At 35.3% G+C, this 72089-nt stretch overlaps 7 protein-coding genes and 1 pseudogene across 9 annotated transcripts; 4 read left to right on the forward strand and 4 right to left on the reverse strand.

The window, feature by feature from the left end:
• Positions 1–8819: 8819 nt before the first annotated feature.
• LOC115987138 (dirigent protein 22-like) lies at positions 8820–9816 on the forward strand. The gene has a single exon (XM_031110611.1). It carries the CDS (start codon positions 8965–8967, stop codon positions 9526–9528), a length of 564 nt encoding a protein of 187 aa, XP_030966471.1. The 5' UTR covers positions 8820–8964; the 3' UTR covers positions 9529–9816.
• Positions 9817–14446: 4630 nt separating this feature from the next.
• Positions 14447–15333, forward strand: LOC115987613 (dirigent protein 22-like). Its single transcript, XM_031111198.1, has one exon. It carries the CDS (start codon positions 14603–14605, stop codon positions 15155–15157), a length of 555 nt encoding a protein of 184 aa, XP_030967058.1. The 5' UTR covers positions 14447–14602; the 3' UTR covers positions 15158–15333.
• Positions 15334–17499: 2166 nt separating this feature from the next.
• On the forward strand, positions 17500–18000 carry LOC115983996 (dirigent protein 22-like). The gene has a single exon (XM_031106873.1). The coding sequence runs from the start codon at positions 17500–17502 to the stop codon at positions 17998–18000; it is 501 nt and encodes a 166-aa protein (XP_030962733.1).
• Positions 18001–21539: 3539 nt separating this feature from the next.
• Positions 21540–22692, forward strand: LOC115983654 (dirigent protein 22-like). The gene has a single exon (XM_031106391.1). It carries the CDS (start codon positions 21578–21580, stop codon positions 22127–22129), a length of 552 nt encoding a protein of 183 aa, XP_030962251.1. The 5' UTR covers positions 21540–21577; the 3' UTR covers positions 22130–22692.
• On the reverse strand, positions 22437–24924 carry LOC115983653 (annotated as a pseudogene).
• Positions 24925–44395: 19471 nt separating this feature from the next.
• LOC115987776 (scarecrow-like protein 3) lies at positions 44396–46835 on the reverse strand. The gene is made up of 2 exons (XM_031111372.1): positions 46812–46835; positions 44396–45933 (listed from the first exon to the last, which is right to left on the reverse strand). The coding sequence occupies exon 2, from the start codon at positions 45891–45893 to the stop codon at positions 44559–44561; it is 1335 nt and encodes a 444-aa protein (XP_030967232.1). The 5' UTR covers positions 45894–45933; positions 46812–46835; the 3' UTR covers positions 44396–44558.
• A 4198-nt stretch (positions 46836–51033) lies between these two features.
• Positions 51034–54186, reverse strand: LOC115984013 (scarecrow-like protein 3). The gene is made up of 2 exons (XM_031106888.1): positions 53637–54186; positions 51034–52631 (listed from the first exon to the last, which is right to left on the reverse strand). Exon 2 carries the CDS (start codon positions 52603–52605, stop codon positions 51196–51198), a length of 1410 nt encoding a protein of 469 aa, XP_030962748.1. The 5' UTR covers positions 52606–52631; positions 53637–54186; the 3' UTR covers positions 51034–51195.
• Positions 54187–57396: 3210 nt separating this feature from the next.
• LOC115984299 (scarecrow-like protein 3) lies at positions 57397–60860 on the reverse strand. 3 transcript variants are annotated; one of them, XM_031107271.1, is made up of 3 exons: positions 60569–60860; positions 58201–59036; positions 57397–58101 (listed from the first exon to the last, which is right to left on the reverse strand). In XM_031107271.1, exons 2-3 carry the CDS (start codon positions 59017–59019, stop codon positions 57673–57675), a joined length of 1248 nt encoding a protein of 415 aa, XP_030963131.1. In that variant the 5' UTR covers positions 59020–59036; positions 60569–60860; the 3' UTR covers positions 57397–57672. The 3 variants fall into 3 exon arrangements, with proteins under 3 accessions (XP_030963131.1, XP_030963130.1, XP_030963132.1); XM_031107270.1 differs by adding an exon at positions 60392–60473 and having other exon boundaries at positions 57397–59036; positions 60569–60859; XM_031107272.1 differs by having other exon boundaries at positions 57397–59036; positions 60569–60858.
• Positions 60861–72089: the final 11229 nt, after the last annotated feature.

The raw sequence follows: 72089 nt of genomic DNA on the forward strand, positions 1-72089 counted from the left end.
GTTGAGATTCAAGTCTCTAAGAAGAAATTTCACACACATATACACTTAGATTAGACTAGAGTAGAATTTCTATCTTGTATTAAAAAAAAAAAAAAAAAGTGGTGAGAGAAATGCCAATTATTGGAGGTACTGGAAAGCTTTAGCATTTCAACTTTGGCTTTCCCCATAATTCATATTGAATACAAAATTATCAACTTCAATATATTATTATATTCTTAAATATTAATGAACATAAAAAAAAATTATATAGTTCATTATAAATAAATACAAAAGTATCCAATACAAAAACATTACGCATCAAAATTATGGTTGACAATCTTTGAAGGAATAAATATAGCAATTCAATGTATTATCATATAGCAATAAAGAAAATGAACAACAAAATCTTAACTCACAAAGAATATGCATAAAACTTACTAAAAATCATATTATAAAAAAATAAAAAAATACCCGTGTGTGTATATATATATATAAACAAAGAATAAATCTAAGCACCTATACAGTGCAGAAGAAAAAAAAAATGAAATCATAAGGCATATCCACACGTGCTTTCTTGAAGGCTAAAATATATAATTAAACAAAATAATAATATTGGTAAAAAAATGATGATGATTGATAAGAGAGAGAGAGAAGAAAATGCATCCTTGCATATTCACTTCAGCAAAGAGTCAAAGATATGATGCTGCACCTAGACAAAAAAAGGGATTAATAGTTGTGTTGAGATAAGAATTTTTGTGTTAAGAAGAAAGAAAATGGGCAATGAACTGGCATTGGCAGTAGCTGCAACACTAAAAGCTTCTTCCTTGAGTTAAGAGAGATGAGAAAAAAAATTGAAATTATGTTGGGAACTAGGTTGTCAGTGACGAGAGTTAATTATTATTCATTGGGTTATAATTTTTTTTGGACAATTGAGAAGACAAACTGTTACTTTGGACTAACAATAAATCTTTGGAATAATTGGGAGAGACTAGTAATAAAGTTTTGGACAATTAAGGAGGCTAACTAAAAATCCATTAGATTAACTAGAAATCTTAGAAACAATTGGGGGGCCAGTTCTAATTTTTTGGGGGCTATATATATATATATATATATATATATATATATATATATTTAGAGAGTTTCATCCAATGATAACTCTTTTTAGAGAGTTTTAATCAGTTTTTGGTATAGACGATAATTGAATTATCAAATAATTCTTATTCAATTATCAAAAATTTTATCAATTGAGTTAATTAGAACCCACAATTATATTCTATTACTAGTATAACTGTAAGAGAAAATAAAAATTTTAGGGGAGAAATGTAACTCCGCCCTTAGACTCAACTACAGGGCTTTGGTACAAGAGCACGTTAAATCAGACAAAAGGCTGACCAAAGCCTCAACTAGTGGTTGGGCCCTTTAATACTTGGTACTCAAAGGTCCAGCCAAAGTTTAACAATTTAGATTCAAAGGGCCCAATTGGGAAGATGCCTTTTAAAAAATGCAACTATTTTATTCTTATGAACCCACCTTACTGTTTCTTAAAAGACAAAGACCGGCTATGAAGCCCAAGCTCAAGATGCTTCAGAAAATCAGCAAAAAAATTAGTACCAGCCCAGCCCATAAATAAGTAAATCCTAATTCCCTCACCAACACAATCAGCATAAGTGCGGCAAAATAGCCAGCCCGGGGGTTCAAATGAACAACCCCGGCCGAAAAACAAAAATTATATATTTTTTTTAGAAGCAACAAAAATTATATAAGACAAGGTTTAGTCACAAAATTAATTATACCTTAAGATTACAATTTTACTTAATATCTTTTTATTGAAAGTAAATTTTGACAAATTCATAATTGGTTTACAAACTTCTTATATCATCCATACTTGCAAAATTTCTAGAAAATTAAATATTAATAGTTATGTCATCAATAAATTGTTTAAATTGCATGTTTTTGTAATTTAAAACTATGTATAAAATATAAACTTATAGATCATATAGTAAATAACATTTGATTGACATAAAATTTGACATGTCTATTAAGAACGTAAAGAACATATAATTCAACAGTTAGATTTTCAAAATATGTACTAATATTTATTTTATTGAGTAAAGTTGTAACCTTAGACTACAACCAGTTTTCTAGTTAATTTTTTTCCAATCATAAATATATATATATATATATATATATATTTGACTCCCCCTAAAATAAAATTTTGAACACTCTAATTCTAAATTTTGTTTAATCATAGCTAAAATAAGCTTGAATATGATTATTTTCTAGACCCACAATTGACATCACTTTTTTACATATCTTTAATAACTTCCTACCTAGATTTTTTTGTGAAAGTATTGTGTCAATAGCTCTACTCTTAAAATTGCTCATTTGTTATAAATAAATAAACTTTCTCTTTGAATTCTGGCTTAATTTGCCTTCGACTGTGGAATGAATTTTTTTTTTCTTCATCATCAACAAAAAATCCACCACTCTTAGTACAAAAAAAAGAAAAAAAATTACACCACCTATACAACCAACTGATCTATATCTATATTTGTTATTCTTTCCTCATATATACTCATTCTCTTTGTCTCTCTTTCACCATTCTATATTTTCTTTCTATCTAATCAAGTAGTTTGATTTTCAAGTCCAAAAAAATTTTTAATGCTCGCTCCAATTTCAAGAAAACGACCACATATATAGTTAAAAGATCATGCATTTCAAAAGCAAAAATTTATATCAATTATTACTATTTTTTTCTTAGTTTCATGTTTACTCTCAGTCCTACTCCTAAGTGTGTTACTATTCTTCTTTATTATATATTTTGGTTTAATTGATATAACACATAAATAAAATAAATTATTATTAATTTGACAAAAATGTATGATTAGTTATTTAATAATATTTATTTATGCATTCAATGACGGTTCTTTTTCCAATCTTTAAACTATTAATTATTAGGGATAATTACAGATTATCCACCTGTGGTTTAGTCCGAATTTAACTTACCCACCCGTGGTTTTATTTTTGACACTTTACCCACCCGTGGTTCATTCCGTCTATGCTCCGTAACTCACCTCTAATTTTTCCGTTACTCTAACACATTTCATCAAAAAATCAAACAAGAAATCAAATCAAAGACTCCTCTCCCAAACACTCTCTACACTTGCTCACCCACTTGGATTTCTTGATCACCTAAATGAGACAATTCTAATCACCTTGTAGTCGTTAGATTTGTGATCATAACGAAATCCAAAACCTTCATATGTGTAGTCCACGTGAGATGGACAATGAAAATGACGTGTGGGAAGGACCTTGAATTCTCTGATTGCTGGATTCCATAAGGCTATGCGGTAGAGATCATCATTGGGATGTTGATTAGAAATCAAAAAAGGACGATCCTAGAGGCAAATTACCCCGTTGATGCAGGCACCCAATATGTTCAGTTCCTGCATGTCATCATTGAAAAAAGGGATTTCCAGATTGAGATCAAGACTGCCATTATTATTAGAAACAGGGTGCGAAGACAAGACACTGTTTTTGGTGATACGATCTCGATGACTGACAAGAAGAGTTGGGTTTTTATGAGAAAAATAATGGTGGTGTTTGGCAATGAAACCTGGGTTTTGGAAAAGTGTAGACCATGACTTGTTTACACACGTGAATCGCTTTAGAGATTTCACGGGAAGCCTTGACAGGATGTCCTCCACCAAGCTTTCTGGTAGATTGGCGCTCGCCATGTTGAATTATGGATGATGATGATGATTGGACAGTGCAATCCAATCTAATTAGTGATTGAGCAAGCATAGAGAGTGTTTGGGAGAGAGTATTTGATCTGATTTCTTGTTTGATTTTTTTATGAAATGTGTTAGAGTAACAGAAAAATTAGAGATAGGTTACGGAGCATAGACGGTGGGTAGACATGGCAAAACGGGCGGGTTGGGTCGGGTCACGGGTCAAACGGGTCACGGGTAAAAAACGGGTCATTTTAAGCTGATTGAAATCGGGTTGCGGGTCGGGTCGGGTTGGGTCGGGTTGACCCGTATTTTCACATGAAATTTTTTATTTTATATTTTTTATAAAGAAAACAATATGTATTTGCCATTTGGATAGTTATGTAACATATTACTTGATGTAAAATACATTATTTTGAATTCACTACTTATATCAAGAATAAACTCAGCTAAACTTATTAATATTTATTCAATAATTTTAAAATTATACAAATCTTAACATTACTATTTAAAACAAAACAACACAAAGATAAGTAAAACAAATATACAAGTTTTATTTTTACACAATATCAACATTCCAAAAAAAAAAATTACAAATGACTTATTGGATAATTCATTTGATAAAGAATAAAAACATATAAGAAAGTTACAATTTTAAAAATTAATTTTATAATCTATTATCAATTGTGGTTGACACTCTATTTCAATTTGATATATACATTAAAGTTTGACTGCTTACTTATTTATATCTAGTCTCTTTTATGAAGATCATATCATTGTTAAGCAGCACACACTCTAGGAAATATCATAATTTATTTTGAAAAGCCATTTATTTTGAATATAAATTGTTAAAAAATAGATCTAAACATTCATAATTTATGCTAATTTGATACTTTGGCTTTACTATTTTCACACTTGTGAATGTGTCTCACACATATCTATAATTTTAAATCTGTTTTTAACTTTACTGTAACCAGATTATCTTAGCATGTACTTTGCTATTTGATATCTAAAAATCTTTACTCATTACAGAATGCTCAACCATTTTTTTTTCAATTAATTTGCATGATGTTATGTAAATGTATCAATTGTTTCCTTAAAACTCACAATAAACAATTAAACCAATATTGTCTTAATTTCACTATTTTTTTTTTTACCCAAAAAAAAAAAGTTTTAAAAAAATGGTTCGGGTTCGGGTCGGGTCGCGAGTCGGGTTGTGTTGACCCGCACAAAACACGGGTCGGGTCATGGGTCAACCCGTTTTTGCTTCGGGTAAAAAAAAATCGGGTTCGGGTTGGGTTTTTTCGGGTCGGGTCAGAAAATTCTGACCCGTTTTGCCATGTCTAGGTAAAGTGTCAAAAATAAAATCACGGGTGAGTAAGTTAAATTTGAGTTAAACCACAGGTGGATAATTTATAATTATCCCTAATTAGTATTTTAGGCTATTGTACAACATAATTGTATTGTATACTAAATTGAATTTAAAATACTATTTTAGATTAATGAAAGTTGTATATATAGGAAAAATAATAATCATTTTATTTTTTACTCCTCACAACAAATTTCTAGCTCCGATACTATTGACCCTCCCAGAAAAAAATTCCGAAGTCGTCATTGAACCAAACACAAACACAAACACTCAAACACCAAACCCTGAGAGAGGCTGAAGTTGGACTGAATCTGAAACCCTCACCACTCACTGAACCACCTTGGAAAAACGGGTAGGAAAAAGATGAAGAGGTCTGGTCAGCACCATCGTGTGCGTTTCACAAATTGCTGCCATCCCTACAAAAGAAACTTGAAAATAGTCGTTTCGATGTCCTCACACAATAACCATGTGCACAGTAATTTTATGAGGAGAAATCCATCTTTTTGTAAGTTTTATGGTTTAATCTATCTACCCTGAGTGAAAAGGAGGCTCACAAGCCTGAGCTTTCCTTTTGCTCAGGGTTAAATAGATCGAACCTCAAGTCTGAGCTGCATTGCCCATGAACATTGGAGATTTGAGATGTTGGACCTGTGGCACCGTCACCAATATTGATTACCACGATGAAACTTGTGTTACTTGTACTGACTAATTTATTTTGTAGTGTTTATCCCTCTATTATCAATATAGGTTAGGGTTAATTATACTCTACTTTACGTGTTAATATAGGGGTTAATTTTTAGTCTAATTAAGTCTTCAAGAAGGAACTTCACACACATATACACTTAGATTAGGTTAGAGTAGAATTCTATCTTTATAAAAAAAAAAACTTCATTTGCCAGTTTATTAAATGATGAGCTTTAATTCATTAAAAAAATAAAATAAAACTGAAAATGTGAGCAGTCATCATCTAGTTGGTACAGTACCACGGCAATTTTTGAAAAAGTAGAACACAGGTGCCACAGGATACATTTATTAATTAATTATTAAATATATATTTAATTATATATTTTATTTATATTTAAATTCTATATATATTGTTAGTAATTAATAAAAAATGTTATTACTCATTGCTATTCTTAAGCCAATTGATATAAATTAATGAATGTAATATCATTTAATGAAGGTAATATAGTGTTTTAAAAGAAATATCATAATAATAAAGTGATTAGATTGGTTATTTTAAAATTCAAGTTAGGGTATTTTTTTGTAAATAAACAAACATTGTTGGGGCTAGGAAGCTTCCATGAAGCTCCCTTTTCACTTAAACCACACTCCACCATCTGCCACATGCAATGACATCTCCACTCCTATTTCACTTAAAATCCAGGCCGCACCATGCGTCCTAGTCACGTCCTACACAGGTGCAACTACCATTTAGCAAAATAGGAGTGAGATGAACACAATAATTTTCTTATTGGAATTTTCTCTCTTATTTGAAGTTTTTTTTTTTTTTTTTTCTTTTTTAAATACCTAGAAAAATCTTTTTCTAAAAAATGATAAGTTATTTCCCTTTTGCAAACTTTGCTTGTTCAAAAGATTTTTTTTTTTTTTTCCAAAAAAAATAATGCATAGTTTTAAAACTTCTTCTTTTCAAAAATAAGATTTTTCTTTAACAAAAAATCAACACCTTTTCCAAACTTTCCTTTCAAAAATAAAATAGAACTAACATTTCAAAATTTGTGTATTCATTGTAATTTAAAACTTTTTCTTGGAATAGCATTGTTGAGAGAATTTGTGCCTATGGTTCAATCTCCATTGAACTCATAGGCACCCATCAAATTTACATAGCCCCTTTCTTTGCTTTTTCACTAACATATTTTTATTGTCATCTTTTTTGCATGGTAAAAATGAGAAAATTGTGGATGAGAACAAGATGTTATCCTTCCAACTCCCTTTCTTTATTTGTTGTGCTTTACTTGTATGTAGTAGTTAGTATTCAATTTCTATCTATGTAGTAAATATTTTACTCACATGCTATTGTATATTATTCTTCTATTTGCATGCTCCTTCACATGCTATTTATGTATATATCTCACATGCTTTGATTGTAAATATTCTTTGAATTAAATATTCACATGTTATGTTATACATAAATAAATACTCACGTGTATGTGTGTGTGTGTGTGTGTGTGTGTGTTTTTTGTTTGTACAAACTTTTTTCGAAAATCGAAATGCCAAGTATCTATTTTCTTTACTTAAAAGATAAAGTTTGGATTAAATTAAAATGGGGTACTATCCTTTGGATAGGCGTTGTGGGATGCCTAACACCTTCTCCATAGGTAACCAAACTTCCAAGTCTAAGATTTTTGGTTCGAGACTTTTTGTTTACCTTAATTAATAAATCCTTACAATATGTTTAGTTAACTAGGTAACTTAAAATGAATTAGACGTATAGGTGACCAATCAAGCTTAATACAATATCAATGGTTGGTGGCAAATCCTAAAATAAAAGTAAGAAAAAGGGTTTCACACGTACACACCTCACCCTAGAAACACAATCACACAAAGAGTCACGTTGCCGAAGACCCAATGTCCGATAAACCAAAAGAAATAGGGAAAAAGCCCTAAACTAGCTTTTCTTTTCCCTTTTTTGGGGCATTCACACTAATCATTGAAAAGTATTTAGGTTTGATTAGGTGTTGTTAGCCACCCTAAATGCCGAAAAAGTTTTTTTTTTTTTATTATAAATTATTAGGAAAATATTTTACATCGAAGCAATTAAGGCCTTAGGGTGTGCTTGGTAGAGTGGATTTTAGGAAGGATAGAAAAAAAGGAGAGAAAATGAAGAAGGAAAACTTTTAGGAGGCTGTTTGGTTGGAAGAGAGAGAAGAAAATGATGGTGGGGTTTAGGTGTTTTCTCTCTGGGCCCACCAAAAAGGTTTTTTCTACAAAATGGGGAGAAATTAAACTTGGTAGGGGAAATTTGATGGCTGAAATTAAACTTCAAAACGTTGCTTTTTTATTTTAGCCTTTTGCTTTCCTCGGCTTTTGCCTTTTCTGTTCTTTTATCTCATTTTTTAATACTTTCTTGGGATGTTGCCTCTTTTCTTTCTTTTTTTTTTAGTTGCTTGTCATTTTTTTGTTTTGATTGAGCATCATTTTTTAACAAGGATATATTAGTATATTTATACAAGCTCACTTGTCCCATTCCTTCACTTTTTCACTCCCTAAATAAACAAAAAAGAGATAAATTAAAATCTTTTCTATTTTTCTACCATTTTCTATCCTTCCACTTTTTTACCTGGAAAATTATTAGGTACTCTCGGAGTACCATAAATGTGTACTAATGGGACTCACCATTCTTGTGAGAGGAGGGAGTATGTATTTATGGTACTTTGGGAGTACACAATAATTTTCCTTTTCACCCCTCCAATCAAATAGACCCTTAGATTGAATGAAATTTCTTTTTGTTAGTACGGCATTAGGGTTGAGATTTAATTCTTACTTCTTTCGTTGTTTTCCTAGGGTTAGGATGAGGCCAAAGAATTAAAAGGGGGAAGGGGAAGAAAAATGTTGGTTTTCTAAAAATGGTACAGACTCATTTTGCGTGTTAATGGATTTCTTGTGATGAGTGGAAGCATAATCATTCTTTCTTCAAAATTACAACAACTTTCCCCGAAATCTTGAAAGCCATAAAAAAGCCAACAAAAGGAATGGTTTCTTCAAGATGCATCAACCTGCAGGCTATTCCTTTTTAAAAGTTCATGTAACTTTAATAATGTTAAGAAAATCAACTTTGTCCTTAGCCTTGTCTATAAAATGATTCATGTGTAATGTGTTCCTACTAAAAAAAGACATAGAACAGTGCTAGTGACAATTCCCAAAATGGCTTGTTTTCTCTCTTTCACTGTCTTCACCCTTTACTTCACCCACTTCTCTATCTTTTTCAATACAATCAATGGAGTTTTTATTGAGGAAGTCGTACAGGACATAGCAATAAAGCGAGATGACAAGACGACCCACCTCCACTTCTACTTCCATGACATTGTAGGTGGCAAAAACCCAAGTGTTGTGAGAATTGCAGGGCCACCAGACAGTTTTATTGGGAACTTTGGCAACACAATGATGGCTGATGATCCACTAACTGAAGGGCCAAAACCCACATCAAAACTTGTTGGAAAAGCTCAAGGCCTCTATGCCATGGCTGCTCAAAATGATTTGGCATTGCTTATGGTTATGAACTTTGTATTTTTGGAAGGTAAGTATAATGGTAGTAGCATTAGCATTCTTGGGAGAAATGCAGTGCTTCATGATCAGAGAGAAATGCCTATTGTTGGAGGTAATGGGCTTTTCAGGTTTGCTCGTGGCTATGCATTGGCACATACAATTTCAGCTGATCCTAGCACAGGAGATGCCATTGTTGAGTACAATGTTTATGTACGGGCTTAGCACGACATAGCCACATTCGATCAATAGCAGTGGTAGTTTTTGTTGTTTTTCTTTTGGCAAGTTACATGTACCAATGGATCTTAAATTCGCATTCTCATTCTTCTAATACTTATAAGAGAAGGAGGTGCCAAATAAGCTAGAGGTCATTGGCATATATGTTGATATTTCCTTGTGCTTTCTTGGTTATGTTTTTATTTATATGCTTGTTTTCACGAATACAGTAGTCTATTGTATTAGGCGCAATGGTTGCCTCAGATATATTGTTGCAATGAAACTGAGTGAAATTCTATATATATATATATATATATATATATATATATATATGCCTTGTCTACCACATTTAAATTCCCAACCAAATGTCTTTTCTAACTACTGAGTAACCTCTTTTTCGTTTTATTTTATTTTCTTAACTACTGAGTAACCTCTTCAATGACCAAATGCTTGAACAGTCTTCTCTTTACAGATCTAGTCGAACAATAAACTGGTATAAACACAAATTATGTTGACTCAATATGCGTATATATCTTACATTTTCAGTCCCCAAAAAAAAAAAAAAAAAGAACAGCATTCTTCTAGTCAATAACAAGCATGTGATGCCAAATGATATTTCCCCTTAATTCTTACTCAAAACTTTAGCTTTCCTACTTTTCTCACAAAAAAAAAAAAAAAAAAAAAATCTCATGCTCACCATAATCTCATGTGATTAGGGAGCGAGAATGAGTGAGAGTTTATTCATACTCATTATCATCAAATATATACGTGTCAAGTACTAATTTTAATTCTAAGGTTGACATGATATTTGCACCTATTTACCATCTTTCTTCTCTCTTAGCAAAATTTTGAAATTTACTTATTGGATTTATATTTTACGAAATGGTTGCATACAATACCTTTCTCATACAGTGAATCCCAAGTAAGACGAATATCGTATGCAATCGATACACAAAATACTCTCCTGGTATTGACATTTGACTCCCCTTTGAAAATGGGCCTGGACAAGTATATATCTAGGCTTTAGTACAAGAGCATGTTAAATCAGACAAAAGACCAAAGCCTCAACTAGTGCTTGGGCCACTTAATACTTTGAACTCAAAAGGTCCAACCCAAGTCTAACTATTCAGATTCGTAGGGCCCAATTGGGATTAAGCTTATAAAAATTTGCAGCTATTTTATGAACTGACCTTACTTGTTTCTCAAAGCCCGGCTATGAAGCCCAAGCCCAAGCTATTCATAAAAGCAGCAAAAACGCAGTACCCTTGGATGAGTAATGAGTTCGTAGATAACTTTATACTTTCTATAAAGCTTAAGCACCCTCAGGAAAAGCCCGCCAAACTCTACTATATACACGCATGAAAACTTTGAACTAGAATTATCAGTTAGCTTATCTTATTGTCATGCAACATATTTGAGTTGAAAAAAGTCACAGAGAAAATCTAGGGACACAATGTTTGTGTTACAATTTTTACCACAAATTATAAGTGTTGGAGAAAAAGTTATGAGTTTATATGAAAGTGATAGGAAGTCAATCACAGTCTATCACATCAAAGTTGTGGCACAAAAGTTATAATTCTAGAAGAGCTCATAATGCAATTTTTTGGAGTAATAGACCATATACATAATTTTTTTTTTTTTTTTGGCTAAAATGTACTTTTAATCACCTTTAAATTGGACTCTTGATTTTTAAAACTTGCAATTTTAAATCTCAACAAGTAAAACGATGTCAATTTATTTCTTTTCTTGTGGTCAGACACATTTTTACCATTAATCTTACTAAAAATTACATTTTTTTTTCCTTATCTAAAATGATGTTGTCTTTATTAGGGTCAAGATTCTAACAGATGTTAACAAAATGGGCACAATAATATGGTTGTATACTTACACATTTTTATAAGTAAATCGATTTAGAAGAGATCAAAAAAGTTAAATTATATGGTGTAAAACAAAAAGAAAGTCTAGAGACATAGAAATTGTACACCTAAAATTTCAATCTTTTTGTCTTTAGAGGGTGCTAAAGTTATATGATTCAATAGTTACAAGAGTAATGTTACAAATATAACAAATTTTACGCATGTTAAATTGGTAAATAATTATTGATTCTCATATTGTTTAATATTGACATTACTTTTATTACTCACAATTAACAATATGCCACATCATACAATTGTAAAATTTATTCTGAATTTTAGTATGTCTACATACTTATTATATTAGTCCCAATGTTCTGGGCTCGGGCCTGTGGCCTTTGTCTATGCTTGCACAATTTTTCAGGCTGAGCTATACATGGGTTAAATTTAGTCCAAATTTGGCCAATTAAATCAGTTGTGTCTATTTGTTAAGCAATTTGCGGCATCTTCTCTTCTTTTCCTAGAACAACCTGTCCCATATATGTTCCCAAAAAAAAAAAAAATTCCATGTGCATAGTTGTACTTGTATGCAATTAACAGTTGCTTTTGTGTGTGTATCAGATTCATTTTTGTAAGACAAGGCTCGTTCAAGAATACTATGCAGTTGTAGCAACTTACACTAAGTTACATACAAGAAAAATTAATGAAAGATGCCAAAAATAAAGTCATATAGCCTTATTTATGAAGCAAGCATGCTCATCTTCAATCGCAAGCTCATCTTCAATCATTTGTTTCCTCTGAGGCAAAAAGAAAAGTGGTATGGACACCACAATGGAGAATCTCAGTGTTGAACCAGTATTCTCCAATTAAAGCAAATACACCGGGGGACCAATTTGGACTCTCATAATCAAGGTTGTCAAAATCGAGATCCTATGTAGGATCGTTGAAGGTGGGTGAGATCGTAGATCGTAGGATCGGATCGTAAATTATAAGATTCTACATATTTTCAGATTTAAAGTAAAAAACACATTGATAATGACTTTGTATGTTGAATAATTACATAAATTATAAATTCATCCATAAAAAAACTTAGATTTGCATCATATAATGTAATTTGCATGTCATACATCGCTAAGTCTATACTAACGAAACAAATATATTTAAGTTTTGACTTAATGTATCTAAAAAGTTCAATAAATATTTAATTAGCAACCAAATACCAAAATATTTATCAAAACATAAGGAAAATATTTTTAAGTTCTAAGTTCCAAATTTGAAATCCAAAATAAGTTAGCAAATGGAAACTAGCTAACTACAATATGAAATCCAAAAGTAAGATGAATATTAAGATAAAGTGAATATTTAATTATTCCCATTCTAAGGTTCTTATAATCACCGTCCTAAATTCCTAATCATCATCATTCATTTTATCATCTATGTAGACATTATACATTTGTATACTAGAATTGTAAAAGATATCAAGATACAATTTCACACTCAACTATTCAAGTTATACCACTCAGCAACAATTAAAGAGTATACTCAAAAAAATCAATCAATCTATATACAAATATAAGCATAACTGATAAAATTATATAAAATATATATATATATATTTTAGTAATATTAGAACACAAATTAGTATATTAATCAAACAAATTTAACAATATTATAGCTTAAAATGCAGCAAAGCCAAGTCAAATTCTTCATTTAGAAATGATGAAACATTCTTTCATTTTGATTACAAGTGAACTAGAAACTAGAAAACATTTGCTTCGGTTGACATAATTTTATAAAATAAAAAATAAAAAGTCATACCATCACAACATGAAAAAATAAAAATCCTTAAAGCTTCATCAAAACAAAAAATTTATCCAAAAAAAAAAAACAAAAAAAATTATATTTTTGGTAGGATCGGTAGAATCTCATACGATCCTACGATCCTACATGATCCTACCATGTTTATGATCCTAGTGCAATTCTAATCGTTTTGGTGACGTGGGATCGTAAAATCGTGCGATCCTACGATTCAGATCACGATTTTGACAACCATGCTTATAACACTCCAAATTTGGGAACAATCACATCAGATCATCAGAATATTCTACTGCCTATGGAGATCATTTAACTCAGCTTGATCATTACTTCCAAGAATGGGCCACACTAGTGTACAAAAGGGGGATTTCCTGTTTTTTCCGGTGCATTTGAGACTTGAAAGAAAGCTATACCAATTGCTTTTCTTCTTTACACCATACCCTACAAATTCAACTATTCAATACCAAAATTAGTCCTAAGTTGTGAGTTTGGCTTTTGGATAATAGCATTTTAGTATGTTAACTTATTTATTTATGTACAATTCATTAAACTCTCACTTTTTTTTTGGGGTAAAACTGTACTTTTGCCAACTTTCAATAAATAAACAAATTGCTTTCACTGTAAAGCTTTTTTTTTTTTTTTTTTTTTTGCGGTTCTGCATTTTGGTACCAACCATTTAAATGAAATACCACACACATGCAATTCAACCTTTTTCTCATTTAAATGATTAAATATGCACCTATCATCTATGGTTGAAGCTTAATGCGATGATTTTCCAGTTCAATTTTTGTGATTAACATGTGCGAAGGACCAAGATCTCACTTCATGATAAGGTTGAAAAGTGCAATAAAAAATAAAAATCACCATGAAGTTAATTAAACCTGGTTAACAATGTAATTAACACTGAGATAACAATTAAAATATTATGAAATAAAAGACTAGCCAAATTTATCAAAACATTGGAAGGTATGAAAAAAAGCCATGTTTTAGGTTAGGTCATCTCTTAACTGGAAGATGAACTCACTAACATGATTTGGAATATTAGTATATCAAGATTAGCAAAAAGTAGAATATATGATTATCTAAGGCAATCCATGGTCATGCTTTTGTCATGAGCTTTTCGATCCACACATTTAGCATAGTTTTACCAGCTTGAGCAGGAGAACTTTATTTCTTGGAACAAAAGCATGACCATCATTGTTAATGGTGAGAGCCATCTTCATCAACAAGACTTGCAGCCTCCGAGAATCATAAAAGCATTCACTTTCCTTTTCCTTCATTACTTTTGGTGAATGCAATTGCGCATCATATGCCACAAACCATTTTAAAATTTATCTAATAGCCACTTTTTACTACCCTATAAATACTCTCCTCCACCACTAAACAACGCAGTAAGAGATTAAAACTGTTTCAATATGGCTTCTGTTCTCACTTTAATCTCCTTCTATCTCATGCTCTTCTCAACTTCCTGCTTCACCACCATCAATGGAGTATTCTCAGAACAATCGCCCATGGACATATCGACAAAACGCATGGAGAAACTGACCCACCTCCACTTCTATTTCCATGACACCCTTGATGGCACAAACCCGACTGCCATTAGAATCGCTGGGCCATCAAAAAGTTCATTTGGCACTACTATGATGGCAGATGACCCATTGACAGAAGGGCCAGAGGCAAGTTCAAAGCTCGTGGGAAGAGCACAGAGCATCTATGCATTGGCTTCTCAACATGACATTGGTTTGCTTGTGGTGATGAATTTCGCTTTCTTGAAAGGTATGTATAATGGGAGTGCGCTTAGCATTCTCGGGCACAATCCGATTCTTGATAGGGTCAGGGAAATGCCAATCGTTGGAGGAAGTGGAGTTTTCCGATATGCTCGGGGCTACGCTTTGGCGAAGACAGTTCAGTTCAACCAAAAGACCGGAAATGCTGTGGTTGAATACAATGTGTCTGTCTTGCATTTCTGAGGGGGTTCCATGTTCTTCAGTAATCAACATTGTTTGAGAGTTGTTTTTGTATTCCAAGTCAGTCATGCATGCATGTCTGTAGACTGTAGCATTGTTTCTACTATAGGAAAGTACTGTCATTTCCCTAGTAACAATAGAATAAGGCCTATTCTCAATTAATAAATATTGTTTCTCTATTCTAAAACGAGTGACTGGTTAGGTCCACAGAAAATTGAGAGTATATTACTCATCAAGACTGCCTTATGTAACTACATTGAGGTATATCACATGTTAGAGAGACGAGTATTCATGATCCATCAACTTCTATAAAACAGAGTCTCAAGACTATCAGCCAAATTAATGTACCGAAAATTCCGTTTATGCTCCTAGTTCCGCTTTCTACCAGTTCTAAAAAATTTACAATTGTAGTTGAAGTAGTTACCTCGCCAGTTTCAATGGTGATTTGATAGAGCAGTACATCAAACGCAACAAAAACAATCACGCATTCATACACATGCAAGAGACGATGAATTGTTTACGAAGTGAAAATCTAACAAGGTAAAACACTCGAAGAAAAACCTAGTCCAACTAGTTAAATCCACTGTAAAAAAGTTGTGATACACGTTGACTTATAAGACCTCTAATACAAGTACACAAACATGGTATCTGAGATCCCTTCTGCTGTAACTGCAGATGTAGCCTTCATCTTCACAGTAATCTAACGTTAAAAAGTTGATTGTTGAACACAACCGATCTCACAATTACTTCAAGGTCACTTGAAGATTTTTGCCATCTATATGGTTTAAAAACAGCACTCCAACGACAAAAGTGGAGATCTTGTGTTTAGGTGGCGAATTTTCCACTCTAAAAGTAATTCAATAGGAGAGAATTGGAAGACAAGAATGGGATCAATGGTTTTAATTATGGTAGCTGTCTTCCTTCACTTTCATTAGGGTTAACAGAAGGTCGAAATATATGTATGGTTTGGGCTAGAGGTTGGATTTCGGCCGCGTTCGACAACTATAATTTCACTTGAGGTTTTGGAAAATATCAAGAACTCTCTCCTACGCTCATAAACAAATTTCTATCCTTTGATGTTTTGATTTATATAACAAATAGCTCCATATGAACATTTATTGTCCATCACAAATGAGTCTAAGTACATATTTTTCAAATTAAATTCTCATAAAAAATAACTTCAAAATGATAAAACTTACTAATTAGATTGGTTATATAACCAAAAAATTAAAAATTTAAATAATAGAAATATTAATTTCAGTTGTTAGCCACTAGTCATTTTTAAATGAGCGGGGTTTTTATATTCCTTCAAACCTTAGGCCTTAGGGAAGTTGGTGTAATTTGCGACTTAAAAACGACTATCTTATTAGCCTAGGCACTCCAGGGTCATATTTTTGTCACCAGCTGGATAAGAAGAGCTTAATTTACTTGGGCAAATTTAAACACCTAGCTCACTCTGAAATACTCATTTCACATGTCATGTCACATGTTTTCAGATAGATATTCACAATTAAGTATCCCATTTCCCTTCATTGTTATTGTTGTGAGGCTGAGAGCCATCTTTGATAAAATTTGAAGAATCCCAGAATCATGAAAGCAATAGCTTTCCTTTTCTTTCATCACTTTTGGTGAATGCAACTGCCTATGCCACAAATCATTTGAAAGTTTATGTCATAGCTGTTATAAAATAAAAGGAAGTAGTCGAAAAAATAGAAAAATCTATAAGTGATTGTATATAGAACTTAATATTTAAGTGGTCATCCATTCCTTTTAATACAAAACTGTGTCTATTCTTTGAAATAACTTCATGTATATATATATATATAGCAATATCAAGTCAGTTAGTCTGAAGGAAATAGACGAAGTACTTTACCTATTTTGATTGGGAGATGTTGCTGTAATTGAAAGCCTAAGAAAATTGCTGCTGAAGGCCGCAACATAACAAAAGGCTGAAAATTGGATATAATGTCCAAGTTATTCAGCCGAAATAGGCCGCACTGTCGAAGTTACTCAATTTCCAACAATAGCCAATTTTAAGTTTTTACCACCCATAAATAACTTCCTTTACAACTAAACAACACACGGTAGGAAATTAATTATGGAAAATGCGAATAGATGCTCTTAGAGTGATAGTTAATAATCCATTTAAAAAAAGTTTTTATTGAAAAAGAGAGAAAAAAAAAAAAAGTAATTAATGTTTTAACAGCTTTTTCAATTTCTCATAAAAATTATGTCAAAGTTTTCTTAAAATAGATTGTTAACTATTACCCTAAGAGCATCCGTTAGCATAACCCATTAACTATTTCAATATGGCTTCAGTTCTCACTTTATTCCCCTTCTATCTCATGCTCTTTTCAACTTCCTGCTTCACCACCATCAATGGAGTGTTCTCAGAACAATCCCCCATGGCCATATCGACAAAACGCATGGAGAAACTGACCTGCCTCCACTTATATTTCCATGACACCCTTGATGGCACAAACCCGACTGCCATTAGAATCGCTGGACCATCAAAATGGTCATTTGGCACTACTATGATGATAGATGACCCATTGACAAAGCTTGTGGGAAGAGCTCAAGGAATATATGCATTTGCTTCTCAACGTGACTCTGGCTTGCTGGTTATGGTGTTGAATTTCGCTTTCTTGGAAGGTACGTATAATGGGAGTGCACTTAGCATTCTTGGGCGTAATCCAACTTTTGATAAGGTCAGGGAAATGCCAATCGTCGGAGGCACTGGAGTTTTCCGTTATGCTTGGGGCTACGATTTGGCAAAGACATTTTCGTTTAATCAAAAAACCGGAGATGCTGTGGTTGAGTACAATGTGTCTGTCTTACACTTCTGAGGGTTGCCAGTTCTTCAGTAATCAGTATTATTTGAGTTTTCATCTTGTTTTTATATTCCAAGTCAGTCATGTCTACTCTGTAGTTGTCTTTCTACTATAGGAAAGTACTGTCATTCCCCTAGTAACAATAGATAAGGCTAATCTCAATCAAAGATATACTAGTATCTCTATTCTAAAACGAGTGACTGGTTAGGTCCTCCAAAAATTGAAAGTATATTAGAGCTTGTTTGGATGTAGTGAATTTTGAGTGATATCACTCAGTTCTCTATTTTTATCATCCAAATCGTGTGGGTCCCACGGAAGAGCACTTGTTTGGATGAGTTTTGGATCACCATTTTCATGACTCAGTGACTCAAAAAAATGGGTGTGAGTGATGGAAAGTGAAAACTCAATTTTGCTGTTTTCAAAACTCAAAACCAATCACTCAGTGGCAAGTCCGTAAATTAGCTGAGATTGTGGGGCCCATGACTTGTGTGTTGTCAAGTCAGACCCCACTCATCACCAACGGCATTTTCTCCTTCTTCTTTCTTTCTTCTTCTTCTTCTTTCCTTTTGTTCTTTCTTTCTTTCTTTCTTCTTCACCCACTCCAAAGTTTTTTTTTTTTTCTTCAGACCCACTCCAACAATTTTTTTTTGGTTCTTCTTTCTTTCTTTCTTCTTCAGACCCACTCCACCATTTTCATACATGCATAAATTTATACCCATAAACAAAAACCCACACCTCATTTTCGTGATTTTGGTTTTTGATCTAAGGATTCTTAGGTTTGGGTTTGGGTTTTCTGTGTTTGTGGGTTTTTGTTTGTGGGTTTTTTGGTGGAGGTTGTGGTTGTGTTGAGGGCTATTGAAGAATAGAAGCTTCGAACTTTGCTGAAGATGGGTCTGCGATCTAGATGAGGAGATGGGTCTCTTTGTTTTCTGTAGATAAGTATTGTGAAATTGAAAAAGAAAAGTGAAATTGAAAGAGGTGCCTTAAATGGGTATTGTGAAATTGAAAAAGGAAAGAAGATTAAAACGATTGAGTAGTCTCCATAGCTGTGAGGAAAGACTTTGGTTTTGGCAAGTGGGGATTTTGATTTTGGGTATTTGAGGTGGTGAGCCCTGGTTACAGAAGCAGAGGCTAGGGAATTGAGAGTCATGATTGGATTTGAACTTGGGTATTTTGTGAAGATGGGTGTTAGATGCGTTAAATGGGTTTTTTGATGGGATAAAATGAACCACTGTGTAGTATAAAAGAAGGGGACGCGGGTAGCTGTTAGTGAACTATTGTGCAGTGTCAGTGGGTGGGGTCCACAGTTTTGGCAAAAAGTTGGGTTAAAAAGGTGAGATATGTGATTGAGTATTGAAACCAAACAAGTTTTATTTTGACTGAGTGAAAAAATAGAGTTTGAGTGATGAGTAATGGGTGATGAAAACTGAGTGACCATTTTTTTTAACCAAACAAGCCCTTACTCACCAAGACCTAATGTAACTACAGTGGGGTATATTTCATTATCCATAAACTTCCATAAAACATTGTCTCAAGTCAGTCTGTTCGGTCCACTGGGGTCCATTAGCTTCATTTTGGTCTACTTTGGTCCATTCAGTCAAATTCGATCCATTCGTTCCACTTCAGTCTACTTTGGTCCATCATCTCTATTTCGTTCCACTTTAGTCCATTTCAGTCCACTTTGTTTTATTTAGTCCACTTCAGTCCATTCGTTTTAACTCACTCCACTTTGGTCCATTCATTCCACTACGGTCTATTTGTTATATTTCGGTCCACTTAGGTATATTTCTGTCCACTGCGATCCACTTTGTTCCATTAGCTCAATTTCAACCCATTTTAGTCTGGTTTGGTCTACTTTGGTCCATTCAGTCTAGTTTAGTCTGTTCTTTCCAATTTAGTTCATTTTGGTCCACTTTTGTCCATTTAGTTAATTTCGGCAATGCATTGTGAGGACGTTTGTGTAAAGAGAGGACTTACTTCATTGATAATTATGTCACATTCTCAGTGTAGTGTTTGTAGGTTATTAAAGTCTTGTATTTTCTTTTTCAAATATAAATGATGAATTTACTTGTATCTACTTACTCTTTAAGCCATTCAAGATTTATAGAGAATATTTGTAAGGTGTACAAGAAAAAAATTCTAACCACACAATACATTATTTACAAAATATCTTACCTTATATAATAATTAAAAGTAAAATGCATTATGCTTCCCTAAAAAAAAAACTGACAAAATTTAAAAACCTTTCAAATAACAAATATAATAACTTAATTTAAAAAATGAAATATATTGTATAAGCAATAGTTTGTTAGAAAATAATCACAATCATTTTAAGAAGGGTTTGGGACTAACGCTTATAAGTGTCTTCTAATATTTTCTTTTTACATTTAACAAAAAACAAATATCAAATTTTTTTGCGCATCGCACAAGTCTGCCAATAGTTATTACAAAATCAAAACCCAAAATAATTACAAATAAATTTGTCATAGAATTAGCCAAAATCTAAAAATCCCGAGATATACAAAAGCTCAGTCTACATATTTAAAGGAAACAACTAATAAATAAACAACAGACTGAAATTCTTAAACCTTTCCATATACAAAAAGCTCAGTCTACATATTTAAAGGAAACAACTAATAAATAAACAAAAGAATGAAATTCTTAAACCTTTCCATATGCACTTGTTGGAGATGAAAAACTTAAGATTCTTCTGTACAAAAAGGGAAAATAAAATTAACAAATAGAAAGTACAAGGGAAAGAAATCACTGACCCCATGGAAAAATAATCTTAGTTTTACCTCTTAGACTAATTCCAAGCTTAAATGGAAAATATGGGATTATTTTGCCAACAAATAACCAAACAAATGGTGAATTAAAATTACAATAACTTCACTTGAGGTTTTGGAAAATGTCAAGAACTCCTTCCTATTCTTATAAACAAATTTCTATCCCTTAAAGTTTTGATTTATATAACAAATAACTCCATATGACCATTTAATGTCCATCACAAATGAGTCAAAATAAATAACTTTCAAATTAAATTCTCATACAAAATAATAAAACATACTAATTAAGTTGGTTATATAACCAACAAAATTAAAATTAAAAATAATACAAATATTAATATCAGGTGTTAGTCACTTGTCATTTTTAAAACTATGAGGGGGGGTTTTTATATATTAATTTCAGATGTTAGTCACTCCATGGTCATGCTTTTGTCACCACTCAACTTGACCAGGAGGGTATATTATTTGGGAACAAATTTAAACACATGGCTGAGTCTGAGCTACTCATTTCACATATCATGTCACATGTTTCTAGAAGATAAGAGTTCCACAATTAAGCAACCCATGTCCCTTCATTGTTATTGTTGAGAGAAGGCTGAGAGTCATCTTCGATAAAACTTGAAGACTCAGAATCATGAAAGCAATACCTTTCCTTTTCTGTCTTTACTTTTGGTGAATGCAATATTGCTATTTCATATGCCACAAATCATTTAAAAAGCTTATGTCATTGTCACTTTTTATTTTGGCACCCCATAAATGATCTTCTTTACCAATGAACAACATAGTGGAAAATTAACTATTACAATATGGCTTCTGTTCTCACTTTCTTCTCCTTGTATCTCATGCTTTTCTCAACTTCCTTCACCGTCATTAATGCGGTATTCTCTGAACAATCCCCCATGGCCATATTAACAAAACACATGGAGAAACTGACCCGCCTCCACTTCTATTTCCATGACACCCTTGATGGAACAGACCCAACTGCTATTAGAATCGCTGGACCAGCAAACAGGTCATTTAGCACTACTTTTATGACAGATGATCCATTGACTGAAGGGCCAGAGGCTAGTTCAAAGCTTGTGGGAAGAGCTCAGGGAATATATGCATTTGCTTCTCAACATGACTCTGCCTTGCTTATGGTGATGAATTTCGCTTTCTTGGAAGGTAAGTATAATGGGAGTGCCCTTAGCATTCTTGGGCGTAATCCTTTTCTCAATAAGGTCAGGGAAATGCCAATCGTTGGAGGCAATGGAGTTTTCCGATATGCTCGGGGCTATGCCTTGGCAAAGACAGTTTCGTTTACTCCAAAAACTGGAGATGCTGTGGTTGAATACAATGTGTCTGTCTTGCACTTCTGAGAGTTCCAAGTTCTTCAGTATTACGTGTTCCAAATCAGTCATGTTTGTAGCAGTGTTTCTACTATTGGATAGTAGTGTAATTTTTCTAATAATAGAATAAGGCTATTGGGGTATATCACATGCTAGAGGGACAGATTATTCATTATCCATAAACTTATTTGTCTCAACCAAATGGAAAAAAGCTCAATCTATAAAACCATTCCGTATACACTCGCAGAAATGAAAAACATATAGACCCCTTTTGTACAAAGAAAAAGAAAAATTACAAACAGAAAGGAAAAGGAAAAGAAATCATTGGCCCCATGGAAAATAATCTCAGTTCTACCTCCAAGCTGAAAGCGAAAATAGGGGATTATCTCGCCAGCAGATAGCCAAACATCCATTCTCTTCTTTGACATTATACTGATGATCATAGCTCTGCAATAATTCTTTTGCCTTTATCATACCAAGAAAGCTAAAATGTACCCTCCCAAAACCAGCCAACTCAAGCCTTAAAATCCATTTCTCAAGCTTCTCATGCCTCTCCTTTCTCTCCACTCCTTCACATGCTATGATGTTTTTAATTTCCTCTCCAAAAAGCATCTTCTCAATCTTCTGTCAATCTATCGGTACTCCTGATACTGTGGAATCCAAACAATCAAAGAGAGCAGCATAGAATTTGAATGAATTTATGACTCTCTCCATTAAAGTAAAACCATTATGGTTTGCTTCCTGCTCAGTTATCACCATTTTCGGTGAGAGGCCCCGAAGAGAACTTAGAAAGCTTTCCATCTTTGAGGAAACACTTAAGAGATAGTGGGGATGATGTGGGAGTGTAATCAGGTGCGTCCATGTACAAACTGACCAGATCCTTCTTAAGGAACTCTCGTAAAGGCCGCTGGTTTATATGTAAAACTTTTGGCCGGTTCTTTGATGCCACAGGCGAGTTCCTCACCATTCCCTCGTCAGTTGCCCAGAGAGAATGTAGCTGAAGTACAGAGCTGATTGCAAGAACTTCTCCAGTCTTAATGTGCAAACTTTCAAGATCAAGATTCTCTAGTTTGCTCACTATAGGATTAAATTGAAATGGGATGTTCAAATTGTTTGCTTTTTCCGTTAATTGATGATCCATTTGCTCTAATACCTCTTTGTTTTCATGAATAGCTGTAATTTTCAAATGCGGTGGGCCCTCTGGTTGTGAACTTAATTTCTGAAGAAAATCAAACAACTAGGCAGGCCCAAATGAATAGAGATCAATAATATGAACTGCCTTCTCCCCCTCCATAGCTTCTATAATTGCCTGATCTGTGATCACATATGCAACCTTTAAGAAGGGGTAAAGCTTAAAGAACAATCTTTGAACATGAATTTCCTCATAAACTGATGATATTTTTGTCTTATTGAAGGCTTTATGCAGACCAGGTAAGTTTTTAAGCATTTATTAGCAAATGCCTCAATGAAGTATGCAGTAATTCGCTGAATTGCATCACCATCAGCAGAGGCAAAATGGGAAATATGCTCAAGACAGATATTAGCACTCTGCATACTATTGGCAGCTATATGGATGGCACATTCATCAAGAAGTTTTATCAACTGCAGAGCCACCTCCCCAGACAGTGGCTTCCTGAACTGTGATCCTAACCCAGGAGATAGTTGCGTCCAGGGACTGGATTCAAGGGATGCAGAAGGTCTGCTGTCTTTGGCTCCTGCCATAACAACTGAGAGTAAACTCTATGCAGTGGGAATGGATATCTGAAAATTATTTTAAAAACAGCTAGAATGGGATCAGATGTGTAGGAGAAATAATAATTGCCACAAATAATAACAGTAATCTATGATTATTGAGAAATTGAGAAAGCTGAGAGAAGGAAGAAAGATATTGAATCTTTCTCTTTAAGTTGCTTGATTTTTTTCAAATAATTATAAACTTAATCCAACAAAGGTTAAAAACAAAAAAACAAAAAAAGCAAAGCTAAATTTTAAAAATATACTTTCAGGAAAAAGATTTAGTTCTCCAAGTCGAAGGAAGAAGTTAAAGAACACACATTTTTTTAAATTTGCTTTTAACAAATTATCACGTGGGTGAATAACCTCCATCTATGTTTTCTCTTTCCACTTCATTAGTATCAATAGAAACATGTCGCAATTTTTTTCTCTATTTGTTTTAAACGCTACTTTCTGAAAACAACCAAAAAGGTCAAAAATAAAATTTCCCATAAATTCCAGAACAGAATTAAACAGAGCCAATTTAGGTTTCTAATCGCCTAATATCTGAAAGCAGTTTCAATTTTTCTGGTAATTCAACACCTCGTTTTTATTCTGCTTTAACATTTTCCCTGCAACTAAACAAAGCCTGAATGAAAACCATGCCAGAATTCAATAAAATGTCACCTATTATACAAAAAACAAATAGCATGCTTAAGTGGATGTGTATTGATAATTACTAACTGTACCAAAAGTTTAAGTAGTGAATAGGAGGTGAAGTGGGGACATAATTGAAACTCAGAAAAATTGTTCTCACACCATAATAAATAATTATGAAACAGAAACATAGGAAATTACGAGAGAATGCTCAATTAGCTCCTCCTTGAGAACTGATTCAAGTACACCACCAACTTCAAATTCCCAGCTGGGTTTTGAAATTGATCAAAAACCCAGAAAAACCCCCCTCAGAAAATTCCCACGCTTGTTGAGCCAATCTGCCTAAACAATCAAAGTAGTCTCAGAGCAAAAACAGGGTTTGGTGTCTGCCACTTAATTGAAGAGTGAGTCAAATGGAATTAAGTTCTTTGACTTGAAGGACTAGAATCCATGGCTGCGTTGGGGGTAATATAGGACATTTATTTTTGTCGTCATTGAGGTTTGTGTTTCTAGATTTCATCCCTCTCACTCTCTAAAGTAGATTCTTGTCTTGTCAGTATGTGAAGTGGATTGGAATAAGAGATGGCCAAACTTGGTGTTACGGTCACTAACCCAAATATGCTAATAAGAAAATTAGACAAAACTCCTTGCTTGTTGTTTTAGGGGCTGACGATGATACCAAGGAAGGTCTTGTGTCAATTTCACAACTTTACTAAAAATGCCAATACGAGTGTTTGAATATTTTCTGCCTACTAATAATTATACGGAACCATTGCTCTTGCTTGCAAAATTAGCAAATTGTGAAATCAAGCGTGAAAATGAGTGAGTCTATAATATTTGTTGTTTCTAAGGGTGCACTGGTGCTTAAGAAACCAATTTTGGGCCACTTTCTCACACATTAGGTAAGAGAGAGTCTCTTCAATGTTGTAATCGAGTCTTATTTAAAATTAATGTATAATCCATGTATATGCACGATACAATTAAAAAAAATTACAATTACATATATATATGAATTCAAATTATAATTTCTCTTTCTTTTATTTTTTTATTTTAATTTCTTTTGGATATACACATGAATTTATTATTATTTATTGGGTTTTTGATGATTTATTTATATTAGACTCTTCGTCTTTTGCACCTTATTATCTCACTTAGAACAAAAATTTAAAAAAAAAAAAACTTAAATAAGATATATAGTGCAAAATTAAACAACAATTAAAATTCAATTTAAAACCTAATTGAATTTTCTCTTCGATCTGCCTATTAATATATATATATATATATATAAATAAATATTTATAGATGTTATGTGAGTAAGATGTAAAAATTCGGAATGGGTCCAGCTTTCATTGATTTTTCTACATTATCATCATTATCTCAAATGTTACGTGGATAAGATGTAAAAAATTAGCTGATATTTTTTGATGTACATTGTAGCCTTTTAGGGTTGTTTACTTAAAATATGGAGAGAAGTATGAAAATTTAAGTATTATATTCGGTGACAATAGACTTTATAATATTATGAATTGATGTATTAATTTTTAAACACAAAATCAAAATCAAAATATAATAATTTACAAATTTATTATTATAATATTGTTGTAATATTATTAGTTTAATAGCTTAGATATATATATATATATATATATATGTGTGTGTGTGTGTGTGTGTGTCTTGTAATCTTTTTCTTTTAGAGAATCCAAACTGAATAGTTTTATTTCAACAACAACAACAACCAAAAAAAAAAAAAAAAAAGAGGAGAAATCATGTACTTCATAAGCAACAAAATTGTCATTGCGTTTTACATGAGAGAAACTAGTCATCCTCAAGAAGCATGAATTGTCTTGGACGATCTAACTAATGGTCACCTCCATGTCACCTTCAAAAGCAACATCTCTAAGCCCAATTTCTAAAACAAACTAGACTGCCTTACGCCTTGCCAAAGCTACTACCTCTTTAATTTCTACTTATAATGAGTACAATCAGTAGTAGCTCCAGGATTTTTTTTAGGGGGGTCAATAGCATCTTGAGCTAGGATTTTGTTGTGGGGGAGTAAAAAATAAAATGATTACTATTTTTTTTTTTTTTTTGTATATACAATTGTCGTATTACATACAATAATCTAACATAGTATTCTAAATAGTGTACAATACAATTATATTCTACAATAGTCTAAATAAATTATTAATAGTTTAAAGATCGGTAAGAAAATAACGATAGAATGCATAAATAAATATAAATAAATAACTAATATTTGTCAAATTAATAATAATTTATTATAATCATATGTAATATCAATTAAATAGAAATATATGATAAAGAAAAATAGTAACACACCTAAGAGTAGATCTGGGAGTATACATAAAACTAAGGAAAAAAAAATAGTAACTTATATAAGATTTTACTTTTGAAGTGTATGGATTTTTAACCACACATGTGTTTATTCTCTTGGAATTAGAGCAAGCACTAAAATACTTTTTGGACTTGAAAAACTATAGAATGCTTATCAAACTATTTGATTAGATAGAAAGAAAATATAAAAGGGAGAAAGAGAGAATGAGAAAAGAATTATACATGTAAATACAGATTAGTTGGTTGTACAAGTAGTGTAATTTTTTGTTGATGAAGAAGAAAAGTGCAGGAAAAAACAATTTCATTCTACCATCAACAATAAAATAAGCCAGAGTTTGGAGAGAAATTTTATTTATTTTTTAACAAAGGAGCAATTTTAAGAGTAATGCTACTAACAAAATATTTGCAAAATAAAATCCAGATGGCAAGTTGTTAAAGGTACGTAAAAAATTGATGTCAGTTATGGATTTAGATAAAAAGCCAATTTTATTGTAAAAATATTGTGAAAATAGCACTAATATAATCATGTTTCAAGTTTATTTCAATTGGGTTTAAAAAAATTTAGGGTCAGTGTCTTCAAAATTTTATTTTAGGGGTCAAAACAAAAATAAAAAATAACAAATTTTATATATAATTTTTTTTTTTTTGGGGGCCAAGCCAGGGGGTTCATTTGAACCCCTGGGCTAGCTGTAGAGCCGCCACTGAGTACAATCCCAGCCACTTATATCTGTTGGAATAATGCACCATTGAAAATTCACTTTAAAACATATTCTAGGGAGGTGGAGACCAACGAACAAGGAGTTGAGGTTTGGATGGAGTTGGGTTGTTGTCTTGGGAAAATTTATTAAATATATAAAAGTTGAAGGGTAGCATTTAGTGTTGTTACGCTCTTATAGAGTCACATCAACATAGTAGTTGGTCAGTTTGAGTCCACTCATTTCACTTTGGTCAATTTGGTCCACTTTATTGCATTTCAGTCCACTTCAGTCCATTTAGTCCACTTTGGTCCATCTCTCTCTCTCTCTCTCTCTCTCTCTCTCTCTCTCTCTCTCTCTCTCTCTCTCTCTCAGCTTAGGTTTGATTTTTGTCAAGTTAATTCTCAATTTGGCAGTAACAATTTCAGTTTATATCAAAACACAATCTACATGGCTATATATTTGAATGTGTCTATTAATTATTTTAGTGATATCAATTATAATTATGTGATAATTTTTATTATCATGATAATATCCTTAAGAAAAAATGAGAAATTTGAATCTTTAAAAATTTTAGTTGTACCAAAAGAAATTAGAAAAATATAATACACAATAACAATAGTTAGAAGAATATGGACTACTTCACAAAAGAATAATATGAATAAAAAACACCAAAAATAATAAAATTATATATTTGTAAAAATAGAAAATCGAAATTACTTTTAGAAATTGTTTAGTTTTTAGGGAGAACAAATTATCTAGAATAAAATATAAAGAATAAATTATGTATCATACCAAATCTCAAAATAATTATATATTTTGGACTGCAACTAATTTGAATAGTTTCGGTTTTAAACTTTTTGGTCTTAATTTAATTTTGTATTTTCACTTATTTTGGAATTTTAAAACTTATATATGATAAATTGTAATAGTAGACTCAATTGTATAAATTTTAATCATTTGTAGAATAATAACTTACATTATTGATTAAAATCCTAATTTTTTTTATTAGGTTGACAAAGTGATCACAACGCGACAACCTAACCTAATTCTTAGAGCTATCGTGGGTTGAGTTAGGCTGTTTAGAAGATTTCTTAACCTAAGGAGATCGGATTGAGTAAAAAAAAAAGAAAAAAACTCCAAATACAATCAAACCCAACATTTCTCATAATTGTGCCCTCACTTATTCCTTTTTTTTTTTTTCTTTTCTTTTTTGGATCCTTAAAATTTATCTATTTATCTACTTGAGCTTGAACCTTCTGTAAGTACTAAGTCACATGTTATGTATTTGAACTGAATATGTTTTTTGGTTGAATATATGTATGCTAGGTGTAAACGGGCGAAAATTAATTTGTAGAAAATGGGTTTCCGAGGTCAACCTTAGTGTGCCTATATGGTTTAGCTTTTAAGTTAATAGAAAAATATCAAGTAATTCATAAGAGAGAAGTATATTTTGATATTAACTCTTCCTCGGGTTGGTCTGAGAAGCGCTAGTACATACAATGTTCAAGTATCGATTACAGGATAGTGTTACACAAAGTATGTTTCTTTTTCAAGTTTTCATCCCCCATTTCTGGAGGTGTTTCCTTTCTTTATATAGCTATCTGAATTGTACCCTAACCCCCCACATGTACAGTCACTAATCTTCATTTGGATGCTTGTCCCATCAGGATTTTGCTGAAGGTGGTAGAATGTGATACAAGCTATGAGGGTATTGTTCAGGAGTCATTCTTTCATTAATGCGGCCAGTTGAGTTGGTATAATATATTGAATGCAGAGGTGATGGGTACTTGGATATTTCCCCTCTTCTTTGTTTACATGTCTCTACCACCTTCCTCGGTATTTTGTCTTTTGTTCCAAGTGGCCTGCTCAATGCCTCCCGAGGAATGCTCGCTCTTTGGACTCCTCGGGTAGTCAGACTCTTCAACCCCTATTCTCGGGCTCTCTATGTATTGGGTCAGAAATAATGAGGGAATGGACCCTTTCACCTCCTCGGGTTAGGCCCACAGTGTTCTATTCTGTACTCAGATCTTACCCCTCCCACACTAGATATGTGAACTGAATATATAACTCTCTTCATGATGCTAATTATCTATGTTAGCAATAGTCACCCACAGGAGACAACACAAAGAAAAGAAAAAGTTAAAATCATCTAAGTGTCTTCAATCTTTAAGTAATTGGACTTGTTTATTGATAGGTCCAATTGAAGGAACTTATTTTTATTGCTTTGTAAGTTAAGAAATAAGTTGTGTAAAAGCAAGATGTACTTTAAAAAGACAAATTTTTAAATATTATTCTAACAAAATAAATCAAATAAGCTGAAAAAAAAAATACTCGTATATAAAAATACATTTAGACTAATTACACAATTTTATTTGATAAAACAGGAGACAAATGAGATTTCACAAAATTAGTATCAAAATAGGACAAGCAAAAGAGTTTTCTTTTGCCAGATTTCTCTATTGCAACTTTCTTCATTCTTAAAGAAAATAATATATAATTTTTCTTGGACCTTGCACTGGGTGGACTTTGAGAACTGCGAAATCTTATCATGGTGGGGAATTTGCTTTTAAAAAAACAAGATTTGATTACAATCATTTGCTAGCCTGAATTTTGGACCTTTTTGCTTGCGTGTGCTTTGTGATGTCTTCAAGAATTCTTCTTGTTGTAAACGTTGAAAGGAGAAGATTATGTTTGGCACTTCTAAAAGGATGAAAGAGATAAGTTGGGGGTTCTTCATAATTCTCACAGTGATTATTGATCTTTCTCACACTTAGAGTATGTTTGGTAACTATTTTTTTTCCCTTATTTTCTGTTTCCAAAAACAATTTTCTATTTTTAAGACTAAAAAACTTGTTTGGCAACCTAAAATGAATAGAAAACAAAAAATGTTCTCAAAACTCAATTTATGAAGAAAACTGAAAACATGCAAAAGACTGTTTTTAGTTTCTAATTTTCAAAAATCAATGAAAACACGCATTTAATTTTATGAATTTGTCTCATTTAATAAGTTAGTATTAGAGTTCAACTATGTTAATGAAAACAAAAACTATTACCAAATATAACCTTAGTAATCACAGAATACATCATTGATGACCGTTAAAAAGGAAGGGGGAATTATGAGTTTGGGTGTAACTATGTTATATTAATCACTCACCCTTCTAATTATTATTCAATGTGGGACTTTTCACTTAAATATATCCAACATATTTGAAACTTTACTACACCAAAAAATAATCTATTGATGTGACTTGATAGTAAAGAGCAATTACAACCCAAACACAAGACACTTTTTCACACTATGATATGAATGTTTTTCAATCTCTTATCACTCTTGTTTAATATAATAACTAGTCGTAAATCCATGCGATGCATGAAAAAATGTGATATAATTATATTACAATAGAATATAATATATTTTGTAAGTTGTGTATTTGAAATTATTAATTGTTTTTACAAGTTTATATAAAGGAACATATAATGGAGTTGTCATTTAGTAGAAATATATAGTGATATAGGTATTAAAGCCTAAATTTAATAAGAAGATTAAAATTTCATAATTATAGTATTTTTTTTACATTTTTAGTATTATCATAATCGGTTAACTTATTTGAACATCTCCAAGAACATAAAAAACAAAAAAACAAAAACAAAAATATACATTTCCAAGTCCATGGAACACATATTAAATGTTACATTTAAGTTTAAATACTATATAAGTTTAGAATGGTAGTAGCTTTTTTGTTTTCTATATAAATATAAGTATACGTATAATGCCTATATTTGAAAATTGAATTTTAAAAATAATATTTTCAAAATTTATCATTTGTTTTTTTGTTGCTATTTTAGGGCCAAGCTCATATCTCTAACTTCCAATGCCTATCTTGTTTGCATTTATAGCTCAAAACTAAAAAGCCATGTTTGATAAAAATCATTTGCTCTTCCACTAGAAAATTTGATTTGATTTGATTTTTTGAATTTTTGAGCCCAAAATTGATAAGGAAACTTACAAAAAGAATCAATTTTAGGCCCAACCGCCCAAGTAGTCCATCCTAAAGCCAACCAAAGCCAATCACACCGCACTGCCAAATCGACCATTGACAACAATGATTTTTCGACCACCTATTGCTTTCCAACAAAGTGCACATACTATCCCACAAACTGTATAGACTTTCCAATAAATTTGTAAAAATTTTCCAATCAAATATACAAACTGCGGTTGCACGATTTTCCTGGCCCAAATTCTATTGATCAGGCCTTGGCCCAAAGCGCAACCCACAATGTATTGTTTGTAGAGGATGGGTCAAAGAACTTGGCCTCAGTGAGTCTATTCGGTCTGATGCATGGGCAATATGGTTACAGAAAATAAAGACACAGAAATGGATTTCTCACGTAGGATTCTATTTCTTCCCTTTCTAACCAGTTTTCTTTCTCCTCTTTCTTTGAGGGACTCCATTACATTATATAGCTCCCCTCCTCTCATCTCAACCTTACACTTGTTGATCGTCTAGCATTTACTTGAGTACCTGTCCCATCAGACGCCCTCATCTCTCCCTTTGTGAGTTGCAGAGGCCAAGGCGGTACTGTTCAGGGGTCTTTTCCCCATTAATGTGGCCAAGAGGGTGGTTGGGGCGCAATTAATGTGGTGGCAGCTCCCCATAAGATATTTTGGATTTTATTCATTTTATATGTTGGGAGGATGAACTGAAATGGCTGGGGAGAGATCCCCGTCTGGGTTTCGTGATGTCCGAGGAGGAGTTACTCCTCGGAAAGGTTTCCTTGGCGTTTTACTGGGAGTGGGTAATGCTTCATGTGTGGTCTCTCTTTGGACAGGAAGCTCCTCGGACGGGCCTGAATTTGGAATAGCCCATTATTTCTGGGCCGGGCCCCACAATAGCCCCTCAAAACTCCGGTTTCTATCTCTTTCCGAGGAGAAAAACGAGGTTTTGACGTTTGGGAGAGGATGGAAATAAGGAGAGCGTGTGGCGCGCGTGCGGACCGTTACTTCTGACGCGCTGCAATTTACGAGGCGCGGCCATTAACTTCTGGAGGCGTTATGTTCCCTCATCCAACGGTGTGGCGTAGATCGAACGGCTATCATTTTTTCTCGTATTTTTAGGCAGGAGCGATCTTTTCTCTCTCCTCCTGGCTATATAAGACGTCATAGGGGTTCAGTTTCTTCTTTTATCTGCATTTCACAAACCTTAGAGGCTTCCAGAGAACTCCATCGAACCCCAGAGATACACGAACACTTGCGTCCGTTACGCCACCGTAGCCGTTTTTGTGAAGCGCTTCGTCCACGAGAGATTCCCAGGTGTCTCATTGAACGTTTTGTGAAGGTACCAGTACATTTCGTTCATCTTGCTGTTTCAATTTCCTCCTCGGACTCTACTTTTTTTTCTGAGTCTTTACTTTTGTTCCCTGGTTCAGTCCAGATGGGTAGATTTGAGAAATTAGTAAACACCCCAGCCGCTATGGAGGCCTTTAGGGCTAAATATCACATTCCCCCAGGAGTTGGGCTGCGGTACTGTCCTCTTGAAGGAGTATTGACAGATAGAGGTGAGGGAGAAGTCGTTATCCCCATGATTGCTTTCATAGAGGGAGGGATGACACTTCCCATGCGTAGGATCACAAGAGAATACTTGTTCAACCATAGGTTGACGCCGTATCAATGTGCCCCGAATATGTTCAAGATACTAGGCTGTGTAGATGTCTTAGACGAGCGGATGAATCTAGGCCTTACTTGGCATAATGTGGCCTATCTGTATGAATGTCACCGCCTCGGGGATGAGGGGTATTATCTTAAATCCCGGAACGAGGATGTTAGGTTGATCTCTTGTCTCCCAATATCCAATAAGACCGTGAAGAATGACTTCCTGATTGCTTCTAGGGAGTGGTTCGACGGTATTCATTGTCCAACTCGGGCAGGAAACCCAGGTGCGGCGTTTTTAGGATCGATCCTTTTTTGGGAAAGGATTTAGTATTGAGGGTTTATTTTTCTTGCTTTCTTTGTAATTGGAAAACTTTGTGAACTAACCCCGCTTTCCTTGATTGCTTGCAGATAAAGTTTACGTCGCTCCTCTGCTAAACTTTGTGAACGTGCCAGCGTTGAACTACCTTCTTAGATCGGAAATTTACGTTTCCGAGGACGGACAGTTGCGTGCGGCTCATCTGGTTCTGGGCTATCAACCTCTGAGCAGCTCTTTCCAGGCTATCGGTCACGCTATAAGGGCGGGCAGTCCGAGGTTGGCTAGGATTGACGTGTCCAGGGACGGGTTCCTAGCTGAACACGATCTGCCACCAGTTGTGTTGCCCGGTGTTAGGAATCCCTACTTAGCAGAGCAGCTACCTCCGCCAAACGAGCCTGGTGCTGCCGTTCAGGCTGAAGAGGAGGCCGAATCATCTCGTCTTTCCCTCGAAGAAGAGATAGACGAGTTTTATTTTGAGGAGGAAGTTCAGCAGACCCCCTTGGTGGAACCTTCCTATCCCGAAGGAGAGCGGGACCGACATTCTGCAGTGGGTGTTCCTTCCGTCGTTATCTGTTCGGACGATACTTCGGACGAAGAGATAGAGCCCATGGCAGGAAAAGGAAAAACTCTTAAGGAGTTGATGGCCTCCCGAGGGAAAGGCCAGTCTTCGAAAGGACAGTCCTCGAAGGCACCAACTCCACCACAGGGCAAGACCCTTCCTCCTGTAGCCCCTACGGACACCTCAGACCTTGGCCTTAAGGTTAATCCGGACTTAAAGAAGAAAAGGCCGGCCGACACTCTTGAGGAGGGCGAGGTGGTTGCCCAGCCGACCAAGCAGCAAAAAACCACTCGCGCGCCAAGGAGCAGAAGGGGCAACTCCTCGGAGAGTCGAGACGAGGAGAATCTTGCGGAGGTACGTGCTACCCCGCGTGTATGAGGCCCTAGATTAGAGCTGGATGGGGTGGCCATTCCCTACAATGCTTCGATCCGAGAGTACAATCGAGGCCGGGCGGACTACGTGGCCGAGGCCTTAGAGCAGCCCCTACTCCTTCCTCGGGATATGGAGGCTTATAAGCGGTTCTCTCAGCCCGAGATCTTCCTATCCCTTAAAAGGGATCTCGCGATGGTAAGTAATCCTTTTACTGTTTCATTAATTTATTTGACCTTAGATTACAGCAATCTTGTTTCATTTGTAGATTACCCAGCAGGTATTCGTGGCTGAGGAATTTTGCCATGGTAACAGTAGTCGGGCTGAGGTCGAGAACCAGGCGCGAGCGGAGGTGGAGAAAACCTTGGGGTCCCTCCAGCACGATTACGCTGAACTCATGGACAAGTTCAAGGAGTCGGAGAACCGGCGCAAATCTGCAGAGGCTGGTTTGAAGAGTGTTGAGGCCCAGGCGGAGACCAGCGCAAGGAGCGGTTCTCGACCCAGATTAACCTCGCCACCGAGAAACAGGCAGTGTAGGATCTCAAGCCCGCTCTACAAAGGGTCGAGGATGAGCTGCGACGGGTCAAAGAGGAGGCCCAACTGATCCGAGAGGCCACAGAGGCTGAGAAGAGTGCCGCTCGCCAGCTCGGGGCCGAAGAGACGGAGGCCAGGTTATCCGAGGAGATCCCCGAGGTATGCCGGGAGTATTGCGATATCTCATGGTCTCGTGCCCTCGACGCTGCAGGAGTTCCTGCTGACTCGGCGCTGAGACTGCCCGAGAGCATTTTCTATCCTAAGGAGATCCGAGCGCATCCTGATGGTGTCCAAGCTGCCTCTGAGCAGGATCTGGTGGTGCCTGACGCCGCACCTGTGCCTGATATGGCGAAAGATCATGCTACGGACTCTTCCATAGAGGTCCCTCCCCCTCAGCCCGAGTCAAAAGAAGATCCTCCTGCCCAGGCTTAGCTTTTTCTCTCTTTTTTTTTTTTTTTTTAAAGGAGAGTCGTCCTATATATATATATATATATTTTTTTTTTAATCCTTTTGTAAGGACCTCTCTTTCTAATGTACTCGGAATACTAATGTAAAACGTTCGTTTTGCTTACTACGGATGTATGCCAGTAACGCTCTTTTTTCTTTTTTCCCTTTAAACATTCGCAACGATGTAGATACAAGTAAACGGTCAAAATGAAAGGGGTTCTTGGGTTGCGCATTTGAGGGTTGCGATGGTGCCCGACTGCACGAACGCTTTAAAATGTTTTCCTTTAAGTAATAGTTCCCCAATCTATTATAGGTAATAATTTCCCCTTAGTCTGTGGTCCGAGGAGCCATGTAGGACTAGGTTCTGTTTAAAACTATGAATAGCTGCCTTAAGTATTAATTTCCCCTTAGTCTGTGGTCCGAGGAGCCATGTAGGACTAGGTTCTGTTTAAAACTATGAATAGTTGCCTTAAGTATTAATTTCCCCTTAGTCTGTGGTCCGAGGAGCCATGCAGGACTAGATTCTGTTTAAAACTTATAAAAATTGTCATGAGTAATAATTTCCCCCAAGTCTGTGGTCCGAGGAGCCATGCAGGACTTGGGTTCTGTTTAAAACTATGAATAGTTGCCTTAAGTATTAATTTCCCCTTAGTCTGTGGTCCGTGGAGCCATGCAGGACTAGGTTCTGTTTAAAACTTATATTGTCATGATAATAATTTCCCCCAAGTCTGTGGTCCGAGGAGCCATGCAGGACTTGGGTTCTGTTTAAAACTATGAATAGTTGCCTTAAGTATTAATTTCCCCTTAGTCTGTGGTCCGTGGAGCCATGCAGGACTAGGTTCTGTTTAAAACTTATATTAGTAATAATTTCCCCCAAGTCTGTGGTCCGAGGAGCCATGCAGGACTTGGGTTCTGTTTAAAACTATGAATAGTTGCCTTAAGTATTAATTTCCCCTTAGTCTGTGGTCCGTGGAGCCATGCAGGACTAGGTTCTGTTTAAAACTTATAAAAATTGTCATGAGTAATAATTTCCCCCAAGTCTGTGGTCCGAAGAGCCATGCAGGACTTGGGTTCTGTTTAAAACTATGAATAGTTGCCTTAAGTATTAATTTCCCCTTAGTTTGTGGTCCGTGGAGCCATGCAGGACTAGGTTCTGTTTAAAACTTATAAAAATTGTCATGAGTAATAATTTCCCCCAAGTCTGTGGTCCGAGGAGCCATGCCGGACTTGGGTTTCTGTTTAAAACTATGAATAGTTGCCTTAAGTATTAATTTCCCCTTAGTCTGTGGTCCGTGGAGCCATGCAGGACTTGGTTCTGTTTAAAACTTATAAAAATTGTCATGAGTAATAATTTCCCCCAAGTCTGTGGTCCGAGGAGCCATGCAGGACTTGGGTTCTGTTTAAAACTATGAATAGTTGTCAGTAGCCCAGCAAGCAGCGGATAATCATGAAAGAAAACGTATGCTAAGCCATTCTCATTAATAATAATATCTTCTGAGGTTATTTACATTCCATGGTCGAGGTACAGCTTTTTCATCTAAATCTTCTAGGTAGTAGGCGCCTATTCCGGCCACGGATGTGACACGGTATGGTCCCTCCCAATTGGGCCCCAACTTGCCCCAAGAGGGGTTCTTCGCGCTGCCAAGAATCTTCCTCATCACGAGATCACCTGGTCCCAGAGGCCGTGGTTTGACGTTAGCATCATACCCTTGCCTCAGCTTCTGGTGATAATAGGCCATGTGAATCATCGCTTTCTCTCTTCTTTCTTCGGCTAGGTCCAGACTCCGTTCCAATAACTCGTAGTTATCGTTTGGGGTAAGCGATCTAGACCTTAGTGTGGGAAAGTTGTTCTCAATCAGGAGCACGGCCTCAGCCCCTTAAGTCATCGAGAAGGGGGTCTCACCGGTCGATCGTCGCGGCGTCGTCCGATAAGTCCATAAGACGTGGGGGAGTTCTTCCACCCATCTCCCCTTTGCCTCGTCCAGTCTCTTCTTCAGTCCGTTCACTATGACCTTGTTCACGGCTTCGACCTGCCCATTTCCCTGAGGGTAGGCAGGGGTGGAATATCGGTTGATGATTCCAAACTCGCGACAATACTCCCTAAAGTTTTTACTGTCGAACTGCAGACCATTGTCGGAAATGAGTGTGCGTGGAGTCCCGAAGCGGGTGATGATATTCTTCCAGATGAATTTTTGGGCGTCCACATCCCTAATGTTGGCCAATGGTTTAGCCTCCACCCATTTAGTGAAGTAAACCGTTCCGACTATTATATATCGCTTGTTCCCCGCGGCCTTGGGGAAGGGTCCAACTAGATCAAGGCCCCATTGTGCGAACGGCCATGGACTCGAGAGGGGGTTGAGGACTCCTCCGGGTTGGTGGATATTCGGGGCGAATCTTTGGCACTGATCGCACTTCTTAGCGTATTCCTGGGCCTCTCTCTGCATGTTTGGCCACCAATGCCCTTGGGTAAGTGCCCTGTGCGCCAGCGATCTTCCTCCGGTATGACTTCCACAAATCCCCTCGTGTAACTCCTCAAGTAGAGATTCGGATTCTTCTGGGTGCACGCAGAGTAGGTACGGTTCAGAGTAGGAGCGCCGATATAGTTTGTGGTCCTTCGACAGCCAAAACCGAGGAGCATTCCTTCGTATCTTCTCGGCTTCCAATTTTTCTTCTGGCAAGACGTCGTTTTGAAGGAAGTTCTTTATGGGATCCATCCAGCTGTGACTCTTTCTGATCTGATGGACTCCGGCAGGGCCTCTGCTGATGGGACCTACCTGGGCTAGATCTTCAACCAGGATTACTCGCGGCAGATTATGTGCCGAGGACGTGGCGAGAGTGGCCAGCGAGTCCGCATGGGTGTTGACACTCCTGGAAATGTGTGTCAGATTGAAGGACTCAAAATTCGTCTGCAGCCGCTTGACTTGTCCCAGATACTCTTGCATCCTAGTATCTCGGGCTTCCAGCTCACCCATCACCTGTCCAACTACCAGTCTGGAGTCCGAGAACGCTTCTATTATTCTTCCGCCCAACCTTTGAACCATCGTCATCCCTTGAAGTAAGGCTTCGTATTCGGCTTCATTGTTCGTAGCCGAGAATCCGAGCCTTAACGATTTTTCAATGGCAGAACCGTCCAGGGATATTAAAACTATCCCAACTCCTGACCCTCTCTGGTTGGCTGCGCCATCTACGTAGACCTTCCAATGCATGTTACTCCCTGTCGAAATCGCACCAACCGACTTTCCGTCCATGTCCCTCTGCTCGGTTACTGTTTCTATGGAGGGCTCAGCAAACTCCGCTACCAAGTCTGCGAGGACCTGTCCTTTGATGGAGGATCTGGGCATATATTTTATATTAAAGGCTCCCAAGAGCGCACTCCACATGGCGATCCTTCCTGTATAGTCAGCGCTTCGAAGTACTGCTCGGAGGGGAAGCTGAGTCAGAACGATGACCGTGTACGCCTGAAAGTAATGAGGAAGTTTTCGGGTTGCATGCACTATTGCCAGAATTGCCTTTTCTAAAGGTAGGTATCGCACCTCGGCCTCATGTAGTGATTTGCTCACATAGTACACCGGTCGCTGCACCCCATTATCATCCCGTATCAGTACCAGGCTTACAGCGTGGGGAGCTATGGCGATGTAGGCAAACAGCACCTCATCTGCCTCAGGGCTGGACATGATGGGTGGTCGGGACAGGTAGTCTTTAAATTGCTGGAAAGCCTGAACGCAATCCTCCGACCATGCGAACTCTTTCCACTTGTTTATCAGGAGGTAGAAAGGCCAACATCGATCCGCCCATCTCGATATGAACCGGTTCAACGCCGCAATCATACCAGTGAGCTTCTGTACTTCCTTCGGATTCCGAGGAGCCTGTAGGCTGTTAATGGCTTTGATTTGATCGGGACTTACTTCTATTCCCCTGTGGGTGACCATATACCCTAGGAATTTCCCAGACCCGACCCCGAATGAACATTTGGAGGCATTCAGCCGCAACCGGTGCTCCCTTAATATAGTGAAGATTGTTCCGAGGTCCTTCACGTGCTCGGACACCCTTCTACTCTTGACAACCATATCGTCTATATAAACCTCGATGATCTTGCCCAGTTGCGGTTCAAACATCCGAGTCATCATCCTTTAGTAGGTTGAGCCTGCGTTCTTTAGCCCAAACGGCATCACCTTATAATGATAATTTCCGATGGGCATCATGAAAGCCGTTTTCTCTTGGTCCTCTAGCGCAAGGGGTATCTGATGATAGCCTTGGAAGGCGTCCAGGAAGCTCATTCGAGGGTGCCCCACGGTTGCATCCACCAACCGATCGATTCGGGGTAGGGGGAATGGGTCTTTTGGGCACGCCTTATTCAGGTCCGTGAAGTCTACGCAGACCCTCCATTTCCCTGTCTTCTTCTTTACCACCACAGTGTTTGCCAACCACTCTAGGTAAAAGACCTCTTTGATAGCCCCCGCTCTTTTTAGCTTTGCCACTTCGTCTTTTACGGCACTAGCGTGTTCCTTTGAAGGGCGTCGAGGTGGCTGCTTCTTCGGAGTGGAAGAGGGGTTGACGTTCAGCTGGTGACAAATAAGGCTAGGATCGACGCCCGGGGCGTCGTAGGCGTCCCATGCGAACACGTCGACATTTTCTCTAAGAAATCTGACCAGTTCCTCCTTTTCTTGAGAGGGCAATTCAGAGCCGACCAGGAAGAACTTCTCCGGGTCGTCGTTGACAGCGATTTTATCCAAACTTTCACACCTTATCTCCTCGGCCTGTCCGTCGTCTTGATCTGCCGAGGCGGCTGATTGCTATAAACTTTCAGGGGCCGAGGACTCGGCATGGGGCCGATGTAAGACAGCGGCCACCATACACTGCCTGGATACGGCCTGATCTCCTCGGATCTCTTCTACTTGTCCTTTGGATGGGTATTTCACCTTCTGATGAAGTGTGGAGGTTACGGCTTCTAGGGCGTGGATCCATGGCCTGGCGACTATCGCGGTATAGGGTTAGTAAGCGTCGACGACGATAAAATTCACCTCCACCACCTCCGCCCCTGTCTGTACGGGTAGTCGGATTTGTCCTTTTGGCGTAACCATTCTTCCCTCGAAGCTGAGAAAGGGGGAGTCATAAACTGCCAAATCTTCTGGCTTCAGGTTCAGCTCCTTGTATAGATCAGGGTACATTATCTCCACTGCACTTCCCGAATCCACCAATACCCTTTTCACGTCAAAGCCCCCAATCCTCAGAGTGACCACCAAGGCATCATCGTGAGGTTGAATAGTTCCTCTCTTATCCTCATCCGAGAACCCCAGTATCAAAGAGCTTCCCTTTTTTGACCTTTTGTGTTCCCTTTGCCTGCTCCCGAAGGGGAGCCGATCAACAGCTAACACCCTGGGGATGGGTGGTCCCGTTCTTCCTGGTGCGGCGAGGATGACATGTATCGTCCCGGTGGGTGGTCTTAAGGCCACGTCCTTTCGAGGCTCTTGTGTTGCTTGGCTGGTGTGGCCACTCGATGGGTGCAGCAGGTGACGTAACTTTCCTTCTCGGACCAACTGATCCAGATGATTCCACAGATTCCTGCAGTCCTCAGTAGTGTGCCCATGGTCTTGATGATAGTGGCAGTACAGGTTCTGGTTACGTTTGGAAGGGTCTCCAGCCATCTTTCCCGGCCACCTGAAATAGGGCTCATCTCTTACTTTCTCTAGTACCTGTTGTACTGGCTCTCTGAATATGGCATTCACTGTTTGCGGGTTACTCTGCCCAGCCTGTCGCGAAAAATCTCTCCTCGGCTGACCAGGGTTGTGCCTTTCCGACCTGAAATCATTTGCTTTGGGGTGGATAACCTTCTCCTTCCCCCTCCCTTGCAGCTGATCTTCCTCCACTCTTTTGTACTTTTCTATCCTATCCCTCAACTGATCAACGTTGGCAACCGGTTTACCAGTGAGGAATTTTCTTAAGCCATGGTCGGTGGGGAGGCCGCTTTTGAATGTGCTGATAGCGACAGCATCGTGGTTATCATCCAGGTCATTATACACTTCCCAGTATCTATCGGAATATGCTTTCAGAGTCTCTCCCTCGTGCATGGACAAGGACAATAGCGAACCGAGGGGCCTGGGGACTCTGGTATTGGTGATAAAGCGAGAGCAGAAATCCCGAGTGAGCTGCTTGTAAGAGCTCACAGAATTTGTCTTCAGGCCGTTGAACCACCTCATTGCCATTGATCCCAAGCTGGACGGGAAGATTTTACACATAAGGGCCTCATTTTGCGAGTAGATCGCCATCTTTTGGTTAAATTGACTCACATACTCTACCGGGTCTGATCGACCGCTATAGATGGCGAAAGCTGGTTGGTTGAACCGTCGAGGCAGCTCAGCCCCCTCAATTCTATACGTGAAGGGGGACCTCGAAACCTGATCCAACGCCTTCTTCATGGCATCGTTTCCCGAACCCTTGCTAGATGTGCTCTCATACTTCCGCACAGGGCGTGGTTCCTTTTCGTAGGTAAAGGTTTCACTTAGGGGGGTCCTTGACCTCTGTCTGTAACTTGCATCCCCCGCATTAGAAGACTCGCCTGAGTCAGAGGGAGATCGTCTTCGCCGCACGCGCCGTAACTCCCTTTTTAGGTCATCTATCTCTCGCTGCATGGCCTGGTGACTATTTCGCCTCTGAGACACGTGACTTCCTATCTGAGTGTGACTCTGGCTGGTCCGGGTGGTATGCATACTTCCCTCATGATTTCCCCTGGGGTCTAGGTTGACGGGGTTATTTTGCCTCTAGGACTCGACGGGTTGCGTCCGTTGGGAATTAGCCTGGTGAGGATCCTCCTGGTGCAGAGCCAGTTCTGCCATGCTCGACCGTTGCGCTAGCTGATGCTTTAGTTCTCCCCACAGACGGCGCCAATTGTGGTTGCACGATTTTCCTGGCCCAAATTCTATTGATCAGGCCTTGGCCCAAAGCGCAACCCACAATGTATTGTTTGTAGAGGATGGGTCAAAGAACTTGGCCTCAGTGAGTCTATTCGGTCTGATGCATGGGCAATATGGTTACAGAAAATAAAGACACAGAAATGGATTTCTCACGTAGGATTCTATTTCTTCCCTTTCTAACCAGTTTTCTTTCTCCTCTTTCTTTGAGGGACTCCATTACATTATATAGCTCCCCTCCTCTCATCTCAACCTTACACTTGTTGATCGTCTAGCATTTACTTGAGTACCTGTCCCATCAGACGCCCTCATCTCTCCCTTTGTGAGTTGCAGAGGCCAAGGCGGTACTGTTCAGGGGTCTTTTCCCCATTAATGCGGCCAAGAGGGTGGTTGGGGCGCAATTAATGTGGTGACAGCTCCCCATAAGATATTTTGGATTTTATTCATTTTATATGTTGGGAGGATGAACTGAAATGGCTGGGGAGAGATCCCCGTCTGGGCTTCGTGATGTCCGAGGAGGAGTTACTCTTCGGAAAGGTTTCCTTGGCGTTTTACTGGGAGTGGGTAATGCTTCATATGTGGTCTCTCTTTAGACAGGACGCTCCTCGGACGGGCCTGAATTTGGAATAGCCCATTATTTCTGGGCCGGGCCCCACACAAACTTTCCCACAAACTGTATAAACTTTCATACAAAATAAATAGACTTTCTCACAAAATGTACAAATTTATCACAAAATATATAGACTCCCACAAAGTGTCCAGATTTTCCCATAAATATACATACTTTCTTATCAATTATACAGGACTTTTCCATAAAATAAACTAAATTTCCCACAATATATACAGATATGACTATAAAATGTACCGACTTTCTTACAAGGAGTACAAACTTTCTTACAAAATATATGGATATTCCTATAAAATATATAATCAAAAAACCCGTAAAATTTACAGATTTTCCCATAAAATATAAACAATTTCTCACAAAATGTATAGAGTTTCACATGGAACATACCAAATTTTCCAAAAAGTGTACAGACTTTCCCAAAAATATACAGATTTTTCCATTACAAATACACTTTCCCACAAAATTTACGGAATGTTTTCAAAAATATACTGACTTTCCCAAAACATACACAGACTTTCATAAAAAGTTTACAGGCTTTGCCAAAAAAATATAGACTTTATAATTAGATTACAAAATAGCCCTTTAAATATATAGAATTTATCACAAAGCATACAAACTTACCAACAAAATATACATACTTTTCCCCAAAAAATACAGAATTTCCCAAAAATTATACAAACTTTCACATAGATCATAAGACCTTCGAACAGTGTATAGACATTCTTACAAGATATACAGATTTTTTTAATAAAATGGACAGATTTTTAATAAAATATATAGACATTAACATTAAATATACAGACTTTTGCATAAAATATGCAATTTTTCCTAAAACATTTCTAGACTTTCCTATTGAACTTACAAACTTTCCTAAAGAGTGTATAGAATTTGCAAAAAATTATATATACTGTCTAATTAGATATAAAAACTTTCTACTAAAATATACATAATTTCTCAAAAAGTATACAGACTTCCCAAAAAAAATATACGAACTTTTTTCCTAAAATATACAGACTTTCCCACAAATTATACAAACTTTCCTATAGAATGTACAGACTTTCCAACACAGTGTACAGACTTTCCTACAAGATATACAGATTTTTTCATAAAATTTATATACATTGCCACAAAATATACAGATTTTCCCATAAACTGTACAAACATTCCCACAAAGTACGCATACTTTCTCATAAAATATCTTTAGGCGTAACTTTAACTTGGGGTCTAAATCATATTCATTGAATGTCATGAGTTCGTCTTGCGCTTCCTAGAGCTCTCTATCCTTAAATTTATTCAAAATTAGGTTCCAGCAAATAAATAGAGAATCATCTTGGGGTTACCCCTAACATCGTTCAATTTTTAAACCTTTCCATAGAACATATGCATTCACAAAAGACAAAAACATAAGATCTTTTAATATGAAGAAGAAATTGAAAAATGACAAATAGAAAGATAAAGAGAAAGGCTAAGAGCCTTGTAGAGCAAGGCTTGGTGTGTCCATGACATTGAGGGCTCAAATCACCCCTCCACCATTGTTACTATTGAGGGAAAAAAAAACACAAACGACAACAACAACAACAACAACAATAGAAAGAAATCATTAGCCACTGCTAGTAATTTCAGTTTCATCATCTGAAACTCCAGGCTGAAACTGAAAATAGGGGAATCTCATGCCAGTAGATAACCAAACATCCATTCTTTTCTGTGAAGCTATACGCATCACTATAGTACTGCAACATTGTACTAGCATCAACTCTACCATTATAGCTAAATGGCACCCTGCTGAAACCAGCTAACTCAAGCCATAAAATCCATTTCTCAAGCTTCTCATGCCTCTCCTTTCTCTCTGCTCCATCACATGCTACGATGTTTTTAATTTCCTCTCCAAAAAGCATCTTCTCAACCTTTTGTTGCTCTATTGGTGCTATTGATTTGGTGGAATCCAAACAATCAAAGAGAGCAGCATAGAATTTCATTGCATTGTGTACTCTCTCTATTAATGTAAAACCATTATGATTTGCTTCCTGCTCAGTTATCACCATCAGCTTTGGTGAGAAACGCCGAAGAGAACTTAGAAAGCTCTCCATTTTTGGGGAAGCACTTAGAGATAGTTCGGATGATGTCGAGGAGGAAGCACTGGCAATATACAAATGATTCAGATCCGTCTCAAGAAACTGTTGAAGAGACTGCTGATTCCTTCTTACCACTTCCTCATCAATAGCCAAGAGAGAATGTAGCTGAAGTACAGAGATGACTGCAAGAGCTTCTCCAGTCTTGATGCCCAAACTTTCAATATCAAGATTCTCCAATGTGCTAACTATAGGATTGAATTGAAATGGGATTCTCAACCTGTCAGCTACTTCTTTCAACTGAAAATCCATTTTTACTAATACTTCATTCTGTTCATGAATGCCCGTAATTTTCAAATGGGGTGCCCCTTCTTGCCGCGCACTTAATGCCTGAAGAAGTCTAATCCATTGTTCTGGCTCAACTGGATAGAGATCAATAATATGAACTACTTTTTCCCCCTCCATAGCTTCCATAATGGCCTGATTTGTGATCAAATATGCAAACTTCAAGAAGGGGCAATGCTCATAGAACAATTTTTGAACAAGAATTTCCTCAGAGACTGATGATATTTTCGTCGAATTCAGTGCTTTGTGCAGACCAGTAAAGCCTTTAAGCATCCTATCAGCAAATGCCTCAATGAAATATGAAGCAATTCGCTGAATTGCAGTGCCTTTAGGAGAGGCAAGATAGGAAATATGTTCAAGCCTGGTATTAACACTTTGAAGACATCTGGCAGTTACATGGCTAGCACATTCTCCAAGAAGTTCTATCAATTGCAAACCTCCTTCCTCAGATTGTGGCGATCTGAGCCAGGGGTATGGTGATCCTAATCCAGGAGAGGATTCATGGGATGAAGTTAAAGAAGATCTGCCTTCTTGTTTTGCTCTTGCCATCAATAACTGAGAGCAAACTCAATGCACTGGGAATGGAGATCTGAATAACAGCTAGAATGGGATTAGATGTGAAGGAGAATAAATTTTCATTGCTGCAATAATAACACTACACCACTTGATGATAGAGAAAGTTGAGGGAAGGAAGAAAGAACTATATCTTGAATCCTTCCCTCCCTTTTTGTTGTTAGGTTTGTTAAAAAACTACAATCTTAAGCCAACCAAGGTAAAAATTGTTTGGTTTTTCAATATATTTTCAAGTAACAGTTTTGGTTCTCAAAGTCAAAAGAAGCAGTTGAAGAACACTTCAAATATATCACTCTTGAAACATAATTTTTTCCTCTTCAATAATTTCCTTTGGAAGTAAATGTGGGGCTATTTGGGTTGCTAATTACTCACAAAATCAAAAAATAGTTTCAAGACAATGGAACTTTTCCTTCCCATATCTCAACAGTATAAGCCAACCGACAGTAAATTAGAATCATAAACTCAAAGAAACTTTTAAGAAACAGAAAAACCAATTTGTGTCCCTAAATTTTAAGCTGCAGATGTTTCAAAAATTAAGTAAAAAGCTCAACAAAAGTAATCCAAAACCATTTTTCAAGTTACCAAAAAAATAAAAGTAAAAGGCCAATCAAAATTAGTTTTCCCAGCAAAATATAATGCTTTCTTGATTCCATAAAACTAAAAAAAATAAAACATAAAAACTTTGAAAACTTCGGTTCTATTCTGCTCCAATATTTTCCCAGCAACCAAACACAGGTTGAATGAAAACCATGTCAAATATTTTTTTTTAAGAAAAAAAAAAACACACACATACACTTATTATTCAATCCAAAAGCAAGCTTAAGGGAATGTATTATTTTCAATAACTAATCAAAAAGGATTAAATATATATGGAATGGAAACATGGGAAATTACCAGGGAATGTTCAATTGGTTGCTCCTTAAGAACCGATCAAGTACACCACTAACTTTAAATTCCCAGCTGGGTTTTCAAATTGATCAAAAACCCAGAAAAACCTCTAAAGAAAATTTCCACTCTTAGTGAGCTAGTTTGCTAAACCATCAAAGTGGATTCAGAGCTATGCAAATTTTGCGGACAGGGATTGTGTAGCAAAGTGAGTCCAATAAAATAAAGCTATTGACCTATTGTCTTGATGGCCTTTTCCTTGGATCGTTGTTGGCAATGTTAGATGTTTTACGGTTTTGTCTTCATATATTTTTTTGTCCCTAGGAGGAATCAGAGGAACATGGAGTTTCAGAAATACAAAAACCTGTCTTTCTAAATTGCAAGAGAAGCCGTAAATAAAAGTGTCTCCATTATCACTATTTTGTTTTATTTCTTTGGCTATGTCCAGAAGCACTATTTGGATGCTTGGCATTTTCTTCTTGCATATTTGCAAAGAGACAATGGAATTGTGAAAAAGGCCAATGGCAGAAGCACTATTTTTTTCCTCCCACTTTTTCTCTTTTATACATAAATGCATAGATGTGACATCTGGATGTGGCATTACTAGTAACTATCGTCACATGTCTTGCATCAACCCGCTCAATTCACCTAAACCGTCCAAATCGCTTGGCGAAAAACCTACTCTTACATATATGACAGCGCTTTCTAAGCGAGTTGGGAGGATAAGAAATCGAAAAACCTCGACCTAATCTGCCTATATGTCTTTTAGTCTTTAGTTTATTTCAATTTTTTTTTTTTTTTTTTTAACTCCATGATGTATACATGTTAATATGAAAAATGAAGATACTTTACCAACAAATTTATAAGCATAAATACGAAGAAAAAAAAAACTCAAAATCAATCTTAGCACCAATTCAATGGCTCCAAGTCTTCAAGGAAAACTTTGGTTACAATAATTGGTTTTCACTAGTGAATTCGAGCAATTTGTTAGTAATGCTAACGGTTTTATGATGTGGAATCTAGTTCACAACTTGGGTTTACTGCTAGGTACCTTTTTTTTCCCAATGTTTTGTCCTCTCTCTTTGTGGTTTGCGGAGGTGGCATGGATTTTGTCCAGTCTAGGATTTAGATATTATCATCGGAAGAGGAAGGCATGGATTTTTTGTTGTTCATAAGTAAAATATTTATATTAAAAAAAAAATATATATATATATATAGATAGTTTCAACCTATGGTGTCACCAAGATATCAATTGATTTTTTGGTACAGACGAGAATCAAACTCCATATCTTTTATTCGACGATAAGAAACTTTACGAATTGAGCTAAACAGAACCCACAAGCATTAGCCCTTTTCAGTGTATGCTAAGACAAGCATATTGGATTATTGGTACCTTTTCATTGAGAGAGAAAGCTTAATGTCTAAAGAGAAGCATTCATTGCTTTATGCTTAGATAAGCTTGTTATAACTTATAGACATCAGCATATTGGCCTTCTGCTAGGAAAGGTAGCTTTCTGTCTTATATATACATTGGTCCTAAACATGTCTTGTGTGCACTCTCAAAAAAATATGTTTTAGTGTGGATGATATCAAGGAAAAACCATTGGTCTTTATAACCAAGAGTGGATTTTCTCCAAATTAATAATTGTTAGGACTTAGAGGGAGTACGGAGCTTCTCTAAAATTTATGTAAGCTTTATCATATTGCATTTGGACTCTGGGTTAAGAACAAAATCATATAAAATTATCAAAATCTTTCAGACGGATTTCTTTATCTTAGCTAAATTTGGTGATGTATAAGAGATGAACATTTTACAAGAAGATAAGGATTTGTAAAGGAATCATCATCGGCTTGGAATTGTCGAAAATAATACAATTTTAGCTTAGGTGTTGATACAAAATTCATGATTTTGTTCCTAGTGTAATGTATTGGTTGAAACTTGAAAGTTTAGGAATAAAAAATTCTTTTTTGACTGGTTATCAAAAAAAAAAGAATAAAAAATTCTTTAAAAAAATTAAAAAAGGAAAAAATATTTCCAACCTAAAAAAATTTGATTTTTTTAATATATAAAATAATACTGATCTTCAACTAAAACAGGTAATATTGAACCTAGGGAGTGAGTTGATCATGAATTTACCCATTTTTATTGTCTGTTAGATGGTAAAGAATTATATTATTGTTAGCTAATTACCATATATTAGATTATTATTTTTTTTTTCCTTGAGTAAAAAAGATAACTGAATGGTCAATTGTGAAAATCTTCCTAGATGTCAACATAATAATAGCTCCTAGCCACTGTTTGGGTGAAAAATTGTAAAATACACAAATTTATAAATTATGGAATTATAAATCTCATAAAATTTACAAATTTCATTATTTGGCTCTAATCCCATCATTTACAAATTAATGGCATTGGAAACCACATCCTCTTGGGATGACTAGTTAATTGCCATGTATTAGAGGATTGGATTGTTTTTTTTTTTTTCCCCCTAACAAACAGATAATGATTTTTCAATCCCTTGGTAGCAACTATCAATAGAGAATTCTCCACACACACACAAAGAAAAAGTGAATTATCATCCACCTAAATGAAGGGATTTATATTTAAGATGCTACTTAATTTACTATCACTACTTTAAAAACTAGATCGGTATGTTCAACCAGAAATTGGACCCTAAACCAATCTGAGAAAAACCAAAATTGAACCCAAATTTGTTTTTTCACATTCTTAAGTGCATCAAAATGTACCGAAGTGGATCGAATTGGATTGAAATATATCATATGGACTAAACTAGACTGAAGTGGACAGAATGAACCGAAATGCTATACTAATATGGCTTAATAGGAGCATAGTAACAATAGATGCTAAGATTTAGCTATTAGATATTGTATAAAATATAGATGCATAAACATGCAAATGCCTTAAAATTAAATTACATATTAAAGACAAAATATATATGTGGGGGTTTTTTCTCCGCATACTCGGCTCATTGTCCTTTTTGGGGAGCCAAGCCCACAAGGATTTGTCTCGAGTGTGGTCTTTGGGATTTTCACCTCTTTGAGGCTTGACACCCTTAGTCGCACATCGATTAGAGAAGCGCCCCACGCATGCCTTGCTCCAAGGGCTTATAAGGCATGCGTGGGGCGCTTCTCTAACCGATGTGGAACTAAGGGTATCAAGCCTCAAAGATGTGAAAATCCCAAAGACCACACTCGGGGACGAGGACAAATCCTTGCAGGCTTGGCTCCCCAAAGAGGACAATGAGCCGAGTGTGCGGGGAAAAAACCCCCACAATATATATGGTCATATTGACTTGAATCAATCAATTTTATCATTGATAATTCATGTGAAACAATCTAATTCAAGATTTGATTATATAATTTTTTTTTCCCATTATCCTTTAGTAGAATCATTATGTGTACACGAACATTAAATCCTTGACAAGAAATCAAGCATTAGGTTGACTTTTACTAACTCACTAAGGACCAATTGAATTAAAATGAAAAATCCTACATATTGTAGTCCAAGTTAGACCAATTTTTGACAAATTCAAATTGAGTTTTTTAATGATCCAGAAAAATGCCCTAATTCTCATGTTGAAAGGAACAAACCAAAAAAAAGGATTTTACCCTTAGATTCTAATGGTGACCACTTATGATTTAAATTCTAACCTTATGTCAAAATCATAATTTCTCATGTAATAATCATTTGGTTCTTTTGCTATTTAAGCCAAAATGTATATTTTTTTCATGATTCAACATGAGGTGTATACACTAAGACCTAGATGGCATAGGAAATTGTAGGCACTCCTTTAGGTGAGTTAAATCATAAGAACCTCTCTCTCTCTCTCTCTCTCTCTTGAGAATCAGTCATAAGAACTTAATTCCACTAGGAATCTAGGATCCCAACAGCATTAGCAGGAAAGCATCCTAAGAGACTCAAACTTTCACCCTTGAGGATCTGAACTCAAGACATTGACCCCAACCAAACTGCATGCTTTACAATTGGGATTAGATTTGCTTACTCTTTCCCATGCTCTAGCAATAGAATAAGGCTGGCTAACCCAAGTAACAAATGATGGTGGTTCTCTTCTAAAACTTGAGTGCCTGGTTAGGTTATCAAAAAATTGAGAGTACATGCTACTTTAAGCTCTTGAGGTACAAGTTCCATGGGTAGCCGTGACTGCCAGAGTCAAGACCACCAAATCAAACTATAATGGGGTGTATCAAATGCTAGAAAAGGAGAGAGTACTCATTATCCATAAATTGCTTCAAATATGGTGGTTTCAGCCAAATATACAATATCTCAGTCTACATATAGAAAGGAAACTAAAACAAGTGACACAGGAAGAAAAAGAAAAAGAAAAATCATATGGGCAGATAGCTAGTAATCTTAGTTTGACCACCTTCTCCAGGCTGAAACCGAAAATAGGGGAATACTTTTCCAGCAGATAACGAAACATCCATTTTCTTCTTTAAAATTATAGCCACCATAATTACTGATCTGCAACAGCCTCCCAGCCTGCAATCTACTGTAGTAGCTGAATGGCACCCTCCCGAAACCAGCCAACTCAAGCCTCGAAATCCATTTCTCAAGCTTCTCATGCCTCTCCTTTCTCTCTGCTCCCTCACAAGCAATGATGTTTTTAATTTCCTCACCAAAAAGCATCTTCTCAATCTTATGTCGCTCTATTGGTGCTCTTGATACCGCGGAGTCCAAGCAATCAAATAGAGCAGCATAGAAGTTCAATGCTTTCTTGACCCTCTCCATTAAAGTGAAACCATTATGGTCTGCTTCCTGCTCAGTTATTACCATTAACTTTGGTGAGAGGCTCCAAAGAGAACTTAGAAAGCTCTCCATTTTTGGGGAAGCACATAGAGATAGTGGGGATGATGTGGAGGTGGAATCCAGGCTAGCCAAATACAAATTGATCAGATCCTTGTCAAGAAACTCCCGTAAAGGCCGCTGGCGATTATGGAAAACTTTCTGCAGGTTCTTTAATGCCACAGGTGAGTCTCTTCTTAGCATATCATCATCAGTAGCCAAGAGAGAATGTAGCTTAAGTATAGAGCTGACAGCAAGAGCTTCACCAGTCTTAACACCCAAACTTTCAAGATCAAGATTCTCTAATTTACACACTATAGGGTTGAATTGAAATGGGATGTCCAATCTGTCAGCTTCCTCTACCAACTGAAGAGCCATTTGCTCCAATACCCCTTTCTGCTCATGAATACCAGTAATTTTCAAATGGGGAGGGCCTTCTGGCCGTGCACTTATCATCTGAAGAAGATTAATCCACTGTGCAGGCTCTATTGAATAAAGATCAATAATATGAACCACCTTTTCCCCCTCCATAGCTTCTATAATGGCCTGATTTGTGATCAGATATGCAACCTTCAAGAAGGGGCAAAACTCAAAGAACAACTTTTGAACAAGCACTTCCTCAGAGACTGATGATAATTTAGTTGAATTGAGGGCTTTGTGCAGACCAGGCCAGCCTTTAAGCATCCTATCTGCAAGTGCCTGGGTGAAGTAAGCAGCGATTCGCTGCATTGTATCACCATCAGGAGAGGCAAGATGGGAAATATGCTCAAGTCCGAGATTAGCATTCTCCATACTGCCAGTACCTACATGGACAGCACATTCTTGCAGAAGACGTATCAAACACAAACCCCTCTCCTCCGATCCAAGCTCCCTAATCCAAGGGGATGGTGATCCTAACCCAGGAGATCGTCGCATCCAGGGAGAGGATTCATGGGATGATGAAGTTACAGAAGATCCGTCTTCTTGTACTGCTGCCATTAGTAACTGAGAGCAAACTATGTGCACTGCAAATGGAAATCTAAAAATTATTTCAAAAAAAGCTAGAATGAGATCAGATTTGAAGGAAAGCCAATTTTAATTGCCACAATAATTACACTAGAGCTTTATGTTGTTTGGTTTTTCAAATAATTATAAACTTAAGCCAAATGAGGTTTAAAAAAAAAAAAAAATGATTTTCAACATATTTAAGGACACTGTAAATAGTTCTCAAAGTCAAAAGAAGAAATTCAAGAACACATTTTTGAAAATCGCTTTCAACAAATCATTCTCAAACAGCCTGTTTTGCAACTACTGTTCTCTGTCTGTGTTTTCTCTTTCAGGAATTCCAACAGAAACAGGTTTCCATTTTTATTTTTCTCTACTTATTTGAAACATTATTTTCTGAAAACAACCAAACAGGTCAAATTTGGGGTTCTAATGAGTCATAAAATCATAGTTTAGTCTCTAGACAATGAAATTTTTCTTCTCCGTATCTCAACAGTATCAGGAAAGCGACTGAATTAGAATCATAAATTCCGAGAAACTACAGAAAAGAAAAACCAACATTGTATTCCAAAAAAATTGTATTCCATATTTTCTGCTGCAACTGTAACCAACTTTATATTAAAAGTTGAAAAAATAAAAATAAAATAAAAGGCAATCTGTGTCCCTAAATTTCAATCGTTCCTAAATTAAATAAAAAGCTTGACATAAGTAAGCCAAAATCATTCCCAAAGTTACCCAAAAAAAAAGAACGAAAGTTACAAATCCAAACAAAACTAGGCCTACTTAAGTGAAATACAATCCTTTCTTGGTTCCAGAATGAACCAAAAAAAAATTCAAAACTCATTTCTATTCTGCTCCAAGATTTTCCCAGCAACCAAACACAGCCTGAATGAAAACCATGCCATAATTCAAGAAAATTTTACCTATTGTACAAAAAATCCAATAGCATGCTTAAGGGGTGTGCATTATTTTTCAAGAATTCCTCAATGGGACCTAATTTATGAAACAGAAACAGAGGAAATTACCAGAGACTGTAAAATTGGTTCCTCTTTGAGAACTGATCGTGTACACCACCAACTTCAAATTCCCAGATGGGTTTTCAATTACATCAAAAACCCAGAAAACCCACTAAGAAAATTTCCTGGCTTGGTGAGCCAGTCTGCTAAACCTTGTGGCTTCAGAGCAAAGCAGGGTTTGGGGTCTGGGACTTTATTGCAGAGTGAGTCAAATAGAATAAAGGCTCTTCTCTTCAAGGACTTTCCCATAGCTGCATTGGTGACAATATATGAGGTTGTTTTTGTCGTCATTGATTTGTTGTCGCTTGGTGTATCAGACTAATATGGAATTTTCTGAAATACAGTGTTTCCTCTCTTTGTAGACTGCAATATTAGCAAGGAAAGCCTTAACAAGTACCTCCAAAAAACCACCATTTGGATTTTTGTTAAAGGTATAGCCATCCATCTGGTACTTTCTTCTTGCGTAAGGACAAAGAGACAAGGGAGTAGTTGTTAGAAAAGCCAAAAGCAACATGAAAGTTCACCAGGTGATATGTCTCTTGGTACTATGGAGTAATTTTCTTCTTGGGGTTAAAAGTTTGAAATTTTGAATAGGCAGTACATTTTTATGTTGGGGTATTACTTGGAAATTGGAATATCCAAACTCTATTCCTTTTGTTTATGATTCCTAAGACCATTCACTAATAGATAATGTCTTATTAGTATTTTATATTTACTTAAAGCCTTAGTTGAAGCAACTTGTTGTACCTAGGACTAGACGACATGATCTCTTCTCACCTAATAAGTTTATTATTAATGGAAGTTAATGAACCTTATATTAGATTCCTTCTTATCCTTGGTTTCAATGTTTTCTTTTGCTGAAAAGAAGCCGACTAGATGAAAGTTTTATAGGTGTAACTCCCAAACCCACCTTTAAAAAAGTACTCAAAAGTCCTAATTCCACGAGTTATCATATGCAAGGAAAATTTTTGTTACACACTCAATGGTGTATACTCCATACATGTCAATATCAAGAATTGCGTGCATGGTATCCACAATTTTTGTATAGATATCCACAATAAAAATGTGAACAGTGACAATGTACAATGTGTGATAACCACTGCTGCCAATGTGTCAGTACACCTTTTTACTTCCGTAGTGTTTGATTTCAGTCCTAGGGATCTTCTACAACAGACGCCTACAATCATTCACAAAAGAACTCAAACTATAATGAACTTTATCTGTTTAATAAGAAGGAAATCGCAACAAAAGCATTTAGCTCAACATTCAACTTAATGAATTCTATAAAAAGAAGCCAGGAATAGACCATCTCTTAATGCTCATAGTTCAGTCACAATACTTGTAATAACTACATACCCAATAAAAAAGGCAACAAACAGACCACCCCTCCTATCAAAAAAAAAAAAAACAGACCACCCCTTAATGCCCATGATTCAGTCCACCTACTTGTCCTGGATTGCCATGTAAGGACCCATCCATATTTAGCTTAAACTTAAACCAACCGAGTTGTGTTAGTACCATGTATAGCTTAAACTTAAACCAACCGAGTTGTATTAGTACCACATAATTGGGCACAACTTTGTGCCACAATTTGCCACATGATGAGTTGTGATTGTCAGTGGGTCATGTGAGGATACACCATTACCAATCATAACTCGTCATGTAGCAAGTTGTGCCCAATTATGTGGTACTAGCAAAATTCAAATCAACCATATGTAGCTCTATGAATGCCAGCCTTTACAAGCTTTGAATGTATCACATATGGATTAAAAATTAAACTATTTGTATTAAGCCAGAGTGACTATAAACTTGTGATGAACAAAAACTCTCCAAGGTAATTGATGTTTGCGAAAGAGAGCTTAAGAATTGTAGTCAAACTATAGCAATTTTTGTAGAGAAAAATCACAAAAGGAATTGCATTCACCAGAAATGCCTAGTTGATCCAAACAAATTTTGAGTCACGGCAATCCCTTAAAAGATGAAGGACTAAATCTGAGCATAAACTGCAATGATATTCGAACCTCAAGAAGCTAGGACCTCTCCTACCATGATTTTATTGTGGTGGCATATCTAGATGAAAACTTAACCCTTCTGTCCCTCAAAGGGAGAGTTAAATGCCTGGTTAGGTTATAAAAAATGGAGTTTCATTTCTTGTTTATATTCCACATCATATCTACCCTTTAGGAGTATTTATGCTATTGGAAAGTACTATAATTTCATAGTACCAGAAAAAGTTCGAAATTTACTAACAAATACAAGATCTAAACCAGCATCTTTGAAATGCAAGCAGTAGAAAACAAAATACAGAAGAGATCAAGGCACTCATGCAAATATCAGCTTTGCAATGGCGGCTCCAAGAATTTTGTTTAAGGGGGTCATTAAAAAATTAAATTAAATTTTTTTTAATAAAAATAGAATTTGAATATATCAAGTTATCGACAAAAAAAAAAAATGAAGTTTTAAAATTTCCTTCTACAAGTTTTCAAATTTTGAATTGTTACATGATAGTTCATTATTAGCATTTATTGCCAATGTGGGTAACTATGACCGTTTTATTTTGTTAAATTTGTCTAACATTTTTATTTTTATGCAGTTATTATTATCTATTAATTTGTCATTGCTTTTATAAAAATATTTTAAACTAAATGAATAAAATTAACTCATTGGTTCTGTATTAATTATTGGCGCACACAACCACACTCATTCATACATAAAATAATACACTACGTGTCTACTTAACCAATTAAATGCTTGAACAATCACTAACTTTACAATTTTTCTTCTTGAATTTTTCTGACTTTATAACAAAAAATTATTATAACATGATAACAATACACACACATGTAATAAACCCTCTCTATTTCCTTAAATTATGTAAAGTTATATTATATTTATACTATACACACAAATATCCAAACACATCATTATTCACATAAATAACATTATAACAAAAAGTAATACACATAATTAATATTAGACACACTCACACACATATAATATAAATTTATAATAAAGAGTGACACTTATAGTTCACAAACACTTACTCGTACTTTTAGAGTTGGAAATACTTGTAATAAGAGTGCATAAGATTTAAGTTAGGGTGTATAAAAATATTTTTAAGAATAAATTAAAATATTAAACTAACAAAAAAAAAATATTATAAATATATATAATTTTTTTGGGGAAGTCAGGGGGTTCATTTGAACCCCCTGAACAAAGGGTAGAGCCGCCCTTGCAGCTTTGTGTGGTTCACTAAGAGGGTTACGTCCGGGGAGTTGCTGCAATTTCATCATAACGGCTTCTAAAGGAGTTACAAGGATCATCAACATATTTATGCCATCTTAATACTTGGACTATAAGCATATGTAAAATTAAAATAATAAGCCTGAGGCATCCAATGTATACTCAAAGACCGAAAATATCCCCAATAACTGTACACACCAATTTTGTGCCATCAAAGACCGTCTGTCTGTCAGTCTTTGAACTTCTGGAATAACCAGCACAGTAAATCAAGCTCTACACATCTCCTATTAGGCTAATACTCTAATTCAAACTTTAGCTACCTAGTAAGATTCTCAAAATTTGAGAGTACATGTTAATTTGAGCCCCTAGAAGTACTATTTCCCTGTGGAGTTGTGGTTGCCATACTTGAAGACCATCCAATGTAAGTGTAACTATAATGGGGTGTACACACGCGCTACACAGTGTTCACCATACATGAATTCCTTCAACAAAATACAAAATCACAATGCACATATATAAAGAAAACTAAAATAAATAAACAATGTAAATTTTAGAATAGAATGAGTTTTTTTCCTTACAAATGGGGGTATATGAACCTAGGTTCTCCTCCATTGAAGAGCTTGAAAAAACCATTGTATCACAAAGCTCTAAGCTTAGAACCAAGTGAAGTTGTTAAAACTTTCTTTGGAACATATGCATTCGTAGAACATGAAAACCTTATTCTTGTATACAAAGAAGAAAATGAAAAACAATAAACTGAAAGAACAAGAAAAATAAATCATTGACCACATTGCTAGTTATCTTATTTTTGTCTCCCGAACTGCCAAGCTGAAATGGAAAATAAGGGACACCTGTTCCAGCAGAGAACAATATATCCATCCTTTTCTTTGATGTTATAACCATCATTGCCATAGTTCTGCAAATACTTCCTAGCATTTATACTGTTGTAATAGCTCAATTCCACCCGGCCAAAACCAGCCTGCTCAAGCCTTAGAATCCATTTCTCAAGCTTTTCATGCCTCTCCTTTCTCTCCACTCCGTCGCATGCTATGATGTTTTTAATTTCCTCTCCGAAAATCATCTTCTCTATCATTTGTCGCTCCATTGGTGTTATTGATCGAATGGAGTCTAAGCAATCGAAGAGAGGAGCATAGAAGTCCAATGCTTCCTTGACTCTCTCAGTTAAACTAAAACCATTATGGTTTGCCTCCTGCTCAGCTATCACCATCACCTTCGGTGAGAGGCGCCGAAGAAAACTTAGAAAGTTTTTCATTTTTGGTGAAAAACTTGGAGATAGTATGGATGATGAAGAGGTGAAATCAGGACTGACCTCGTCGAGAAACTTCCGTAAAGGCCTCTTTGATGCCACAGGTGAAATCCTTCTTGGCACTTCCTCGTCAAAAGCCAAGAGAGAATGAAGCTGAAATACAGAGCTGATTGCAAAAGCTTCTCCGGCGTCAACACAAAAGCTTTCAGTATCAACATTCTCTAATTTGCTCACTATAGGAATGAAGTGAAATGGAATTTCTAACTTAGAAGCTTCTGCCATCAACCGAACAGCCATTTGCTCTAAAACTACTCTCTGGTCATGGATACCGGTAATTTTTACACAGGGCGGCCCCTCTGGCCGTGCTTTAAATGTATGAAGAAGATCAATCCACTGTTCAGGTTCAAATGAATAGAGATCAATAATATGAACCCGCTTCTCGCCCTCCATAGCTTCTATAATGGCTTGATTCGTGACCAAATATGCGACTTTTATGAAAGGACAAACGTTATAGAACAATCTTTGAGCAACATTTTCCTCGGATACTAATGATATATTTGTCGATTTGAAGGCATTGTAAAGACCAGACAATTTTGTTTTCAGCATCCTTTCAGCAAATGCCTCGATGACATATGCTGCAATTCGCTGAATGGGGGAGCCATTAGCAGAGGCAAGACGGGAAATAAGCTCAAGCATGATATTAGCATTAGGCATATTACTTGCAGCTACATGATAACCACATTCTTCAATCATTCTTAACAATTCCACGCCCAATTTCTCAGATAGTGGTGTTCCAATCGGTGATCCTAAACCAGGAGACAGTGACATCCATTGAGAGGATGATGGAGTTGCAGAATACCTTGCATCTTGGGTTCCTGCCATTGGGTACTGGGAGCAAACTGTGTGCAATGGGAAAAATAAAAATCTCAAAACTATATTAAAAATAGCTGAAGTGAGATTAACTGTGAAGGAGAATTAATTTCAATTACCACAATAATAACACTACACCATTTGATGACTGAGGAAGCTAAGGGAAGGAAGAAAGAAACATTGTATTATATATTTTCTTTAACTTAGTTTGGTTTTTCAAATAATTATAATCTTAAGCCAACCAAGATATAAATAAAATAAAATAAAAATTTGTTTTTCATTATAAATTCAGGGGACAGTTTTAGCTCTCAAGTCAGAAGACAGTTAAAAGAACACAATTTTGGAAATTGCTTTTAAGGACTGATTTTCTTTGTTCTTTTCTTCCTTTAATATTCAGGGAAATCTGGATTTTTCTACCCAAGCACAAGTGTTTTCATTTGTTTTTTTTTTTTTTTTTTGCTATAATACATAATTCAACATTTACAACAATAGAGGGGGGATTTGAATCCTAATATATATATATATATATATATATATATAGGTAAAGTTTAGCGAAAGTTCAATTAAAATTTGAAATTAAAATTTAATTTTGCACAATGTATCTAAATTTATGTGGAGACCACACCATAATTATCTACTTAATTTTTTTTAATCTTTGTGCCAAGTGAATTAATGAATGCAAAATACTAATAATCTAATATTAATCAACTATAAAATTTAAAAAAAAAAATCACACATACTCAATAAAAATCAACACATAACAAAGATTACCACACGTTCTATCTTATTAAAAATTAGAAGAAAAAAAATGATCACAAGTAATATTAAATTTAGGTAAGAATTTTAATATGTGACTAATTATGATTACTTTTTTAAAAAAATAATTTGATTAATTATTTATATTTTTATGATAAAAATTGTATTTGATTTTAAATGTATATATATATATATATATGTATATGAATGCATGTGTTACATGCTATTTTTTTTTAATTATTTGACTAATTATTTATATTTTTATAATAAAAATTATGTTTAATTTTAAATTCATTCATGCGTTTGCATGGGTATATGCTAGTTCTCCTAATAAAGGAGAATAAACTATACTACTGAGTTATAAAGCTCTTGACAAATGTTTTCAATCTTAAAACAACATAATTTGAGAAACCCTATTCTCCATCTATGTTTTCTCGTGACTATTCCAATAGAAACAAGTTTCCAAACCTATATATATGTGTGTGTTTCCAATATTTCCTCTACTCGATTTCTTTCTCTTTTCATTTTAAACATTATTTCTGAAAGAACCAAACAGGTGAAATTTTCTTTTTACCATAAATTCTAGAGCAGAAATAAGTGTAACACTTCAAAAATTCACATTCAAAACCTTCTTTCTAATATGCTCTGTTATTCTCCATGCAACCAAAAAGAGCCTTAACGAAACCCGCTCAGAATCCAAGAAATTTCACCTATTATACAAAAATCAAAAGCATACAATGGACGAGGTATGTTCAGGAATTAATCAAAGGGTTCAATTTTATGAAACAAAAACAAGGGAAATTACCAGAGAGAGTTCAGAAATTATCAAGTACACCACCAATTTCAAATTCCCAGCTGGGTTTCCAAATTGATCAAAAACCCAGAAAAACCCTCCAAGAAATTTACATGCTTGGTGAGCCAACCTGCTAACCATCAAAGTGGTTTAAGAGCCAAAGAGATTTTGGGGTCTGGGATTTTGTTGCAGAGTGAGTCAAAAGGAACAAAGTTTCGAAGGGCTTTTCCAAGACAGCATTGGTGATGGTTTATAATAGACTTTTTTGTCTTCATCATTGAAACGTTGTTCTTGGGGAATTCAGAGGAATATGGAATTTCTCAAATGCTGTGTCATCTCTACCTAGATTTCTTCACGTGTATTACTCTCAGAAAGTTGAATTTTTGTCATTATGCTTAGTGATAAGGAATAACAGCTGGGCAAACAGGGTATGATGCTCCGATAAAACACCAGTCTTATAATTATTAAACGTGTTCGAAGAAACCAACACAACATCCTTGCTTGTCTTTTGGAAGTTACAAGTGCCTCCAAACCAGTATTTGGATTCTTGTTGAAGGTGTAGACACAACCGCTTGGTTCTTTCCACTGGCGTTAGGACAAAGAAGCAATGGAGGTGGGGGGAACAAGCCAAAAGTAGATTAAACGTTAGCTTTTGGGGTGGGACTTGAGAGTACTTGGAAGATCCAGGCTCCCATTCCCTCTTTTGGGGTGGGACTTAGAGTGCGTTTGGATTGGGCGTTTTCGCCCAATCCTGCGTCTGCGTTTTTCTTTTTTTTTTTTTTTTTTTTCACGCGTTTTGGGTTTGCGGCTACTGTTTATGCACTGTTCAATGAACAGTAGCCGCAAACTTTGACTTTTCAAATTTTTTTGGACCAATCACAGCACATCGTGTACTGTTTACGGACCCACAAATTTCACTTTTCAGCAACTTTTTCATTAAAAATGGGTCCCACGATACTATTCACACATTTAAAAATTATTTCGCTACAGTGTTTTTCAGTTTTCAGTTTCAGTTTTCAGTTTTCAGCTGTATCCAAACGGACCCTTAGGAAGAGAGATTGAACCCCCCATTTGGTACATATGTTTAAAAACTGAAAATTGTTTAAAAACATGAATGGACGTGTTGATAAAAAAATGTGTGAAAATATATATAATATTGTTTAAAAACTGAAAATTGTTATTTGAAAACATATACCAAACAGCCCCCAATCTTCGTTGAAAACACCAATTGTTAGCTAAGCTACAAAACTCATGTTGGAAACCTACAAGATACTAATTGAGTTACAAGACTATTAACATAAATTATACTCTTCAATTATAATTCTTGTCCTTGAATTTGGGATATAGTCATGACAAATCTATAATCCACATCCATTTAAACCCAAATAATAAAAAATAAAAAGAGATTTAGGATTATTAGTATACTACCAAAAAATTGAATTCATAATACCATAAATAGTCTTCCATTAAGGATTAGGGTATATTTATTTGAAGGGATTTTAGGAAAGATGGAAAATTGAGGAGAGAGAAGTGGAAAGAGTATTTTTAGTGGGTGTTTGGTTGAGAAGAAAGAGGGGAAAAAAAAGGGATGGGACCCGAGTGTTTTCTTTCCGAGCCCACCAAAATGTTTTCTCCCCAAATTTGAAAGAAAATTGAAGGAAAACCAGTTAAGGCATGGGAAAGACAAATATGCCCATGTGAATGGGTTTGTGTTTTCTAGTTTTATCTCCCCCTCCCCCCCCTTTTTTTTAATCTTTTTCTTTTTCTGTTTCGGTGTTACGTTACCCATCTTTCTTTCTTTTCTCTATTATTTTCCTTCGTCTTTTCTTTTTTTCATTTTCTTTGGTTTTCTCCTTCTTTTTTGGTTTTTTGTCTTTTATGTACTTCCAGTTTGTAAAAGCATTTTTTTTTTTTCAATCCGTATTTTTCATTTGTTTTGGTGTAACCCTTTTTTTTTTTTTTCTTTTTTTTTTTTGTTGCTAATTTGTTGCTTTTTTATTTAATATGGGCATGACAATAAATTTTCACAAACAATATTTTCTATCCTCTTATTTTTCTTCTCAATGAAAAGAGTTTTCTATCCTCTCACATTTCCACCCTCCCAACTAAACACATATGAGAGAAAACTAAATCTCTTTTATCCTCTCATTTTTCTATCATTTCCCCATTTTCTATTCTTCTATTTTTTCACCCCTCCAACCAAATCGACCCCTGAAGAAGCTTCACAATAGAAGTAAGATTCGTTAAGAAAAAGTAATAGTAATGATAGTCTATAAGATAGCAATGAGGTGCTCTTACTTGAGTAGATCAAGCTAGAGCAAGGGAGCTACAACGATCTTTATGGGAGAAAGGCGTTCACAAGTAGGGAAATACACAACCTACAAGAAAGAGTGTCTTAACATCTATACCTCTAATTTAATATTTATTTAAAAAAAAAAAAAAACACGTAGAATGCACAACTGAAAACTTTTTCTTATTAATTGAATGTTGGTTGGTGTGATTTTTTTTTTTTACAACACCTGCCATCGACAACTGCATCAACCATAAATTGGCACCCTTTTTAAACTGTCGACTGCACAACTAGTTTGGCCATTGTAGCCACTTGATGCAATTTGATTAGTGTGGAGAGGTCAACTCAATTAGCTTTAATTTTCATATCACTGTGCACCCCTACTTGTCTTTAAATAAGGGATCTAGAATCAAATCTTGTCTACACCAAAAAAAAAATCCTCATTGGTGTCTTAACCTAATAGTAAAAAACTATCATCATTGAGCAAAAAATATAGACTGAAATCCTATTATATCTATCCAACAAAATAATTCAATCTTTACAAGAACTTAATAGCCCCAAGATGTGAACATTTAACTGTTTGGTTAGTGAATACTAGCACAATTTTATAACAATGCTAAAGTTTTTTTGCTCTTTGGAGCCATTCAATTCGGAGTTTCACAAAACTTAAGAGTTTATAAATTTTTCTTGGAAAATTATTCTCTCTGGCGAGTTGATGTTGGTTTTGTCTAATTTAATACACGTGTTAGATGAGTCTATGGTGTATATGTTATCATTGAAAGAGATGATTTTTTTTTTTTTTTAAGAAGACGTTGAAAGAGAAATCTTCCTTCCTTTTTTTTTTTTTTTTACAACACCTGCTATCAACAACTGCATCAACCATAAATTGGTACCTCTTTTGAACTGTCGGACCACATAATTAGTTTGGCCATTAGTAGACACTTGATGCAATTTGATTAGTGTGGAGGATTAGTGTGGAGGGGTTTTTTCATATCACTATGCACCCGTACTTATCTTCAAATAAAGGACTTGGAATCAAATCTTGTCTATACCCAAAAAAAGAAACCCTCATTGGCATCTTAACTTAGTAGCAAAAAACCATCATCATTGAGCAAAAAACAGACTGAAATCCTATTATGAATGCATTTGGGAAGCGTTGCGTTTGTGCGTTTTGCTGAAAAAATGTGGGTCCCCATGGCACTGTTCATGGACCCACAAAAGTCATCTAAACACAGATTTCAATATAAATTTGAGTCTCAGAATATTATTCACACATTTAAAAATTATTTAGTTACAGTGTTTTCAACAATAAGTTTTCAGTTTTCAGCAAATAAACGGTATCTAAACATACCCTACATCTATCCAAAAAATAATTCAATCTATACAGGAAATTAATAGCTCCGAGATGTGGGCATGTAACTGTTTGGTTAGTGAATACGAGCACAACAATGCTAAATTTTTTTGCTCTTTGGAGCCATTCAAATCCGAGTTTCACTAACTTAAGAGTTTATAAATTTTTCCAGCTAGGAAAAATTTTCTCTCTGGTGTAGGTGATGTTGGTTTTGTCTGAGTTAATACATGCGGCAGTGGTAGGTGTGCCAATGGTGTAGATGTTATCATTGAAAAAGAAATCTTTTTTTTAAAGAAGACATTGAAAGAGAAATCTTAGTCCATAGAGGAGCATTCGTTGTTTTTACTTTTAGTGCATGCTTAGGTTAGCTTGTTACTTAGGCAAACACATTGGCTTTTAGCTACGAAGGTAGTTTCTTCTCTTATTATACGGTGCAAGAAACAATGTTTAGGGTGGTATTTTCAATGACCGTTTGTAGCTTAGCAACTAGGAATGAAGTTCCCCAAACTATGTAAGTTTTTTTAAAATTCAGGTAAATCTAGGAAACATATTGCATTTGGATGATGGGTTAAAAACAGAATCATATTGGGACCACAAAATGTTTGAGGTTGTGATTGGGAATTTGTAAGTTTCTTTTAATTTAATTTTAGACGGATTTCTTTATCCTAGGTAAATTTCGTAAAAGAGAGGAGAATTTGACAAAAAAATGGGAACTTGGAAAGGAGACAAAACATTGGTAATCAAACTGTTTTCATTATGTTAATGGTTAGGGTTAACAAAGAATTTGGATTTAGGAGAGAGAGAAATAAGAAAACGAAAATACCATTTTATTCTCTACATTTTTGTAGCAATTAATTTGGATCCTTTTATTTTTAGATTACAATTAATTACCGTTACTTAGTAAGTTGATGATGACTACAAGTTAAAAATAATAAGAACCAAATTGTTTGTTTTTGATAGCTTGGGAACCATTCCACCTGAAAATCTCTCTTTTGTTTGTTTTGTTTAAAATTATTATCTTTCTATGCGAGATGCAATGCCTCAGATTATGCAAGGGAATATGATGGTGCCTGCCTTCAAATGTGATTGTCATGTATAGTCCAATTGCGTAGGGGCTCCTCTTTCTTGTCCAATGGATATACTGTAACCTTCCAAGAGTCATAAGAATCTAAAGAATCCTAATTTACAAGTTTGTGATTGTGTTCCTTTACATGGGGTTTTCTGTGTGAAACTTGGTTAATTTTCCATTTATAAATGTTCTGGTCTTATCAATATACCTTATTGCTTCAAGTTTATGTGGATGGAACAGCTACCATGTCTACCCAAGAAAGAAAAGCAAGTATAATAGAGTTTTATGGTAATGTCTTGAGTTTGGCATACTTGGAATTTTGTAATGTAATGTTAGAACTTGATTTTTGATGTTTATGAGTTTTGATTTAATATTTAAGTCAAATTTTAGTAAATTGTAATAAAAATTGTTGGGCAGGGGTGGGGGGCAGCAGGGAACCATGGGTGCCTTCTATAACGAGAGTGAGGGAAAAAACTTATATCAAAGTGGCCAAGAGTGCTTTCTAAAACAGGAGCGAGGAAGAAGAACTTATATCTCTAATGTTGTTCAAGTCAATCAAAGTTAATTTTTGCTTATTATGTAAAGTAGATGAATTATATTAAATTAGTTGTCTTTGTTAATTGTGCAAATATTTTTCAAATCAACCCACTCTTAACTAAACCAAATCTATATATATTTTTTACTGATAAATGTGATTTTTATTAAATTAATAACCATATTTATAATAACGATTTCGAACTCTCTATTGTATGATTTAAAATTACCAATTGGGCTGAACTCAAATCCAAAAGTATATTTTTAAAAGAAATAATAACTAAATGCTTCAAAATTAAAAATAAAAAGAAGAAGAAGAAGCTCGCATGAAGCATTGAGCTAGGCCCATATATTCCATTAAGTCGAACCAGGCCCAAACTTTGGATACCAATCCTACCCGGGGACTTAAACAGCCTGTTACAGTGAGAAGCCTAGACTCATAGTTAAAGCTGGGCCACCAGACCCAAAGTTAAAGATGGGCCAAGTTTTATGTTGGGCTTATTAAATAAACTATAACAAAAATGAGAATCGTTCTCATGCGAGATCTCGTGCTTTTTATTTATTTATTTATTTATTTATTTTTGAGTAAAGCTTAACATAAATCATTTTATAATATTTTAAAATTGCTAGAATTTAAAGTTATTGTGCCACATCCAAAGGGAACCAATGGTACTACCCAGAAGTATATTGTTATATCATCAGAAAATGAATTCAATAATGAAGACTCCAAAGATGATACCGAGGATGAGGACGCTTTTGAAGATGAATCCGAAGGAGAAGAAGAAGAAGGAGGAATACATCAATGATAATGCCTATCTGACAATTGGCTTCACAGTTCTAAAATTGAAACGGTGTACTCAAGCAGGAAGCAAATATAGATACAAATGGGTGAAGGTTCACAGCTTGGGAGATCAAGCATTGTTTGTGGGTGATAACTCTTCGGTGTCTTTGTCTGCATCAAGCTTCAATGGGTGCAAAGCTAATTGTATCTATTTTACAGATGACAATAAACTAAATTATGCGTATACCGCAGAGGGTGGTGGGTATGACATAGGTGCATTTAGAATGCAAGAGAGGAAAATTGAGCACCCATACCTGGTGAATCCCTCTCTTTCTTTTCTACCCCACTTTGGTATATTTAACTTACATTTATGCAATGCATATGTTGGTTTCAATCAAAAAAGCTAGCGAAAGTGGGTAAAGTTGTTGGTCTTAAGATGTGCTTATGTTTATTGAACTCAGAAGTTGTAAAACTAGTAATTTACATCTATGCAATCTATTTATTGTATAATACTAATTCTATTTTTATTGCAATTTTCTATGGGTTCTCTTCACTTATTCTAGCTATTAGTTTAATTTGTGAATTATCAAAATTGAATCAGTTACATCGTTGAATAACTCAATTATGACTGTCAGGTGCAGTTTTAATTTTATTTTTCTATATTTCACTCACACGCGCACTTCTAACTTGAGGATTAGCAATGGAGGTGGAGGAAAAGCAAAGAGAAATGGCTAGTCTACCAAACAGGTGATGTGCCTTTTGACAGACCCAGACAGAATTCTCTGGGCCTAAAGAGCTTCAACAAATGTTAATAGGCTTCTCTTCAATGTAAGTTTTGCATTTCTGATCATGGTGGTCTGTTTGGTTGTTGAGTACTGAATTGTTGGGGAAAAGAGAACTGAATTGTTAAGAAATGGAACTTCTTTCTTATTCAACTTGTCATGTTTGAATCTCATTTGCACTGAAAGTGCTTTATTTTGCCTGTTGAGAACCTTGTGTTAAGACTTATTTTGAATCATTCAAGTTTCTAGTAAAGCTAAATGAGGAAATAACAAAATTCAGCCACATCAGATGTTTTCTTGAATAAGTTTTCTTCTTCTTTTTTTTTTTTTTTTTTTTTTTTTTTTTTTTTTGGGTAAAGGACACAGCTGATTTGTTTCAGATTAGTCTAAGAAAGAAACCAAGTTCATTATAAATGATTTGTTTTAGAAAAAATATAATTTCTCATCAAAATTTTCTAACTCCAAGCCGAGTACTTGAACATTGTAGTAGTATTTTTGCAAATTTTAGAGTTTATGTTCAAATTTTGCCAACTAACCAAATATCTAATCTACATACCATATCCATGGCCATTTACTAGTAGATTTACGGTGTCAAACAAAACATCGAAACTCAAGAGCTAAGTAAACAGTAATTCAATCTTGAAATGGCCAAATTGGCACCAAATCAAAACCTCTAAAACAAACTATATTAAATACTAACCAAAAGGACTTTCATTTTCTTAGCAATAAAACATAATACAAAATAAAAAAATAAAGAGGCAAAAAAAGCAACAGTTATCACAAGTAAAGAGTACCAAACCCTAGAATTCAAAAATAGTAGAGACAAGAGCTCGTAGAAACCTTGGTTTGATAGCTTGCTCCCTTAAATATATATAAATATATATATATATATATATATATATATATATATTAAAGGAATTTATATGATTATTTTTTGTGGGGACCAATTATCTAGAAGGTACTATTAAAACTATATGAATTGGGTCTATGGTCCAATAGCCCAATCCGAGAATATTAACCAATCTGAGGATGGTCAAATAAGGTTATAATAGGAACAGTATAAGAAGAAGAAATAAAGATTGTATGTGATAGTCCAACATACGTCCGAGGAGAAAAGTCATCTCGGAAACGGAGATCCGAGGTCAATAAGAATGTCTTATCATCTTGGACATTCTTCAAGATTGCATCACAACTAAGAGTTGGACATTGGATAAGGGATGAACAAAGGAAGGCAACAAATATTTTTAAAAGCTACTACCTTCACATTAAATGCCTCCCAACTAACTCTTTGGCCACATTAATGTAGAGTTGATACTTGAACAGTGGTCAAGCAGCCTTATAACTACTATTTGATAGTTCTGGGAGGTGTTGGATAAGGCAAGAAAGAATTCCTAGAATCTAACCATACACATGTATGGTAAAGGTGATACCAAGATTATAGTATATAACATGGGAAGATGGCCTAAAAGAGGGGCATCAGAAAAATCAAGAAATCTTTGTAATAATACTTTGAACTCTTGTAACTTTGTTCATCAACAAGACATTATAACATAGCTCATCATGCCATGCTGAGGATAGATTTTCATATCTTATTTGTGTTTAATGATCTTAAACCAGCAACTTTTATTGTCTTTCTTCTGGAGTAGAGCTAGTTCTTTCACCCACGCTCTATAAATTCATTGTTTGGACTTGTTGGGTTAAAACCCAATCCTATACTGGATCCAATCCAAATTCAGCCCCTACATTTGTATATAATAAACTATTTTTATTTGAGTTTACTATTTGGATAAATACATTTATTTTGTTATATTAATTATTAATTGGTGCATTAATTATTTAAATATAATGAAATTTTAATGTCATTTTTACAAGATTTATATGAGAAGCAATTAATTTGAAATATGATATTCTTACTTAAATTAGTTACTTTTGCAATAGTTGAAACAAGTCTAACAAAAAAATATATATATTTAGTATAATTTTATGATAGCTTTAATTCATTGGCTTTATTAAAATAAAAAATAATCTTGGAATTCTATTAAGTCACTCTCTCATACAAAAGAATTGGGATGAACGTAAAGCTCTCTCATCTTTTTATAAGCTTAGCTCACACGCATACATGTTATTCACACATAAGGATAAGAATAGAGTAGTCTGCCAGTAGATATTTCACGACCTAGTTGCGAGCTGTCTAGTCGCAAGATGGTCGCGTCATTTTGGATCTTCTACCACGTGTCACTTGCAGGTTGTTTAAGTTGCCTAAGGTTGTGAGATGACTCTCAATGCCATGGGTTGTCTGGTCACAAGATAGACACGATAGCAGTCTCTCTGGATCTTTTATCACATGTCACAAGTGGGTTGTTCAAGTTGCTTGAGGTCGCGAGTTGACTCTAAATGTAGCTTTCACAAAATGCAGAGGAGTTCAAGTGCTTTCTACTCACACATTTAAGCTAGAAAGATACATTAAAATGAAAATAATTAAATTTTCCTCGAAATTAAGCCAACAAAAAACATGGATTTTACAAAAATAAATAAGGGTGTCATATAAAAGACTAGAAAAACAGGAAATGCAAGAGGTAAAACTAAGAAAAAAGAGGCTTTTTATGAATGATAGTAATCGACACGTCCGAAGCTGTAATTACTACCATTCTTGCAAGACTAATTACAGGAAATGGAGTTACATAGTTCCCTTAGGCACGACAAGGAGTTTATATATATATATATATATATATATATATATATATATATATATATATATTTGTGAAAACCACATAATTTATTTTTTATACAATTTTTTTTTTTAGTTTTACAAAATTAGTTAATAAATTTTATAAATGAAGTTAATGTCTAAAAAAAAGATTATTCCAATTTCAATTTTTAAATGTATAATTATTATATATTAGATTTTCATACGTTTAAAAATTTATTTAAAATGTAAAACCTATTTTGCAAAAAATCATGGTAGGTTTTCAAGTTAGATTTTTTTTTTTTTTTTTTTTCAAAATTTGTCTAAAATCTTTATAATTTTTTTCCAAGGAATCAAAACACAATTTTTTTTTTTTTTTTGGGTGGAAAACGGATAGTAAGTGATCTTGGCTCCGTTTGCTATCAAGTCTAAGATCCATTTGTCGCAAGCCCAAAAGGTGAAGCCCATCCTTATAATGTAAAAGGTGAGATCTACTCATCTCTATATCTCACACTCTACACTCACTTCATTTCTGCACTCACAAGCCGATTCAGACACAAGCCCTCACTCCTCGGACAATGGCTACGAATAGGTGCCAGCAAAAGGCCTATGCGTTACTTGATAGGGCTAAAATGAGGAGTAGGACTATGGGTGATTTTTTCTTGAAGAAGAGAAAGATGTTGAAGAAGCTTCAATTGGAGTTCACACACTGTTCATGGGACCCACAACTGCTTTATTTAGAAAAAATATATATATTAAAAATAGTGCCCTTTTCAGTTTTAGCAAAAATAAGTTGTATCCAAACGGACCCTATATATAGCTCTTACTATTTGAAATTATGTTAGACATGCGTACACACTAAGAAAGCGTAGTCATGTAAGCTGGAAAGTCAAGCGATCTCTGATAAAAAGATATAGTTTATAGTTGAATCACATAGAAAAATGTCTAGATGGTATAATTATTAATGTAGTTCATATATAATATATAATTGATTTATTGATTTGGTGGCTATGAAAATAATCACAATGATAAATGACAAGGTACCTATTAAACCCAACCTAGACATTAACCTAGTTTACTAAGTCAAGTCACTGGTCATTGGTTCAACCAGCAGGTTACTAATTGAACAATAGGGTCAAATAAATAAATATATATATATATATATATATATATATATATATATATATATATATATATATATATATATTTGAGAAATTATAACTTAAATATATAAATTAAAATAACAGGTATGTGCCTGATCCATTTAAATACCTGAACGAATCTAGGGGTCAGGTCACTAGGTTTTTGATTCAACTGGCAGGGTCAAACTAAGTTTAATAACTATGATCACCTCAACATTATATTGTGTCAACTATATAGGTTTTTTTTTTCCAGTGAAAGTATATAGTATACTATATATATATATATATATATATATTAGAAATGATAATATCCGACTAAATAATTAATAGTCATTTTAGCTATTAATATGTAATTTCACCTATTATTATTATAATAATAATTATTATTTATTGAATTTCACTTATTATCTATATGATCTATATAATCTATATAATATATGTATAATCGAAGCCTTTAAAACTCTCACAATTTTCTACATCAGCAATATTAAAATAAATAAATATAAATATTATAATTTATAAATATTATATAACCAATGTCATCCCTTTTAAAAATAATAATAATAATAAAGAGTTTCAGCCATTTTAATTTCTTTGATTTGCTACCCGACCTTTTTTGTGAAATAGTTCTTCTCCTTGCTACCCAGCTTCTCACCCAATTCATAAAATTATCTTAGACAACCCCTTTAGAGAAGGAGGAAGATGAGAGGTATGTTACCCCCAAACTGAAAACCTAATAAAGACCCACCATATATGGTGAAAACCTTACAAAATCTCTGCCAGCTCGAACACAAAGTAATCCACTTCGAGTGCGAACTGCGAAGCCTCTGTGAACAACAAAATCTCCTCTAGCGCACCATGAAGCCTCCTCATATACGAAGCTTAATTCGAGACCATA

Source organism: Quercus lobata, chromosome 4 (assembly GCF_001633185.2).
Source record: "Quercus lobata isolate SW786 chromosome 4, ValleyOak3.0 Primary Assembly, whole genome shotgun sequence".
NCBI lineage: Eukaryota > Viridiplantae > Streptophyta > Magnoliopsida > Fagales > Fagaceae > Quercus > Quercus lobata.

Excerpts from the sequence above, each read along its gene's own strand:
- LOC115987138 (XM_031110611.1), top strand. The coding sequence starts at position 8,965 with ATGGCTTGTTTTCTCTCTTTCACTGTCTTCACCCTTTACTTCACCCAC.
- LOC115987613 (XM_031111198.1), top strand. The coding sequence starts at position 14,603 with ATGGCTTCTGTTCTCACTTTAATCTCCTTCTATCTCATGCTCTTCTCA.
- LOC115983996 (XM_031106873.1), top strand. The coding sequence starts at position 17,500 with ATGCTCTTTTCAACTTCCTGCTTCACCACCATCAATGGAGTGTTCTCA.
- LOC115983654 (XM_031106391.1), top strand. The coding sequence starts at position 21,578 with ATGGCTTCTGTTCTCACTTTCTTCTCCTTGTATCTCATGCTTTTCTCA.
- LOC115987776 (XM_031111372.1), bottom strand. The coding sequence starts at position 45,893 with ATGGCAAGAGCAAAACAAGAAGGCAGATCTTCTTTAACTTCATCCCAT.
- LOC115984013 (XM_031106888.1), bottom strand. The coding sequence starts at position 52,605 with ATGGCAGCAGTACAAGAAGACGGATCTTCTGTAACTTCATCATCCCAT.
- LOC115984299 (XM_031107270.1), bottom strand. The coding sequence starts at position 59,019 with ATGGCAGGAACCCAAGATGCAAGGTATTCTGCAACTCCATCATCCTCT.